Source organism: Chiloscyllium plagiosum, unplaced genomic scaffold (assembly GCF_037043375.1).
Source record: "Chiloscyllium plagiosum isolate Xiang-an unplaced genomic scaffold, Cpla_swu_hap1 HiC_scaffold_26, whole genome shotgun sequence".
NCBI classification, from domain to species: domain Eukaryota; kingdom Metazoa; phylum Chordata; class Chondrichthyes; order Orectolobiformes; family Hemiscylliidae; genus Chiloscyllium; species Chiloscyllium plagiosum.
The window spans coordinates 21,400,913-21,460,558 of record NW_028270164.1 but is presented as its reverse complement, the minus strand read 5'-3'; the positions used below and the strand labels follow the sequence as shown (position 1 = coordinate 21,460,558).

Genomic DNA, 59,646 nt, shown 5'->3' with positions numbered 1-59,646 from the left:
CAGACTGTGTTCATTGGGTACCCATTTGTTTTGAATACACAGTATAGGTGATTTTCCTCTGCTCTGCATTGTTCCTCTGTGCTGCAGTGTGTGTTGGCTCGTTGAAATAATGTTCTGATGCAGCTTCATTTGTGGGTTTTGGGATGATTGCTTCTGTAGTTCAATATTTGGTCTGCATGTGTTGTTTTTCTGTAGACACTGGTTTGAATTTCATCATTGGCTGTTTGCTCTACTGTGACATCTAGGAATGGCAGTTTGTTGTTGTTTTCCTCCTCTTTAGTGAAGTTTATGCTAGTAAGGGTATTATTGATGGTCTTGAAGGTTTCCTCTAACTTGTTTCATTTAGTGATGACAAAGGGGTCATTCATGTAGCGGACCCAGGATTTGGGTTGAAAGTGAGGTCTGCAGATGCTGGAGATCAGAGCTGAAAATGTGTTGCTGGAAAAGCGCAGCAGGTCAGGCAGCATCCAGGGAACAGGAGAATCGACGTTTTGGGCATAAGCCCTTCTTCAGGAATGAGGAAAGTTTGTCCAGCAGGCTAAGATAAAAGATAGGGAGGAGGGACTTGGGGGAGGGGCGTCGGAAATGTGATAGGTGGAAGGAGGTCAAGGTGAGGGTGATAGGTCAGACTGGGGTGGGGGGGGCGGAGAGGTCAGGAAGAAGATTGCAGGTTAGGAAGGCGTTGCTGAATTTGATGGATTTGACTGAGACAAGGTGGGGGGAGGGGAAATGAGGAAACTGGTGAAATCCGAGTTCATCCCTTGTGGTTGGAGGGTTCCTAGGCGGAAGATGAGGCGCTCTTCCTCCAACCGTCATTTTGTTGTGGTCTGGCGATGGAGGAGTCCAAAGACCTGCATATCCTTGGTGGAGTGGGAGGGGGAGTTGAAATGTTGAGCCACAGGGTGGTTGGGTTGGTTGGTCCGGGTGTCCCAGAGGTGTTCTCTGAAACGCTCTGCAAGTAGCCGGCCTGTCTCCCCAATATAGAGGAGGCCACATCGGGTGCAGAGGATGCAATAGATGATGTGTGTGGAGGTGCAGGTGAATCTGTGGCAGATATGGAAGTTTGGGTTGGATGGTTGGCAGAGCTGTTTGCTCAAGTCTCTGCATTACTGCCTCTGCTAAGAACCCTGATATCGGAGATCCCATGGGTGTTCCATTGGTTTGTCTGTAGTTTCTGTTGTTGAAGGTGAAGTGGGTGGAAAGGCATCGGTCCACTAGCTTGATGATATTCTCCTTATTGATGAAGTTCGTGGTGTTTGATGTACAAGTCTTTGGGTCTTCTAATAGTGTAGTCAGTGTTTTCTTGGCCAGGTTAATGTTGATTGATAGAAAGCAGGAATTTTCAGCATTGCTCCACATGAGGCCTACTGAAGATGTTACCTAGAAAGGTAACGAAACATCTGGAAATGAACCTTTCAGCTCAGCGAGCAAACCTATATCCAAAACCTCAACCTGAGCTACAAATCTTCTCAAAACTCGCTAAGCTATTATGTTAACAGATTTTGATTTGAAAGATTCTTACCTGATGATTGATTTATTAAACTTTGCACTTTCACTTAGTAGGAAAAGACCTTGGGCTTATTTAAACATGAACACGTTTTTGTGTAATATCTAATAAACCTGAACAGGTCATGAAGTGACAGTGAGATCACCTGATAAGAACTGTGGAGTTAGTATTTATTCATTATCTATGCTTGGGAAACACTCAAACAGATCATAGTTCGGCATGACTTCACACAAAGCAGCTAAGTAAAAGAAAATCATTGCAAATATGGAAGCATTAGAGTGATTACAGAACTATCTGTCATGAGAACTATAGATACATTTAATTTGCAGAAGTAGAGTGACAACGTTCCGAAAAGACCACTCCCTCCGTGACTCCCTCGTCAGGTCCACATCCCCCACCAACCCAACCTCCACTCCCGGCACCTTCCCCTGAAACCGCAAGAAATGCAAAACTTGCACCCACACCTCCCCCCTTCCTTACTTCCTTCCAAGGCCCCAAGGGATCCTTCCATATCCGCCACAAATTCACCTACACCTCCACACACATCATTTACTGCATCTGCTGCACCCGATGTGGCCTCCTCTATATTGGGGAGACAGACCGCCTACTTGCAGAACGTTTGAGGACAAACCAACCTAACCACCCTGTGGCTCAACACTTCAACTCCCCCTCCCACTCCACCAAGGACATGCAGGTCCTTGGACTTCTCCATCGCCAGACTATGGCAACACGGCAGCTGGAGGAAGAGCACCTCATCTTCCGCCTAGGAACCCTCCAACCACACTGGATGAACTCAGACTTCTCCAGTTTCCTCATTTCCCCTCCCCCCACCTTGTCTCAGTCCCAACCCTCGAACTCAGCAACACCTTCCTAGCCTGCAATCTTCTTCCTGACCTCTTCACCCCCACCCCCACTCTGGCCTCACCTTAACCTCCTTCCACCTATCGCATTTCCAACGCCCCTCCCCCAAGTCCCTCCTCCCTACCTTTTATCTTAGCCTGCTTGGCACCTTCTCCTCATTCCTGAAGAAGGGCTCATGCTCGAAACGTCGATTCTCCTGCTCCTTGGATGCTGCCTGACCTGCTGCACTTTTCCAGCAACACATTTTCAGCTCTGATCTCCAGCACCTGCAGTCCTCACTTTCTCCCAGCAATAAAACCAGTTTGGATTCAATTCATTTGTATTGGTCAGCAGTACAAAGTCCATCTTTCCTCCCATCCTTATTTCTAAGGATTGGGCCATGGCTGGCCCAAGAGGAGGCAATAGCCTAGTGATATTATTGCTAGATTCTTTACCTGGGTCACTAGATTACGTTCAGGGGACCTGGGTTCAGATTCTGCCACAGCAGATGGTGAATTCAATAAATATCTGGAATTAAGAATCTAATTATGACTATGAATCATGGCTGATTGTCAGAAAAACCCATCTGTTTCACCAATGTCCTTTTATGAAAGGGAACTGCCCTCCTTACCTGGTCTGGCCTACTTGTGACTCCAAATTAACTTAACTGCCCCCAGGCAATTAGGGATGGACAATAAATGCTGGAGTGGCCAATTATGCTGTCACCCCCTGAATGAATAAAAAAAAACTTCAATTGGCTTAATCCACACTTGTCCATCTTCTGGAAGATGGCTGTCCAGGAAGCTTCTGCATTTACCACCTGTCTCCAATTATGGAAGGAGCTGCCAGAAGAAATGGTGGAGGCTGGTACAAATGCAACATTTAAAAGGCATCTGGATGGGTGTGTGAATAGGAAAGTTTAGAGAATATGGGACTAGATTATGTTAGGATATCTGGTCAGCACAGACGAGTTGGTATCGAAGAGTCTGTTCCTGTGCTGTATATCTCAATGACTCCGGTTTAAAAGCCAAAATTAAATTGGCTTTGATCAATTTGAATGATATGTGATTTCAAAGGGTTGCATCATAAGATATAGGAATAGAATTAGGCCATTCGGCCCATCGTGCCTGATCTGGCACATTTTTGCATATTTCATATACAACTTATTCCTACGCGTAGTGCTAATTTTCTTCAGTTGAGAAACATAAATCAACTTCTGCCTTTTTTTTTGCTCCTGCCCTATTCAGACAACAGAAATTTAAAAAGAAACAAAGTGCTGGAAACACTAAGCAGGTTCGACAGTATCTGTGAGGAGAAATAGAGTTAACATTTGAAGTCCAGTGTGACGACTCTTCAGAACTGAGCCGGAGTCATGCTTGCCACTATTTAAGATGGGTGGTAAAGCCAGGGAACTAAAGACCAGTGAGCCTGACCTTGGTGGTGGGCAAGTTGTTGGAGGGAATCCTGAGGGACAGCATGTACATGTATTTGGAAAGGCAAGGACTAATTAGAGATAGTCAACATGGCTTGGTGCGTGGGAAACCATGTCTCATAAACTTGATTGAATGTTTTCAGGAAGTAACAAAGAGGATTGATGAGGGCAGAGCAGTAGACGTGATCTATATACACCTCAGTAAGGCGTTCAACAAGGTTCCCCATGGGAGACTGATTAGCAAGGTTAGATCTCATGGAATACAGGGAGAACTAGCCATTTGGATACAGAACTGGCTCAAAGGTAGAAGACAGATGGTGGTAGTGGAGGGTTGTTTTTCAGACTGGAGGCCTGTGACCAGTGGAGTGCCACCAGGATCGGTGCTGGGTCCTCCACTTTTTGTCATTTACATAAATGATTTGGATGCGAGCATAAGAGGTACAGTTAGTAAGTTTGCAGATGACACCAAAATTGGAGGTGTCGTGGACATCGAAGAGGGTTACCTCAGATTACAACAGGATCTTGATGGGCCAAGACGTGGCAGGTGGAGTTTAATTCAGATAAATGCGAGGTGCTGCATTTTGGGAAAGCAAATCTTTGCAGGACTTATACACTTAATGGTAAGGTCCTGGGGAGTGTTGCTGAACCAAGAGACCTTGGAGTGCAGGTTCATAGCTCCTTGAAAGTGGAGTCGCAGGTAGATAGGATAGTGAAGGTGGTGTTTGGTATGCTTTCCTTTATTGGTCAGAGTATTGAGTACAGGAGTTGGGAGGTCATGTTACAGCTGTACAGGACATTGGTTAGGCCATTGTTGGAATATTATGTGCAGTTCTGGTCTCCTTCCTATAGGAAAGATATTGTGAAACTTGAAGGGTTCAGAAAAGATTTACATGGATGTTACCAGGGTTGGAGGATGTGAGCTATAGGGAGAGGCTGAACGGGCTGGGGTTGTTTTCCCTGGAGTGTCAGAGGCTGAGGGGTGACCTTATAGAGGTTTACAAAATTATGAGGGGCATGGATAAGGTAAATAGGCAAAGTCTTTTCCCTGGGGGTGGGGGAGTCCAGAACTAGAGGGCATAGGTTTAGGGTGAGAGGGGAAAGATATAAAAGAGACCTATGGGACAACTTTTTCACACCGAGCGTGGTATGGGTATGGAATAAGCTGCCAGAGGATATAGTGGAGGCTGGTACAATTGCAGCATTTAAGAGGCATTTGGATGAGTATATGAATACGAAAGGTTTGGAGGGATATGGGCCAGGTGCTGGCAAATGGGACTAGATTGGGTTGGGATATCTGGTCGGCATGGACGAGTTTGACCGAAGGGTCTGTTTCCACGCTTTTCATCTGACTCTGACTCGTAATGTTTGCTTCTCCACTCAGATCTGCTTATATTCTTCAATACTATTTTAACATCACAATTCCCCAGCTATATTGCATTTATTAAAATATGTTACACTATCAGCAACATTAGAAATTTTCTGTGGGTAGTTTTTCTCCAGTGGGGCTAGTCTGGAATTTGTAACAGGGTAAAAACAATGACTGCAGATGCTGCGCAGCCATCCAATCCCTCTGCTCTAATCCCAACCTCACAATTAAGCCAGCGGATAAAGGGGGCGCAGTGGTAGTCTGGCGCACTGACCTCTACACCGCTGAAGCCAAACGCTAACGAGGACACTTCCTACTGCCCCCTCGACCATGACCCCACCCCCCCATCACCAAACCATCATCTCCCAGACCATACAGAACCTCATCACCTCAGGAGATCTCCCACCCACAGCTTCCAACCTCATAGTCCAGGAGCCCCGCACTGCCCAGTTCTACCTCCTTCCCAAGATCCACAAGCCTGACCACCCTGGCCGACCCATTGTCTCAGCATGCTCCTGCTCCACTGAACTCATCTCTACCTACCTCGACACTGTCCTATCCCCCCAGTCCAGGAACTCCCCACATACGTTCGAGACACCACCCACGCCCTCCACCTCCTCCAAGACTTCCGTTTCCCCGGTCCCCAACGCCTCATCTTCACCATGTATATACAATCCCTCTACACCTCCATCCGCCATGACCAGGGCCTCCAAGCCCTCCGTTTTTTCCTCTCCAGACATCCCCAACAATACCCTTCCACCAACACACTCATTCGTTTGGCCGAACTGGTCCTCGCCCTTAACAATTTCTCCTTTGAATCCTCCCACTTTCTCCAGACCAAAGGGGTAGCCATGGGCACACGTATGGGCCGCAGCTATGCCTGTCTCTTTGTTGGCTATGTAGAACAGTCAATCTTCCGTAATTACACCGGCACCACTCCCCACCTCTTCCTCCGTTACTTTGATGACTGCATTGGCCCCACCTCGTGCTTCCGCGAGGAGATTGAGCAATTCATCAACTTCACCAACACATTCCACCCTGACTTTAAATTTACCTGGACCATCTCTGACACCTCCCTCACCTTCCTGGACCTCTCCATCTCCATTAGTGACGACCGACTTGACATTTTTTACAACTCCCACAGCTACCTGGATTACACCTCTTCCCACCCTATCTCTTGCAAAAATGCCATCCCGTATTCCCAATTCCTCCGCCTCTGCCGTATCTGCTCCCAGGAGGACCAGTTCCACCATAGAACACACCAGATGGCCTCCTTCTTTAGAGACCGCAATTTCCCTTCCCACGTGGTTAAAGATGCTCTCCAACGCATCTCATCCACATCCCGCACCTCCGCCCTCAGACCCCACCCCTCACCTCCGCCCTCAGACCCCACCCCTCCAACCGTAACAAGGACAGAACGCCCCTGGTGCTCACCTTCCACCCTACAAACCTCCGCATAAACCAAATCATCTGCCGACATTTCCGTCACCTCCAAAAAGACCCCACCACCAGGGATATATTTCCCTCCCCACCCCTTTCCGCCTTCCGCAAAGACCGTTCCCTCTGTGACTACTTGGTCAGTTCCACGCCCCCCCTAAGACCCACCCTCCCATCCTGGCACTTTCCCCTGCCACCGCAGGAACTGTAAAACCTGTGCCCACACCTCCTCCCTCACCTCTATCCAAGGCCCTAAAGGAGCCTTCCACATCCATCAAAGTTTTACCTGCAAATCCACTAATATCACTTATTGTATCCGTTGCTCCCGATGCGGTCTCCTCTACATTGGGGAGACTGGGCGCCTCCTAGCAGAGCGCTTTAGGGAACATCTCTGAGACACCCGCATCAATCAACCAAACCGCCCCGTGGCCCAACATTTCAACTCCCCCTCCCACTCTGCCGAGGACATGGAGGTCTTGTGCCTCCTTCACCACCACTCCCTCACCACCAGACGCCTGGAGGAAGAACGCCTCATTTTCCGCCTCGGAACACTTCAACCCCAGGGCATCAATGTGGACTTCAACAGTTTCCTCATTTCCCCTTCCCCCACCTCATCCTAGTTTCAAACTTCCAGCCCGCACTGTCCCCTTGACCTGTCTGGACTTGTCCGACCTGCCTAACTCCTTTTCCACCTATCCACTCCACCCTCTCCTTCCTGACCTATCACCTTCATCTCCTCCCCCACTCACCCATTGTACTCTATGCTACTTTCTCCCCAACCCCACCCTCCTCCAGCTTATCTCTCCACGCTTCAGGCACTCTGCCTTTATTCCTGATGAAGGGCTTTTGCCCGAAACGTCGATTTTGCTGCTCGTCGGATGCTGCCTGAATGGAATTTGTAACGGTTCATCCTGATAAGGGTAAGGTTTCCACAACTTGACGAAAACATCCACATCGGCCAGCCCCGTTTCTAAAGGGGTATTTCCTAGTAGAAAGAGGCGGAGCATTCCCAGCGATCTGGTCGGGAGGTATGCTACGAGAAGCGCTGATTGGTTGATGAGCTGAACGAAACTGGATCTGGTTGGATGCGAGTAAGAGAGAGGCGAGGCAAGGTTTTGTTGACTAAGGTGAGTGAGCGGGATGCGCTCGACAGGTTCCGTAAAAATGAAGGAATCTGATTTGTCACCACGTGCAGAGATTCGAGAGGGCTGGTATGTTTATTGCAGTTCGAAAGCCAAAGCTCATTGGCTGGCGCGGAAGGGTGCATCTCTGAAGCTGTAAAGGGAAGGATTAAGCAAAGAATTTAACCAGCGGACGCACTAAAACACGACAATTTACCGGAAGAACCAGCGAGAGTGAGTTTCATTTGTTTTGAATTGTCTATGAGCTCTTTCCAAACGTAGTTGGATTTATCGGGATTGGTTGTATTCAGGTGAGTAAATGATTAAACTGGGAGTCCCTTTCAATGTCATTGAGAGCGCTAAAGAAAACGCTGGGTGAAGTTCTCATGACTCAGTTCTAAATGAAAGTATGATCGTTTGTCAGGGTTAATCTGGTAGGATAGAAGGCACAGCGTTGTCCGGTGTCGAGATCAGGGATTTCGCAGCAATCAGCGCGCTTCAGGTTTAGTAAAAGGTTGATGAACTGTATCCCAGACTGTACAACGAATCCGTCTCTGACCTGGGACACTCGATGCGTTCAAGCTTTCCGCGTACTTTGATCCAGACTAAATGAAAGATCTGTGATAACACTGGATTCTCGGTGAACGAGCTGATTGTGTATCGGGGAAAGTTGATTTGCCATCTACTTGAACTATCTCCCGGAAAGTGGGTTGTACCCAAACTATATCAACGTCATTCTTTTCCAGAATTAATTTTGCTTGCTCCGAAGTCGTTTCCAGGCTCTTTTTTTTTTCTGTTAAAAACCCTCCAGTTTCGTTATGATTTGTTGGGCAAAGACTGAGATTTTTGAAACTATGTGGTGGGAAAGTGTGCAGAATGTTCTTGACTCATTATTCTTGGATCTAAAAGTAACCAAAGGATTAGCCTGAACTATGTATTAATACCCAGTTGGTGTATTGTGTAAAGTACACTTCCAGTACTTCGTTTCTACCTTTTTTTGTTTTTAAAGCAGATATTCTGTGTTATAAGGAGGTTTTTTTTAAAAAAAGAAATGTTCAGTTTGAGCTGAATCTTATCCCCACCTTTTGTCAATACCATCACATGACCTGACATAGTGGGTTGAATACTGGCCGCTCGACTAACCTGATATTGCAGGAGCAATTTGCGTTAATCTTATTGGGTAAAAATGCTGCTTTCTTCGTGCATGCCTGAGCATACTTTGCCCCTTCGTTTATTCGAGTGTTCACTGAAAGGAGAGGTGTAACCGTGTGGTGGACAAGTTAAATCATCGCGCGTCGTGGGGGAAACGCTCATTTGTTAAATGTTGAATTTGAAGTTCAGACCAAAAGGAGAACCTCTGTTTCTCTCTTCCTCCCTTTTACATTTCCTAGTGAAGAAACGAAATTGTAGGGTTGTTTTAAAACTGGATTCTTCCGCCCTGTTCCCTTTTGAAATTTACAAAGCGATGTTCAAACTACTTAAAAAAAAACATGATAGTCTGATTCAAAAAAATGCAGGGGTCATTTAGAATTTTAATAGGATTTATGTATATTTCCAAAATCACGTTTGGAGAAACGCGCTGTACAATGTTAATTACAGTCTCCCATAAATGCTCTTTCGTGGTTTGTAAAAGGTTTTCACGCAGTCAAAGCTTTCTTCATCTTTGCATTTTAAGTGGTGTGCCCATTAAGGCAATTCCACGTTGCCCTTCTAATGACGCTCCATTTTATGGCAAGTGCACAGTAATCATAGCAGAGACACTTTGATGTATAAATTTGCTGATAGTGTATTTAAATGAGCTCTGATTTATAAGGAGGTGTACCCTTTTCAGGTGAATAAAACATTGGTGCATCTTTTGTTATTGAAATAAGCCTTACCAGTATTTAGAATTAGAATTAGCTTTATTGTCACATGTACTCACATATGGACAGTGAAAAAATTAGATGTTGCCACTTAGGGTGCTATGTTGGCTACAGAAGTAAGTGATTCCTGAAGAAGGGCTTATGCCCGAAACGTCGATTCTCCTGTTCCCTGGATGCTGCCTGACCTGCTGCGCTTTTCCAGCAACACATTTCCAGCTCTGATCTCCAGCATCTGCAGACCTCACTTTCCCTACAGAAGTAACTAGGTACAGATTCATAAATACAAATTCTGCAGGGTTGGGGAGGGGTGGATGGGTGGTGGCGGGGAAAACAAAAAGCCCAACATGACAGACATTTTGTGCCACCTTAGGTGCAAAAGTACAAACTCATCGGAATAAATCAGAAAAATAATGAATTTTAAAAGTTCAGAATAACAGTCCTTCCAACCCAATCCGTGCTGGCATCTACCCTACAGACCGTGCTGGGCTTCACCTCAAGGGCAGAAGTGCGAGGGTTCACCTCCAGGCCGGAAGTCTGTGCTGAGGCCAGGAATCTGCACGAGTTCCACCTGAGGCTCTTCAGGCCAGGAGTCCATCATGACTTTGCTTTTACAAGGACACCAGGTCAGAAGAAAGAAGGGGGGGAAAAGACACAAAAATGGAGGGAGCGGTCAAACTCCAGTTGAGCAGTCCTACTCTGCTGCCATCTTGGAATTAATTACACACTGATGCGGCAAGCTTAAGAAAGTCTTTAATTAAATTGAAAAATCTAAAAGCCGCTATTTGAGATTTTAATCATTCAGACATCCATGGCTATGCCTTTGGTTGCCATGGCCCTAACATCTGGATTTCCTCCCTACTAAATCTCACCACCTCTTTAACACACCTTACTCCTTCAAGAAATTTTTTAGAAATCTATCTCTTTGACAAAGCCTTTGGCCACACTCCTTTTTGACTTATTGTTAAATTTTATTGTGTACTGCTCCAGTGAGGTTATTTGATGTTAAGTTAATACTATAAATTGTTGTGGTTAGCTTTATGACCTGGTATATTCTGTTGGGCTCATAACCGAAATACATTGAACTTGTGCCACCACTGAATTTACATAGAATATATAAGCAAACTAAACTCCCCACTGAAAGTTTAGTGCTGATTTGAACTACTGCTGACAGGGAGTCATTTAAAGATTGCATATAATAAATTAAAAAGAAACAAATATTGGAAATGCACAGCAGCTTTGCCAATCTCTGAAGAGAAAATCCGAAATATAATTTCCAGTCAAATATTACTTCAGAAGACTGTGTTTTAAGAAGCATGCTATTTGGGATTCGAAGAGGAATCTTATTTGAATCAAGGTTAACCCTGTTTCTCTCTTTATATGTGCTGACAGTCCTAAGTATTTTCAGAACAAAGAAAGTTCAGAGGAACTGAATAGGTAATTTGCTTCAATTTTCACAGTGGAAGACCCCAGCAGCATATCAGAACTTCAGAAGACAGGGGGCAGAGGTGAGTGTAGTGGCCATCACTAAGGAGAAGGTACTGGGGAAGATAGAAGATAATCTTTCAAGAATCGCAGGAGTCAGGGAGAGTCCCAGAGGACTGGAAAATTACTAAAGTAACACCCGTGTTTAAGAGGGAAGGAAACAGAAGATAGGAAACTGTAGCCAGTTAGCCCAAATTCAATTATTGGTAAGATTTTACAGTCCATTATTAAGAATAAGATTGCAGAGTACTTGGAAGTGCGTCGTCAATTAGGATTGAGTCAGCACAGCTTCATCAAGGGGAGGTCATGACCAACAAATCTGGTAGAATTCATTTAGGAGGTAACAAGCAAGCTAGATAAAGGAGAGGCAACAGATACAATCTATTTGGATTTCTAGAAGGCCTTTGTCAAGGTGTCATACAGGACGCTGCTAAATAAAATAAGTTATTAGGGACAAGGTACTGATATGGACAGAGGATTGGTTGTCTGACAGAAGGCAGAGAGAGGGGATAAAGATGTCTTTTTCATGATGGCAGCTGGTGACTAGTGGAGTTCTGCAGGGGTCTGTGTCAGGACCACAACTGTTCATTTATACGTTAATGATCTGAATGAAGGAACTGAGGGCATTATTGCTAAGTTTGCAGATAGCACAAAGATTGGTGGCAGGACAGATGGTACTGAAGTAGAGAGGCAGCAAAACGATGTGGGCAAAGGAGTGGCAGATGGAATATGATATGAGAGTGTGAGGTTATGCACTTAGGAAGAATAGAGGTGTAGACTATTTTCTACATGGTGCAGCGGAGGTTCACGAGGTCAATTCCTGGAATGGCGGGATTACCTTACACTGAAGGACTGGAGCGATTGGGCTTGTATACCCTTGAGTTTAGAAGACTGAGAGGGGATCTGATTGAGACATATAAGATTATTAAAGGATTGGACACTCTGGAGGCAGGAAACATGTTTCCGCTGATGGGTGAGTGCCGAACCAGAGGACACAGCTTAAAAATACAGGGTAGACCATTTAGGACAGAGATGAGGAGAAACTTCTTCACCCAGAGAGTGGTGGCTGTGTGGAATGCTCTGCCCCAGAGGGCAGTGGAGGCCCAGTCTCTGGATTGATTTAAGAAAGAGTTGGATTGAGCTCTCAAGAATTGTGGAATCAAGGGTTATGGAGATAAGGCAGGAACAGGATACTGATTAAGGATGATCAGCCATGATCATATTGAATGGTGGTGCAGGCTCGAAGGGCAGAATGGCCTACTCCTGCACCTATTGTCTATAAAGGCTTCAGAAATCAGAAATGCAATGGGACTTGGAAGTCATAGTTCAGGATTCTTTTAAGGTGAATACGCAGGTTCAATAAACAAGAGCAGAAGTGTACTGCTGAGGCTGTTTAAGGCTTTGGGCAGATAGCATTTGGAATATTGTGACAATTTTAAGCTTCGCATCTAAGGAGGGATGTGCTAGTGGGGAGGGTACCAGAGGAAGTTTACAAGAATGATTCTGGTAGTGAAGGGCTTTTCAAATAAGGAGAGAGTAGGGACTCTGTACTTGTAGTTTAAAAGGATGAGGGGGAACCTCATTGAAACTTACAGATAACTGAGAAGCCTGGATAGAGTGTATATAGAGAAGATGTTTCCACCAGTACGAGAGACTAGGGCCTCAGCGAAGGGAAGGCACTTTAGAACTGAGATGAGGAGGAATTTCTTCAGCTAGAGGGTCCTGAATCTATGGAACTCTTCCACAGAGGGCTGTGGAGACCAAGTCATTCATTACATTTAAGACAGAGATATGTTCTTGATTAGTAGAGGAATCAAAGATTACAAGGAGAAGGCAGGGCAGTGTGGTTAGAAACATATTAGCTGTGATTGAATTTGCTCCATTATTCAATTGTCCAAATGACCTAATTCTGCTCCCAAACTCCTGTGGTCTTATTGCCAGCATCCACAGTATTTTTCTTTAATACAAAGCTTAAAAGAATCTGTTAAGGCCTCTTGTGGTGCCATGGAACTTTCCCAACCTTTGTGGATAGTTTGACATTGAGTTCATCTACTCCAGTCTATACTTTCTTGTCGTCATCTACTGCTAAATTCACAATCATTCTCTCTAATCAACTGTGCATAATAATTATCCTGTTCACCCCAATCTCAGATGTAGTTTCCCTCATTGTGCCATTATCAACTGCACTTCTTGGAAACTGGACCACAAAATATTGATGATATGAAATCTGTATCTTCAATAGTGGGTGTTCTTACAGTAAATTCATATCTTATTACATGGTATGGTACATCTAGTCGTAAAACAGGGTGACATTTGATATACTGTACAGTACACAATGGCAACGTGTTAATTCATCTCCAATGTTTTCCTGGCTTTTCTGTTAACAGGAAGTAACATAATTAGAATATATTGTGACTTAACATAATGTGATTTTTTACAATGTTTGGTAGTTTCTTGTTTGAGTTTCTTTTCTGATTTATTCTTTTTACAATGATATTTATATGTTCTTGTTTTCTGATTACAGTCACTATTGGCTTTTTCTGGTTCTTATTCAAAGTATACCCTTGCCTGAACTGATCCAACTAAGAAGGCCCTAGTGCGATGCCCACAAGTGATACGTGGGCTGGACAATTTCCCATGGATTCCATTGCCAGTGTCAGTATTGTTGGAAGCTGCAACAATGTAATCAGCACTAACTCTGCTTTTGTAAGTCTTTCATACTTTAATAAGAGATAGCAATTTTCCAAGGTGGGTGTGGTAATTGTATAAGGAGACAAGATAATCTGACAACAAAATCTCATCACGCTGAACAATTATTACTAATTTTTTTAAATTGGTAATTTATTTTGTAATAATATTTTCTAATTTAAAAGATTGAAATTTCTGATCTCTTGACCAATTTTGTGTGACCAACCATAGTTTCTGTAGATGTTACATTTAATCCAGTGTTTCATAATCAAAACTGTTCTCTGATTTTTCTTGGGTGGAGCTTCTTATTTCTTTCTTATGTTTGTATTTTGGGACCTGAGTACAATTGCAAAGTAGTAAAAATCTTAATGTGTTTGAATATCTAGTCAACAACATTTGCATGGGTGGCACAGTGGCTCAGTGGTTAGCACTGTTGCCTCACAGCACCAGGGTCCCAGGTTCAATCCCAGCCTTGGGTGATTGCCTGTGTGGAGTTTGCACATTCTCTCTGTGTCTGCGTGGGTTTCCTCCCACAGTCCAAAGATGTGCAGTTCAGGTGAACTGGTCATGTTAAATTGTCCATAGTGTTGGTTGCATTAGTTAGAGGGAAATGGGTCTGGGTGGGTTACTCTTTGGAGGGTCGGTGTGGTGTTGTTGGGCTGAAGGGCCTGTTTCCACACTGTAGGGAATATAATCTATTGTGTAACATTGCAAAACAATTATTTGCCTAAGCAAGAGGAAAATACTTTTGTTTTGATATCCATAACCTCTCCAACTCCAATTCTGACTGGATAAGCCATGTAGCACATCACTGAATGCATGCTATATCAAATACAGAGGAGAAAAAGCCTGCAGTGTTTCATCAATACCAGAATTAAGATTTACTTAGATTACTTACAGTGTGGAAACAGGCCCTTCCGCCCAGCAAGTCAACACCGACCCTCCGAAGAGCAACCCACCCAGACCCATTCTCCTACACTTACCCCTTCACCTAACACTACAGGCAATTTAACAACATGGCCAATTCACCTAACCTGCACATTTTTCGAATGTGGGAGGAAACCGGAGTACCCAGGGGAAACCCACGCAGGCACGGGGAGAATGTGCAAACTCCACACAGACAGTTGCCTGAGGCAGGAATTGAACCCGGGTCTCTGGTGCTGTGAGGCACCAGTGCTAACCACTGTGCCACCGTGCTGCCGATACCTCTATATCGTGTTACAAAACTAATGCATAATTTCTTAATGAAAAGGAAACTTCAAACTCATCAAGCTAATCAATGTGCAATTGAGATAGGATATAATTTTCAATCACTAAGTCTATAACACAGTTGGACAGATCTGACAGTTTACACACCCAGAATACTAAATCCATATACTTTATGCAAGTCATCTCAATGAATTTTATGAATTGGCCAATGTTTCTACTAATAAAATACACATACTGTCTCTCTTGATTTTTCCAAGTCTCTCTTAATTACCTTGAGTCATTTGGGAGGGAAGCAGGGAAGTTTCAGGGTTTAAAAGTGACAGCTGAGCTGGGGTACTTGTATACACCACATTTTTGTGTTTGTGAAGATGGTTGTGGTTTTCAAGTACAAAGGGGATTTGTTTATATTATTAAGTTTGTGAATATTGTTTAATTTTCATGCAGAACTAGGAGTGGGACTAATTGGATAGCTCTGTGGAAGTGTCAGCACAGGCCCGATGTGCTGAGTGATCTCCAATTGTGATTAGCATGAAACGTAAAGCAATCAGTATGTAAAACAGAATTCCTGGGGACTGATTGGTTTCCTTGCTTGTGGTAGCTATTTTTGTGATAACACAAGTTAAAAATGGAACCCTGTTAGACAGTTTTGAGAAAGAGATATTAGGACATCCTGTATGTTTAGCTTTTTATTTGGGGCAGTTGGTGATTTCTTGCTTTTCACTTGAAGAATGTAGAAGAACCTGTTTTTACTGACCTTTCAGATCATTGAAACTGGTACTTCCAGTTAGGATTTACGTTTGTAGATTAACTGTGATTCATCTGTTTAACTCCTGGGTCAGCATTTGTTTTTTTTTTGTTGCTGATTTAAACAATATAATATTCACCTTTTGTAGTTTTGTAAAAAGTACATGCAGCAACCTGCATTTAACTTTAGCGAATTAACCTATTTTCTTGTACAAAGTTAAAAATCACAGAACACCAGGTTATAGTCCAAGAGGTTTAATTGGAAGCACACTAGCTTTCGGAGAGACGCTCCTTCATCAGGTGATAGTGGAGGGCTCGATCGTATCACAGAATTTATAGCAAAAATTTAGTGTGATGTAACTGAAATTATACATTGAAACATCCAAATCATATTCTCTTGTATGTTTCTATTGTAACAAATAGAATCTCTTATATAAATTGTTTCAAATTTGAAACATATCTGAAGCACAAAGATCAAATCTGATTTACTGAGCAACTAAATTAAATTTTAATTTAAGTTTACCAGGCTATAATCAAATAATATTAAAGTCTAACAGATCAGTCTATGACACAGAGGGAGACCACTCAGCTATTGAAACTATGTGAGCTCATTCAAGATCCACTTGCTCCAAAGTATGTAATAATGTCCCTGAACAGATTGGTTAGAAACCATCTAGAGCAATTTCGCCAGTCTGTACTCGAGCCCTGTAATCCTTTCTTTCATACCCAATTCAAGTAATCAATCGTCTGCTTCCACCACATCATAGGTAGGGAGTTCCAAGTCATTGGCACATTTATATTTTATTAAATGGTATCTCTGACTCTCACATGTCCCAGGTGAAAGTGAGGACTGCAGATGCTGGAGACTCAAAGTTAAAAAGTGTGGCACTAGAAAAGCACAGCAGGTAAGGCAGCATCTGTGGAGCAGGGGAGTTGATATTTCGGGCATAAGCCCTTCATCAGGAATGTGGAGGGGAAAGGGGCTGAGAGATAAATGTTGGACTGGGGCTTTAGGGAAGATAGATGGGATGGTAATTGGATGCAGGTGGGAGGTGACCTGTACCCACCTATTCACTGTCCCACCCCACAGCCCCAACCCCACCCCTCTATTTATCTCTCAGCCCTGTTCCCCCCTCCATATTCCTGATGAAGGGCTTATGCCCAAAACGTTGACTCTCCTGCTCCTTGGATGCTGCCTGACCTGTTGGAGGTTGAGGGGGTGACCTTATAAAGGCTTATAAAATCATGAGAGGCATGGATAGGATAAATAGGCAAAGTCTTTTACCCTGAGGTGGGGGAGTCCAGAACTAGAGGCCATAGGTTTAGAGTGAGAGGGGAAAGATACAAAAGAGACCTAAGAGGCAACCTTTTCAAACAGGGTGGTGTATATGTGGAATGGGCTGCCAGAGGAAATGGTAGAGGCTAGTACAATTGCAACATTTAAAAGGCATCTGGATGGGTATATGAATAGGAAGGGTTTAGAGGGATATGGGCCAGGTGCTGGCAGGTGGGACTAGATGGGGTTGGGATATTTGGTCGGCATGAACAAGTTGGACTGAGGGGTCTGTTTCAGTACCGCACATCTCTGACTCTGTAAACACATGCCCCCTTGCCGCCTTTGCTCCACGGAGACTAACAACAGCTTCCCTAAGCTAACAGTTCAAAGCTCTTATTCCTGCAACTACTTTCGTAAATCTCCTCGGTTCCTGTCAAGGATTTTCCTGAAGAATATTGACCAGAAGTGGTCCCAAGCTCTCCGTGTGACTTAACTTGCGGTTTATAAAGGTCCAGCAAACTTCCCACCTTTTCTAATAAATACCTCTATTTATGAAGTTCAGAAGTGATATGCGTCACTAACTGCTCTCTTAATTTAGTCTGTTGCTTTCAAAGATTTATACTTCTCCCCGAGCAGGAAGATTTGTAACAGCCCGTGCAGTCTCCACTTCCTTTCGTAACCAGGATCAAAGGAACCAGACCAAATCATTTATCAATTCTTAAGCATCATCAGCCTTTCTAGGACAGGTTTCTTATCAATTTTTACATTGCTACCAGTATTTTACCAACATTCTCCAGTATTCTAGATCCACCTTGTGCCTGCAAGTATACATTATGTGCCTGTCTTTTAAAATCCATTATTATTCACATGCTATTAAATTATTGGATTCCCTTATGATAATTAGAATTCTCTCATTTAGCCTTTGGCAGTTTTATTTTCCTCCTTTCCCAACTAATCCCACAACTGCCCTCAGCAATGTTTTGTTTGCTCATGGGACATGGCAACATGCTTATTGCCTATCACTAGTTGCCCTTGAGAAGATGGTGGTGAGCTGCTACCTTCAACCACTACAGTCTGTGTGCTGTAACTAAACCCTCAATGCTGTTAGGAGGGGAATTGCAGGATTTTGACGCAGTGATAGTGAAAGAACAGCAAAATTTTTCCAAGTCAGAAAGGTGAGTGGAAAATTGCAGATGTTTCTTTCCATTTATTTTCCATTTATCTGTCTTTCTAGATGGGTGGGTTTAGAAGGTGCTGTCTAAGGAGCTTTGGTGAATTCCTGCAGTGCTTGGAGACAGTGGCTGCAATGTGTATTGAGTGTTGGTAGTGTGGATGTTGGTGGATACAGTGCCAATCAAATGGGCTGCATTGTCCTGGCTTATGTCAAGTTTCTTGAGTTGCTGGAGCCACACTCATTCAAGCAACAGCGGAGTATTCCATCACACCCCTGACTTGTGCCTTGTAGATGGTGGACATGACTTGGATGTCAGCGGGTGAGGTAGTCACTGTAGGATTCTTAGAATGTGATCTGCTAATGTAGAGACAGTATTTATATGGCAGGTCTTTTCACTTTCTCATCAAAGATAACCCCCAGGATATTGACAATGGGGAATTTGCGGATGGTAATGCTGAATGTCAAAGGATGATGGTTAAATTCTCTTATTGGAGATGTTATTGTGTGGCATGAATGTTACTTGTGACTTGTCAACCCAAGCCTTGATATTGTCCAGGTCTGCTGCATTTGGACAGGGTTTGCTTCAGTACTTGAAGAGTCACACATCGCCCACTTCTGACCTCATGATGAAGGGAAAGTCATTGAAGCAGCTGAAGTTGGATTGGCCTAGAACACTACCCTGATGAACTATTACAAAGATGTCCTGGAGCTGAATTGACTGACTGACCTCCTACAACCACAACCATCTTCCTTTGTGCCATGTATGACACTAACCACTGGAGAGTTTTTGCCCTAATTTTCATTGCCTCCAGTTTTGTTAAAGTTTCTTGATGCCAACTTAGTCAAATGTGGCCTTGGTGTTAAGGGCAGTAACTCTCAGCCCACCTTTGAAATTCAGCGTTTTGGTCCATGTTTGATCCAAGATTGTAAAGTAGTCAGGTGCTGAGTGGCCCTAGTGGAACCCAACTGAGTGTCAGTGAGCAGGTACTGCTTAATATAACACAGCTGACAACGCCTTCCATCATTTTACAAATGATTGAGAGTAGTTTGATTGTGAAGTAATTGGCTGGGTTGGATTTGTTTTTTTTTGTCAGGAACTACCTGGACAATTTTCCACATCAGGTAGATGCCAATATTGTAGCTGTAGTTGACCAGGGCTGTGGCAAGTTCTGCAGCACCAAGTCTTCGGTACAATTAATGGAATATTTTTCCAGGCCATGGCCATTGCAGCACGCAGTGACAGTGCCAGACAGAATGATATAATGTATTCTCAATGTGAAGACAGGAAATTGCCTCCATGAGGACTATGCAGTCACTGTTACCAATACTGTCATGGACAGTTGCATCTGCAGCAGGTAAATTGGTGAGGATGAGGTCAAGTGTGTTTTCCCTCTTGTTTGTTCCCTCACTACCTGTCACAGTTGCAGTCTAGCAGCCATGTCCTATAGGGCTTGACCAGTAGTGCTGTCGCTGAGCCACTCTTTGTGGTGTATATTGAAATTCTTCTCTAGGTTTTTTCTCCCTCATTCTCCAGCTTCCTTGTTATCCAAGGATCTTGGACACTGCTTTCCTTGCCTTTCATTCTTTTGAGGTATACCTAGACTATGCCTAACACATCTTCTATGGAGATTACCTGTTGTTCATTTTGCAGTTTTCCTATCAGTCTTTTGATTCTGTTTTTACTTTGGCTAGATTGCCTTTCATCCCAATAAAACTAGCCTACTTCTTATTTGGAGGCCCTAATTTAAGTTATTCTTTGTTGTTTTCCATTGTTAATCTACACTCTGGAGTGATCATTATTTCTTTACTCACATGTTCTCTCACTGACACTTGAGCCACCTGGCTCACCTCATTCCCCATTGACAGATTCAGTAAATTTTCCTTTCTAGTTGGACTGAGAACATACTGTTAACAGAAATTCTCTTGCATATGTTTCAGAAGTGCCACCTTCCCCTTGCCCTTTATTCTAATACTTACCTAATTGATATTTGGATAACTAAAGTTGCTCATAATCATCGCTCTTCATGATTTTTGCTCATCTATGTTTTCCCTGCAAATCTGCTGCTTGATTTTATATTTATGTCACTATTTGGAGGCCTAGAAAATATACCCTAATGTTATGCATTTTGTTCAGATTCATTGAATAACTTAACTTGCATTTATGTAGCACAGTAATATATAATAAGATGTTTGTCAGGTGCATTATCAAACAGTTGATACGGATATTAAGCCAGACAGGTAAGTTTTTAAGGGAGATTCTTTGAGAAAGAGAGATTTAGAGAGGGAATTCTGAGCTCATGTTCGCCACCAGCTGAAGGCAGAGTTATCAATGCTTGAGCAGTTATTTCCATCAATTTTGCAAAAGGCCAGAATTAGAGGAGTGTACGTATTTCTAGTGAATTTTATAGAGATTGGAAGTGTTGAGGTCATGAAATAATTTGAGAATGAGAATTCCCATTTGAAATGTACGATACCTTGTGAATTTTTTTAAAGATTTAAAATAACTGTTTGTAATTTTTTGAAGTTATAAATTTAAGATGACATTTTAAGGTAACAGGTGGTTGGGATTGTAATTGTGCTTCCTCTTTCTTTAAGGACTGTAAACACAGTGTTTTGACAATTGATAAACATCTTTCATCCATTGTATTAGGAAGACTTTTAATCCCTTATGGCTATGAATAGGAGGCTGATAAAACACATGATTCAATAGAGCTTTTATTGAGTTAAGCTGTGAGGGATTTTTTTGCTAAATGTAAGTTTAAAATACAGTATTGAAATGATGTTGGAGTGGAGTGAGATTGTGCCTCATAATGTATGTATACTTTATTGTGCAAACATGAAATGGACTGATTTGAAAGCTGCTCATTATATTAATGTTTGTCTACTTACTGTGAAACAATGTGGCTTTATGCTTCCTACCTAACCTTATCACTCAGAATTATTTACTTAGTCCACCTGCTGAGAGATTGAAGAATCATCTATTTGAATGACTTGAATATTCAGTTCAGATCACCGATGGGATAGTATTGTGATACCAATGGATTACACTATTGTATAGCTGACATTGAACAATGCAAACAAATACCATATTTATAAGGCATTTGGGCAATTTACAAGATTGAGTAACATTACTGTACTTGGACAGACATTATTTTGTATTGGACTGAGGTGTAAAAAGTTAAAAATCCACAACAACAGGTTATAGTCTTAACAGGTTTATTTGAAAGCACTCGCTGTCAGAGAGTAGCACTCCGAACACCAGTGCTTGCAAATAAACCTGTTGGACTATAACCTGGTGTTGCGAATTTTAACTTTGTACTTGACAGAGTAAGGCAAAATCCCGATCTTATTATCATACTTTGTGTTTTGATGAAGCCTTTTAACAACATTACCTGAGAGAAACAATGAATCCAGTTGAAACATCTGACTGGAAATCCAATTGAAAGTGTGCATTAATCATTTAACTTTGAATTGAATTCCAATTACTCTGAGAAATTTGTAAAATTGTATAAGAATTTCATTTTGATTAACTAGAGAGGCAAATGCTCCTTTTGCAGGTGAGTGTCATCAAAATGTTCATAGATGGACAATTCATTATGCAATTCCCTAGGTTGTAAGATTTAATCATTGCTCTGATCTCCATGGCTGCTTGGATCATTGTTCATAATGATTAAATGCAGGAACATAATCAGACTATATTGAACAGAGTACCTTTTCTGGCTTTATCCCCAAAATGTCATCCATCTCAGTCTGGTAGATTTGGATATTATCTCAAGATAAGTCTTCTCCATGTCTGTGGCTTGGGAGAATCTGCATGTTCTTCCTGTTGACAACAAGCAACAGAAGTATTTTTGTCTATCCCCGTTGAGGTTTAACATTTCTGAAAAGTAAATGAAAATCAAAGGACAAAGAAACTTCTGTTGGGCTATAGTTCCTGGTGACTTGCACATACTTATAATACTTTATGGAGCATTGCTGAATCTTGAAGACCATATTTAATTTGACGCTTTTCCCTCTATTTTGCTGGTGAGATATGTATTTCTAGCAGTTAGTGGACAAATAATTTTGTCCATATGAATATTTTGACATCGCTATTGAGTAAATCTTTATTCATGTTAGATTTGTTAATACTTGGGAAATTTATAGGAGGAAATGATAAACCCTGAAAAAAGGAAGACTTGCTCCATAGCTACGAGAGATTATATTCAAACATACAGGATTCCTGTTTATGCTGATCTAAACTTTTTAATTGTATCATTTCTGTATGAGCTTTGGCAATGCCTAGCGATGATAATGGGCAAAGCTGTTTGTCAATTAAATCTTTACATAAATTCATCAAATTTGACTCCACATCAAAACAAAATAATTTGACTCTGATCCTTCTGGGATGAAACTTCTGCTTCATTTAATTTAGTCCTGTCTATATTTTCTCTCTCCATTTCATCATATTATGAAACAAAACTAGCTCTGTATCATTGGCAAACTTGCAATATTAATGTACCCATAACCCTTTTCCCCCAGACTTGATGTTGACCCACTTCATTTTGTTTTCATTTCTTTAGGATTTGTGAACAGCTTGTGGGCTGTTCCTCAGATATGGTCTGAGTAGTTCATGTTGTTTGTCAGTATTTATTCTAAAAGGATTGGAGGTGGAGGAAAATGTTTTAGGTTATACAAGTTATAAACTAGAGAATTGCAAGCAAGCAAAATTCATGGGTGGGAAATGACCAACTGGTCCCTCAAATCTGCCATTCTGGCTGAACCATCCCACTCAACCATTCCTTTGATGAAAATACTTGAAAAGAAATTACCTCATTCTTCCTGTCAGTACAGGAAAGGATTTCTATTGCTCCATGGTACTTGTTCACCCATGACCATACAAAATCAGTGTGACAATGAATGTATACAAAGAGATATGTGTGAGGGTTTTAATATCTCTGTTCAAAATAATATTTCTAAAAAGTTTAAGACCTTGAACTCCTGCAAGTCTTTGTGAGATGTTGGCTTTAGTTAATGATATGAGATGCATATAACACAGAAAGATATTTTTTTCAAAATCTCCAATTTCCATGGTTTTTTTGGACTTGCTCTGGCACTTGACTAAAACATTTGATTAAACCAATTTAAAACAGTCAGGGGTGAGGAGATGGATGAGAGGTATATTTGTTTGGGGTGAAATTCAGGCTGCTCATGCAAAGAATAGATATGGAATTGAAATGTAGGATTTCAACAAAGTCCAATCAAGTTTAATTTGAGCCAGTTTGGATAGGTTTTGTATTGTATGAGAGTTGCTGCTGTTGAAATGTCGAAGTCCTTTATAATGAGTAGAGGATCACTGTTTTTCCTTGTGAATAGCAGTAATTCATAAAGCCTGCTTTGGTCAGTGTGGGTCAGTGCTTTTTATCCCTGACTCTCGAATTTCAAACTTTAACAATCCCATACAATGAAACTAAATGTTTGCCTTGATTTTCCTTCAACAGAACGATGAGTACTTGGACTATCTTTCAGCAGAAGAGAGGGAATGTCTCATGTTTCTTGAAGAAACTATTGATGCATTAGATATTGAAGACAATAATGGGTTATCTACTGATGAATTGGAGCAAACCAAACATTCCACTAAAACTGAGAGTGTGCCAGAAAGACCTATCCTGTCACACCCTGAATTAGGACATCGTCAAAGTCCAGGTAAGACTCTAATTTTAAATAGTTATACATGTCTTCGTGCAATTGGTGGCACCTTCATTGTGATTAGAAATATGTTTAAAATAAGGGTAGAAATAGAATCCTGAGTGAAGAGAGACCAGTGGGATTAGGTTTAGATCATTCCAGCAAATTGCAATAAATCCCTAAAGGGCTAAATGGCTTTCTTTTCTACTGTATATATCCATTTCTGTGGTATGAAATAATTTGGATCCAGAACCTGCATCCTGGAATAATTGCACCTGACAATTAGAAACATTTTTGTCATTTTGTTAGGTTGTACACAACAAGCAGAATATTGATTTTTGTGCACTCTTAAAGGCTATTTCTCTAAGCATTGTATTGTATAGCTGATGAGCAAGACAAATAATTTCCTTTTGACACTATAATGCAGTTATTATTGTCAATGGATAGCTCCCTGGAATTCCACTCCATCAGTTAGAATATTAGTCAAGGAACAAAATCTATTTCTATATAATGACTCATCCAGCATGGTTATCACTTCTGATGACTCCACTTTGCCACTTCCTTTATATCTCAAGCCTTGCTTTTGGCAGCTTTCACTTCTTCTTAAAAGGTGCCGTTGCTTTATTATAACATCCTCATTACCTTCAATGTGGCAAAGAAAATTCTAGTTCTCATGTAGGTCTTTAACTATGTGGCTAATGACACATACATCTCCAACCTACTCTCCATAGTTTTGTCTTTGTTCTTTTTTTATCATGCTGATATTTGTGACCTATAAATCCTCAGATAATTTAAGCCTGCTAAAGATAATTTTCTGTTCTCTTAATATCTGCAAACAAGCAATTTTTCCCCCTCTCCTCCCCATGGTGCTTTCATAAAACATTCAGTTTGCTATCTCCAGCTTTAACTGGGACCTTGTTTGTTAGCTATAAATTAATTACCACTTAAGTTAAAAGGGTTGTGCATGTCCCAAGTCCCATCCAATAACCTATTTGAGTGTTTAGCTGAGGTACTGAGGTTGTGCTTTAATGATCAAACGGGCTGTTTTGAATGAAATGTTAATCTGAGTAATGCATACCACTTTAGGCGGATATAAATTATTTGGATGCCTTTACTATGAATAAAAGAAGGGGAGTTCCCAGAGTGTCTTGATCATCACTAATGGAAATTAAATGATCATTTGTGACATCTTGCTGAGCACAAATTTCCTGCCACGTATCCCACATTCCCAAACTGACCATATTTTAAAAAAACATGAATTTTTTTATTTGTTCATGTGTGATTGTTGCTGGCAAGGCATCATGTATTGCCCATCTCTACTTATTCACTGGTGATGAATGCTAAAAGTGATATTATGCCAATCAAGTGGACTGCTTTGTCCTGGATGATCTCAAACTACTTGAGTGCTGTTAAAGATGCACTTGCCCAAGAATGTGGAGAATATTTCATCACATTCCTATCTTGTAGATGATGAAATGTCTGAGGAAATGGGAGGTGAGCTATTTGACACAGATTTCCCAACCTCTGACCTGTTCTTATAACCACAATATTTATGTCGAACATAGAAGCGTACAGCACAGGAACAGGTTCTTCAGCTCACCATATAATGTGGAATATGACACCAAATTAAACTAAATCTTTCCACCTGCCCTTGGTCCATATCTTTCCATTCCTTGCTTATTCATGTGCTTATCTAAAAGTCTCTTAAACTCCCCCCATTGTAACTGCCTTGACTACCACAACCCCTGCCAATATGTTCCAGACTCCTACCATGCTGCATTTAAAAAACAAATTTGCCCCCTCAACTCCTTTGAACTTCCCCTTCTTACCTTAAATGCATGCCCCTTAGTATTAGACATTTCAACTCTGATAAAAAGATTCTGACTGTCAACCCTACCTATCATAATTTTATAGACCTCTTTTAAAGTCTCCCCTCAGCCTCTGCCACTACAGAGAAAATAACCTGAGTTTTTCTAGTCTCTACTTCTAGCTCATACCTTCTTATCCAAGCAGCATCCTGGTAAACCTCTTTTGCACCCTCTCCAAAGGCTCCACCTCCTTCCTGTAATGAGATGACCAGAACTGAATACAATACTCTGTGTCCTAACCATATGGCTGGTCTGGCTTACTATTTTGAGGGAATTCTACAATGGTAATAACGTTGTTGAATGTCAAGGGTTAGTTATATTTCTTTTTTGGGATAGCCACTTCCACCGTTTTGTGTGACATGAACGGCGTTGTTATTTTATTCATCAGCAAAGCTTGAATGGTACTGAACTTTGTGCAATCACCAGCAAACATCCTTATCTGACCTTTTTTTGATGAGGGAAATGTTATTCAGAACCATCTGAAAATGATTGGAAAGAGGGTACTGCCCTAAGCAACTCCTGTGGTAGTTCTAGAGCTGAAATGATTTGTCTCCAACAGCCGTGACTATCTTTCTCTTGTGCTCGGTATGACTGCACTCAATGGGGGAGTTTGTCTTTATTCTTTTTGACTTCTATTTCCTTAAAGTTTCTTGATACCATGTGTGATTAAATGTAAACAGGACACACTAAGCAATTATTTCATATCTGGAAGTAGATGTGGGTGTTGAAGCTTTACTATAGGCATGGCTAGCTTTGGAGCATTAATCTTCACTACCACATCCAGGATATTGTCAAGGCCTGTAAACTTTTGATGTATCCACTACCATCAGCTGTGTTTTTGAGTGGTTTCAAATTTGGTGAAGTCTGGCATCTGTGGCACTGTGGACCTTGGAAGGAGGTAGTGATGGATCACCCATTTAGTATTTCTGCTTGAAAATGGTGGCTTTCTCTTTGGGAATGGTTTTCTGGTCTCTGCCATCATTACAAAACTTCCTTTTGCAAATAATTGTTTAGCAGACCAACACAATTACTGTCTGGATATAGCAGGACTACCATCCAGTAGTTGAGTGATCACTTGGTTATGTCTTTTACAGCATCACTTCTGTTTAGAATGAATGCACTCCTACATAGCTTCACCGGGTTGGCACCTTTCATTTTTTAAGTTTGCCTAATGCTGCTCCTGACATGCTGCCTTACATAGCAAGGTGGTAGCCTGGCTTGGTGCTAATGGTAGAATAAGGGACAAGTCATATCACAAGGTTACAGATTGTAGCTGAATACTTTGAGCTGTGAATGATGGCCTATAGCATAGTAGATGACTGGTTGGTTGACAGCTGCTAAATCTGTTCTTAAAGTATCCCATTTAATACTGTGTGGTAGTGCTGCACAATATGATGGAATATGTCAAATAATGAATGAGGAAGACTTGCAGAGAGAAATAGAAAGCATGTACTTTTTTTTTCTTCCAGAGCTTTGTTCAAATAGTTGGGTGGTCAATCCAGTTTGGTTCTCAAGATTTTCTGTTGTAGCTTAAGTGACTTGCTGGGCTCTTTCACCGTGTAGTCAACAGTCAGCCACACTGCTGTGAAGCTGGAATTATACCTAAGCCAGACTGTCAGGATGACCAATTTCCTTATAGAAGGACATCAAAGATTAATGCAGACTGGGTGACTGCTTTGCAGAACACCTACAGTCCATGCACAACATGACCCCGACCTTCCTGTAGCTGGTCATTTTAACAAAGTATCCCTAATTGCCTATTTGTCTGTCCTCAGCATGCTGCTTTTTTTCCAGTGAATCACAGCACAAACCAGAGGAACAACATCTCCTCTTCAGACTAGGCACTTTACAACCTACTGGACTGAATATTATGTTCAGCACCTTTAGGTTGTGAACCCATTCCCATTCCTTCCCTTGCTTTTTCTTTTGGATTTACTTATTGCATTCTCTGTCACCATGTCCCCTATACCCAGCCAGTAACCCCATTAAATACAACATATGTCCCATTTCCAAGTTTGTCCTTTTCCTTCACCTCCAGTCATCTTCTGTTGTCTCTCCACAGGATGAGTCCTTCTGTATGCTTCCTCAATCCCATGACATTTAATGCCCCTACACTAACTGTTTCTACATACTGTTACAAACCCATTCTTTCAACACTGTCCTTTCTCTTAATAGAAAGAGTGGGCATCTCCATTGTTTTAGTTAAAAAAAAGTAAGTTACTTTTCAGTACTAATTTAGGTTAAGGGCTAACTACATAATTGAACAATCAGTGTGTTGTTTTAGAGTGAATTGAATGCCACTTTGCACAAGTTAATCTAAAGCAAATGGTGGATACTAATCATAAAATGTTGCTGAAACTAATCAAAAGGGAAGGCATTTAAGATTATGTTGATAAGATATAGCAACACCTGAATGGAGACAGTTTAACCTTATACAAATTTAATTTCTGTAATTGAGAGCCATGGAGCAGTGATATACCATGTGTAAAGGTTTCATGCACTGTATTTTAATATCAGAAATATATTAAACAAAAATGGAAATTGAAGGAAATATTCAATAGATCTGGCAGCAGCTGTGGTGAGAAACAAGAGTTAACTTTTGGATAGAGTGACCTTCCTCAGAATCGTTCAGTGGATGGGTCACTCGACCCGAAACGTTGTTCTAATTTCTCTCCACAGATACTGCCAGACCTGCTAAGGTTTTCCATCAATTTCCATTACTGCAGTTCTTTCATATATAATTTTAAACATTGTTTGGTTTTCTGTCTGTGATTATAAATTCCAGCTGCATCTACCATCTTCGTTAATTAAAATAAATGGTCTTGCTGTCTATTTACAACAATTACACTTTAACTTTAAAGTGATAAGCTAGATAAAATATAGATGTGCATTAGCAGCTATATGATGAATTGTATGGTGTAACACTTTTGCCTATATAGGATGGGATATTATCTAACTCGATAACTCCAAAGGACTATGCGTTAAGATGTTTAGCTGTGCTGAACTTCTAATAGCTTTTATCTACATGCTAACAGTTATTTGAAATGGTTGTTACATTTAGCTGCCATTTAAGTTTTGAAGAATTCTGAATTTATTTAAGTTCTCCTAATTTTGTTTTATTTTGAATTCCTTTAATAGAACCTGATGGAAAAATCCCAAGAGCAGTTTTACCAAACAACAAGAACAACAGCACTGAATTCATCTCCCCACAGACAGTGCAGGAAAAATCTGGAGCATATAAATTCCCACGGGCAGTTTCACCACACAGCAATAAAAACTGTACTGATTCCACATCCCCACAGATGGTGCGAGCTAAAACTGGAGCAAATACTTTGCCTAAATATACCCAAAAACCTAGTGCTGAAAGCAAAAGCATGATATCCAGTCAGATATCAGAATCCAGAAGAACTCCCATGCCTTCTGAAGATACAAGACGAAGATCCAATAGTGCAATAGTTCAGCATGCATTGGTAGTGTCTATTGAAGAAAAGACAAAGTTAGGTCCTCCCACGGCTCCAAAACCCCGGAAACTGCCATCCAATATCATACTGAAAAGCTTCCAGAAGAGTGATAATCTTATGGTACCTAATAGAAACTCTCAGAATAGCTTTAAGGTACCAAAAGGTGCTGCACAAAATGATGGATATAATTTATCTAGGGACAACAGCACTGATGAGGAAGTAAAACAAGTAAGAATGCAAGCTTTGAGTAAGTTAGGATTGCTGTCAGAGCCAGATGGCCAGAAAACCAATTCAGCAAGTCCTCCAAGTCTAAAAACAGAGGGGACATCCATTGGTCAGACCGTCACAGCGAGTAATGAAGTTAAAAGGAACCAACCAGAAATGTCAGCGAAAAACACCAACAGTCTGAAACGTCCAATTGGAATTGCACCTCCTCTGAACCATTCAGCAGCCACTGCTGATGACCTTGGCGTGAGTGGCACAGCAAATAAAATGACAAATGTGACTGTGGGGAATGCAAACAGAGTGCAGTGGCAACTGGGTTCCACAAAATCGAGCAGTTTAAAAAGGTTTCCCACAGCCAATGAAAACGCCCCTCCAACCGTGAGCATCGGTTCAGCCCGAACCAGCATGCCAACCACCACGGTCCTTAACCCTGGCATGAGCAAAACACTCCCTCTCGCAAGAAGACCAGCAAATGCAAGCGAGGGAGAAGTGAAAAATATAAATGCAGCACAGTGGCAGTTTGGTGCCACAAAGGCAAGTAGCTTAAAGAGGTTTGGCACATCTAGTGATCATAATCAGCCCACCTTGCATTCTGATGCTGCTCGAAATACTTCGATTGGTGCTGCCTCTGCTTTTGGTGTGAACACGAACAGTAGGCCCAGACCTGTGTCGATTTGCTCAGAGAAGGATTTGTCAGTCAAACATGGATCTACATTAGAAGTTGTATCATCTGATAAACCAGGAAGGAAGTCTTTTCCAATTACAATAAACCATATTTCGACCAAATTTCAGAAATCTCCACCAAAGGCGCTTAATGTGCAAGTTGCGCCACCAGGACCAACCAGCAAAGACCACAGAGAAGCACTGAGAAAACTTGGCCTTCTAAAAGAATAGAAATGAGTTTAAAAGGCTGCATACGATCTCATGGACTTGAGGACAGTTCCATCAACGTGCTGGAAACCAATTTATCTAAAACAGGCAATAACTTACTGCCATATAAAGCCATAGAGTCATTGCAATCTCTGACATGGGAATGAAGCTGTAGAATTAGAATATGGTTAAAGAGATCAATTTAAAATGAGCTGTTTTATTTTGTGTATTTAAATTAATGTAACTACTGCAATTTTGCCACCTTTTGATATATAAAGCATTTTTTTTTGCATGTTCACCTTGATTCATTTTGTGGGATGTGACCTCTGAATGCTTAGTAAATTGCAAGACAGCTTTCCAGTTTTTCAATAGTATGTGTCCACGCTTGGACTGTTGTTCTATTTGTTGGAACCAATAACCAAGACTTCATTAGAGATTCTATTAACTTTCTTAATGGGAGCAGTCCTATTATTAATGTCAAAGTACAATTAAAGACTTCCATGTTTTGCAGTAAAAATAACTGTTTCAAAATGCTCTCCTTTTAAAACAATGACTTATGTTGTATGACTCTTCAGAGAAATTTTAGTTTTTATTGAAAGCATTGTTTTAATTATGACACTGCGTAAATGTATAATTAAGTGCATTCTGACTTTTTGTATGTGTGGAACTTCCTGTATAGATACTCTGTGTCTCATTAGAAAAAATATTCCAACTCTGCCCCATTTCTTTCTAGTATCACTTCACATTTTTTTAATTAATTCCATAACAAACCATTATATCTATCTAAAAATTGACTAATTATGATTATAGTAATTGTCATGTACAAATGCTAAATCTAATATGTATTAAGACGTTATTTCAGTTTGTAATTTGTAAATGAACTAGTAATTCACTTACCTGCCACAAGTCGTGAATTTAAAGCATTAATTTCCAAGCAGTACTATAAATCTTTTAACCTAAGTTCTAAGTATATTGTTTTTAAATATTTCCAGCTGATTTTACAATAAATGTTCAAATTTGGTAATAAATGGTACAGAATACTGTTATCCAATGCTGAAATTTGCAAGATTTCAACAAGGCACACACTGATGTTGTTTTCTTATAAGTTTTCTCTGGCCTTAACTCAAGCCTTTCTACATGACAGCTGCTAAATGGACAGTAGGCCCTTCCTTTTTCTCTTTTAGCATCTAGTTTCTGTTCTCTTTAGGTCATTTCCTATCAACTACCTGACAGGATGATATTTTGTCAGAACCATAATCTCTTGTCCAATCACCAGGAATAGATTCCATTGGTTTCTTTAAGAGTATTTAACTAAAATGAATTGCAAATTGTCTGAAACCTGTTTAACTGCTGCAAAGCACCATTGACCACAAACATATGTTGCGTTACTGTAAATACATTGAGTTTGACATTGGGAAGCTTGTAGCCATTTATATTGGATATATAAAACAAAGAAATGAACCAGTTAATGTGCAATTGAATATTTGAAGTGGAGGTGCAAGAGAAAATACTTCTGATTAAAATTGCAAGAATTGGCTTGTGCGAGAACAGATTTCTTCTAAAATTTGAATAGCTTTTCAATTTATACTACAGAAAATTAGTGCAGGGCTGCATGCCAATAGTGAACGTTCATTTATAGTTAACCAGTTACAATGCTCAGGGTCCTTTTTTAGTGCTTGATTTAAGGTAAGAATAAGATTGTTACAATTAGCTCTGTGCTTGAATTAATGAGGGGAAATTAAGCCAAGACATCTGGTCACTATCTAGCATCTCCCTGAAAGTATGTATTCATACTGCAATTCAATGGCTGAGCAACTTATTCGACATTGTACTCTCATGGTCAAATGGCCTCTGGTGCAGGTGCTGCTCAAGAATGAACAAGTCATTTAGCTAGGATTCCACAGGAGAGCAACATCAAAGGGGAGTTTCTAATTCTAACTTCATCTGATGACACTTCTCCTCCAGGCTCTCACCATTGATAACTTGGCACCTCCATCTTCAAGATACTCCACCTTCATCTTTTGGGGAGTAGTGTCTTGATTATCTGAATGCTAGTCACAAGATGCCAATTTATTTCTTCATCAAATCCTTATGCAATGAAAACACAGCTCTTATTAATTTCTGATTTTTGTCCTGGATTACTTGTAACAGTGTCTGAAAGAGTAATCTTCCATTCCTAGATACTCTAAGGTTGTAAGCTGTACATTAAGGAGGAATTAAAATGATTTAAAGAATACATTTTAATTAGTTTAAAAATAACATTTGTGCTTTTCTTAAACCCCCCTCTCCCATTAGCATAGTCACCAAGAATCTTCATGAGAAGGATCAGTAGCTACATCTAATTTACCTAAGCTCAAAGTATCTAGTTTAATGCAAAATGCTTTAAGTGCTGGGAGGTGGAGGAAGTGAGGTGAAAGTTTAGTGTTTCAGCTTTTTTGATCATGCAAACAAAGTGGTTTTCTGATGAGAATCTTTTTATTGTTTCACAAACCATAACGTTTGAGATTTCTGGAGCCCTTAAACAAAATAATACAATTACCGTGTTGTTTTATTCAAGATTTGTCCTGATAATTTACAAGGAAGGGGTGATATAGATGAATGAATTACAATTTTCAATTGTTTTTCAATGTAGCTTTATACAAAAAAAAGTGCTGTGACATAGATATGGTTTTCAATTTTTTAATTTGGCACTAAGTTGAATGAAGTGTGTTTTCCTGGATCAGACACTTGTTCAAAATAAATCCCAATGGAAGTGTCACAAGTAATTTGTTTTCATGTAAACTGTTCATCATGTGACTTCTGTTTATACAATATATTGATTGAGATCATTATTCAACAATCTGGAGCTACAATGGTTCCAGTAATATTTGGGGGAAAAGTGCAAAATACTTATTCTCCTTTACACAATAGTTGTGTAACCTTTCAGTTTCACAATCTCACTGGGACGTTGACTATCAACCCCCTCAATACGAAGCAAAATGCTAACTTTAGGAGTTGAGCACATTTTACATTCACAAATGGCTATTATTGCTGCTGTAAAAGAAAATCATTCCCAAGTGTAATTTTAGCACAATGAATATGGTAAAGTGGTCTACAGAGATCAAATTTAATGCGATTATAAATGGAAATTTGCCTACTGTAAAGTAGATCACTAACCCATTCAGTTTAGGTTCAGTATTTTTCTATTTCCTTCCTAGTACTTTAAGAGCACTTGGATATGGGTAAATGTAAATAGTAAATGTTGCCATTAAACAAGGGTGGGACTATAATTGGTGAGCAGTAAAGCTTGTTGACAGAAGATAACATGGTGGATCTAATTTCCACCGTCAATGGCAAGACCTCTGTTTGAACTTGTAAATTTTCCATTGATCCTTATCCGAGGCCTGCATGGTTGAAATTAGTGAGCCTATTGATAGAAAAACAAGGGTGGGGCATTCAACTATCAACAGTCAGGCCAAGCAAAAACACTATATATATTTAAAGAAAGCAGGATTTCCCATTCCCAGTAACTAGTAGATGCACAGGCCAATAAATTGCATAATGGGTAGTTCAACTGTGGATGAAATTAACTAAACCAGACAGAAATGGTATGTAATTGGTTTTTCTGCTCTTTGATATTTGCTCTGTTGCAAACCCAAACTAGATTTGTGCTTTAGAGCACTGTTCAATGATCCCCAGGAATAAATGCAGATTAGTGTGGAGTGAAGATCTTCCATGATACTACATAATATCCTAACCCACCAGTTCTTGCTGTATAAGAGCAATTGCAGTACTACTATTCTCATTTTAGTTATACTGTAAGTCTGTACATGATTACTGACTTTTGATTTTTTGCTTGAAATATTTTTCCAAAATCATTTATGAATCATAGAATCCCTACACTGTGGAAACAGGCCATTTTGGCCCAACAAGTCCACACCAATTTTCCAAAGAGTAACCCACCCAGGCATATTTCCCCTACCCTATTACTCTACATTTACCCCTGACTAATGCCCCTAACCTACACATCCCTGAACATGATGGGCAATTTAGAACAGCAAATTCACCTAATCTGCACATCTTTGGACTGAGCGAGAAACCCACACAGACACGAGGAAAATGTGTAAACTCCACATGGACAGAATTTATATTGACCTAAAATGTTTTGATATTTGTTTCCATGGCCAAATGGCTTTGATTTGTTCTTTTGTTGACATTTAAGACCTTTAAATCTCCTAAAGATAATTTTCTGTTCTCTTAATCTCTGCTAAAAACCAACTTTGTCTCCACTCATCTCATTCAGATCTGATATACTCATGATGCATAAATTTAACACAAACAGTAGTCATTTAAGGATGCTACATTTAATGAAACCAATGAAAAATATTTCAGAACTCATATTTGAGTATTTTTGATGATGTGGGATTTGACTCATTTCCCTCTTCTGCTACCATGTGCAACTGAAACAAGGAGTAAAATAGCAAAAAAGATCCTCTTTTATGAATAACTTATTTAAAGCCAGAGAATATCATTGCTAAATGTTTACTTGATATACACATGCACGCTTTATTTATTTAGTCATTTTTGTCACGTGAGCATTATTGACATCGCCAACCTTTGTTGCTCACCCCTTGTTGCCCTAATGAAGGTGCTGCTCTTTCTGAACTGTTACAGAATGAGAGTTTAAAGTGCTATTAGTGAGGGAGTTCCAGGATTTTGGTCCAGTTATGAAGGAGAAATAATGATATATTTCCCAGTCAAGGTGATATTTGGCTTGTTGGGAATGTGTGGAGGAGATGGTGTCCCTAAGTGCCTGAAATCCTTATTTTCTAAAGTTATTGAGTTTGTGTTTTTGGAAGCCACTGTCAAAGAAGCTGGGGTGAATGCTGCAGTGTATCTTGTAGGCAGTATACATGACAGCTGTTTTGTGCATGTGGTAGAGGGAGTGAACATTTAAGGTGATGGATGGATTGCCAATTAAAAACTATGTGGTCAAGTGACCACAGGCACAAAATAGGAGAAGTTGGCCAAATCAAATTAAACAGCAGCCAGTGGTTATTAGCAACAGAGAACAGTGGAAATCTAAGAGGTCACAAAAACTCATGGGGAGCATCCAGTTACAACCAGCCTAAGGTTGTGTATTGGAGAATTTTCAATCAGACTTTCTGGCACCATAACTTCCTATCAGAGCCTGAGGACATGCACTTTACACCTCACCAATATGGCAACAGTAGCTCAACCCCTTTGGATGCTTGAACCATGCTTATGACCCATTGTTCTGTAACCTTTGAACAATCAGGAAGGTCTGGGGGAGGGGGTGGAATTTTAAAAAAAAAACCTGGAGCCCTCAGTCAGCAGGGACTCACAACAGGACTTGTGACAGAAGATTGCATGCTAACCCAACAAGGTCCAGGGAAAGTATGCCCTGACTACAAGACCCACCATCGTGGAAGACTGCCAGTTCTATGTTGGAGAGGAAGGAGATTCCAACGACCTAAGTCAAAAACGTGGATTGCTGTGAATGATATCTTTCTCAAATTGATAAAGATTAAATATTACGGAATTTGGGAAGTGCTCACAAGGTGTTTTTAGTAAAGAATATTTTGTTAATAAAATTGAGTTGAACTGCAAACCAAATTCTGTGTCCCTTTGTCCGCCCCACTGACTTGAGCACTTGGCTAAAGTGTTTTTAATACGTAAACTGGTCAAAGTGTCCAAAACGCAGATAATAAATCTCCTTTGCACTGGATGGTTGTTGGGCTTCTCAACTGCTATTGGAACTGGTTTGGCAAGCCACTGAGTTGCATTCAGGATGGTAGGTTGCCATGACCACCTCCAGGGTAATTAGGGCTGGTCATTAAATATTGGACTTGTATATTATTGAATTAAAGACATATCATACAAGCACTGCACTTTCCAACAGCTATTGCAGCAGAGAGGAAATCAAACTTTAATTATGACCAACAATTGCCATGGTGAAGTGAAAACGAGTCAGAAATGTTTCAATTCCTCTTTCGTTATGACAGCTGATGAAAATGCAACAAGCTACTCTGCACAGTCTTGTATCTACTTACTGCTATGATAAATTTCAAGAAATAGTTGAAGGTGCTTAATCGTGCAAAGACTATGGGCCCTGATTACATTGATTAGAAGTAAATATTTGTGCTCCAGAACTTGCTGCACCCCTAGCCAAGCTTTCAAGTACAGATGTAACGCATTGGTGTTTACCTGACAATGTGGAAAACTGCTCAGTTGTGTCCTGTACACAAGAGGCAGAGCAAATCCAACTTGGCCAACTACCAGCCAATCAATTTCTGATGAAACGTTTTTGCCCGAAACATCGATTTTCCTGCTTCTCAGATGCTGCCTGACCTGCTGTGCTTTTCCAGCACCACTCTAACCTTGACTCTAATCTCCAGCATCTGCAGAACCCACTTCCACCTACCAGCCAATCAGTCTACTCTGGATGATCAGTAAAGTGATGGAAGGTGTCATCAATGGTGCTATCAAGCTGTTCTGCAATAACCTGCTCAGTGACACCCAGTTTGGATTCTACCAGGGTCACTCAGCTCCTGCATTCATTACAGCCTTGATTCAAACATGGACAGAACAGCTGAATTCCAGAGTTGAGGTGAGAGTGACATGTATTTGGCCAAGTATGGTATCAAGGACCCCTATCAAAACTGGATTCAATGGGAATTGATGATTGGTTCAATACCTGGCACAAAGTAAGATGGTTGTGATTGTTGGGGATCAGTCATCCCAGCTTCAGGAAATTTAGAGTCATACAGATGTACAGCATGGAAACAGACCCTTTGGTCCAACCTGTCCATGCCGACCAGATATCCCAACCCAATCTAGTCCCATCTGCCAGCACCCGGCCCATATCCCTCCAAACCCTTCCTATTCATATACGCATCTAAATGCCTCTTAAATGTTGCAATTGTAACAGCCTCCACCACTTTTTCTGGCAGCTCATTCCATACATGTACCACCCTCTGTGTGAAAAAGTTGCCCCTTAGGTCTCTTTTATATTTTTCCCCTCTCACTCTAAACCAATGCCCTCTAGTTCTGGACTCCCTGACCCAAGGGTAAAGACTTTGTCTATTTACCCTACCCATGCTCCTCATAATTTTGTAAAGCTCTATAAGGTCATCCCTCAGCCTCCGATGCTCCAGGGAAAACAGCCCCAGCCTGTTCAGCCTCTCCCTGTAGCTCAACTCCTCCAAACCTGGCAACATCCTTGTAACTCTTTTCTGAACCCTTTCAAGTTTCACAACATCTTTCCGATAGGAAGGAGACCCTTAGGTAGTATCTTAGGCCCAACCAACTTACAGCTGCTTTCCTCCATCACAAAGTCAAAGAACTGGGATGTTCATCAATGATTCAAGATCAATATTTACAGAGAGAGAACTAAATTAAATAATAAGTAATTTGCAACACTATCTCTCATTCTCATAACTGATCTAAATACGAGTGATAGGACTGCAGATGCTGGAGATCAGAGTCGAGAATGTGGTGCTGGAAAAGCACAGGTCAGGCAGCATCCAAGGTGCAGGAGATCAACATGATGTTTTGGACAATAGCCCTTCATCAGGAATAAAGCTTGTGGGCCGGATGGGCTGAGAGATAAACGGGAGGGGATTTGTGGCTGGAGAGAAGGTAGATGGGAATCTGATAGGTAGGTAAAGGTGCGGATGGAAATGATAGGTCAGAGGAGAGGGTGGGGCAGATGGGCAGGAACAAAGGAAGATGGACAGGTAGGACCGGTCAAAGGTGCGATGTTGAGTTGGAGGCTTGGGACTGGGATAATGTGGGAGGAGGGAAAATGAGGAGACTAGTGAAATCCACATTGATCCCGTATGGTTGCAGGGTCCCAAGGCAGAATATAAGGCGTTCTTCCTCCAGGCGTCGGGTGGTAAGGGTTTAACGATGGAGGAGGCCCATGACCTGCATGTCCTTGGTGGAGTGGGAGGGGGAATTAAAATGTTTAGCCACAGGTGATTGGGTTGGATGGTGCTGGTGTCCCAGAAATGTTATCTGAAATGATCCACGAGTTGGTGTCCTGTCTCCCTGATGCAGAGGAGACCATGTCGGGTGCAATGGATACAGTAGAGTACGTGCATGGAAGTACAGGTAAATTTCTGTTGGATGTGGAAAGGTCCTTTAGGGACTTGGATGGAGGTGAAGGGGGAGGTGTGGGCGCAGGCGTATTGAGAGTCAAGATTGTTGTGCTGGAAAAGCAAGGCAGGCCAGGCAGCATCTGAGGAGGAGGGGGATTGACGTGACACTTTGGGCATAAGCCCTTCATCTGGAATAAGGCTTGTTGGCCAGGGGGCTGAGAGATAAATGGGAGGGGGTGGGGCCACTTTCTGCGATGGCAGGGGAAGGTGCCGGAGGTGGAGCGTGGGCTTGTAGGGGGGGGGGGGGGTAGGGTGGCGTGGATCTGACGAAGGAGTCATGGAGGGAACGGTCTCTCCGGAATGCAGATAGGGGTGGGGAAGGAAATATATCCCTAGTGGTGGGATCTATTTGCAGATGACAGAAATGGCGGAGGATGATACGATGTATGCGGAGGTTGGTGGGGTAGAAGGTGAGGACCGGGGGAGTTCTGTCCCTGTTCTGATTGGAGTGGTGGGGTTCAAGGGTGGAGGAGCGGAAAGTGGAGGATATGCACTGGAGGGCATCGTGGGGTACATGGGAGGGGAAATTGTGGTCTCCTGGGATGAAGAAGAAGGCAATTTGAGATGTTCCATGGTGGAATTACAGCTGTTTTCCTCCATCACAAAGTCAGAAGTGGAATGTTCATCAATGATTCAAGATCAATATTTACAGAGAGAGAACTAAAATAATGGGTAATTTGCAACATAGTCTGTCATTCACATAACCGCTCTTATGGAGGTTGAACAGTTCATGAAATTCACGAACACCAATCATCCTGACCTCAAATTCACCTGGACCATCACAGATACCTCCCTCCCTTTCCTGGACCTCTCCATCTCCATCTCCATCTCCAGCAACCAAATAGACATGGACGTTTACTACAAACTGAACAGCTCCCACAGCTACCTGGACTACACCTCCTCCCAACCTTGTAAAAACACAATCTCTTATTTGCAATTCCTCCGCCTCTGCTGCATGTTCTCCCAGGAGGATCAATTCCTCCATAGAACATCCCAGATGGCCTCCTTCTTCAAAGACCACAATTTCCTCTCCCACATGGTTGACAATGCTCTCCAGGCGTCCTATCTAAACTTCCCTCTGGCCCCACCCCCTCCCATTTATCTCTCAGCCCCCTGGCCAACAAGCCTTATTCCAGATGAAGGGCTTATGCCCAAAGTGTCACGTCAATTCCCCTGCTCCTCAGATGCTGCCTGACCTGCCTTGCTTTTCCAGCACAACAATCTTGACTCTCAATACGCCTGATGCCCATTAACTATTAGAGTGTTATTCTGATCTTCTACAATTAAATATCTGTAACTTAATAATTAGTTCTGCACAGGGAACATTTTCAAATCAGCTGCCACACGTTTTAATAGAAAAATAGTTATTTGATGCAAAATTGAGGGAAAAAAGTTTAATTTCTCTCAAGAACAATGACTTTCATTTACATAGCATCTTTAATGCAGAAAGTGGTACAAGGCACTGAGTGAGGAATAAGAGTGGTGGACTAAATAGTGGAATAAACATCAAGCCAAGTAGAATGTTATGACAAAATGCCTTAGTCTTGTTTTGGTTAGATATTTGCTGTCTAATCATTAAGAGTCGAAAAGAAAATTAATTCAACAATGTAAGCTACATTTCAGATTTAAATAATTTAAATTGTAATAATATGTTATATTTGTATCCTGTTTACAGAATGTATTAGAATAGACAAAAAAAGGTAAGGGCAATTCAACCGCAACACTTAGAAACAGGTCCAGTCAGAAACTATGTCGGATATCCTTACATTAGAATAGTGATACACTTCAACATGTTTCATTGACTGGGAAGTTCTGTGGAATATTTTGAGGCTTTTTAAGTGGAATATGAATGCCAGCTATTTATTTCTGTTTTCCTTTTTTATTAGTTGGAAATAAAATTGTATTCGTAAAAAATAGACTGTACAATGTAAGATATATAAATTCTAAAAATTCTATTGCTCTTTGGAACATTGAAAGTATACCAAATGTGGCTCTCAATATCTTTCTTACTATTTATGAGTTCAAGGTCTGTTCCTTAAGCAAGGAGTTTTTTTTAAGATAAAAAGCAGTGAACATTTGAAACTTCATGGAAGCTTAACAAGTATATTATTTGAATTGGTGTACTTCTTTTCTGTTGCTTTTGCCAGTTGAAACTTAAAATGGAATGTATATTTGTAAGTATTGTCATAGAGACAGAACAAACATTCTATATACCCTTGTCTTCAGTGAAAGTGGTTCCTGAGTTCAGGGAGCAGTATTGCTGGTAACTAGGGTAGTTGCAATGATTGTTATATATTTCTCTTTCATCATACTTTTCTTCCTATTTATTTATAAAGTTCATCAGTTCCAACAAAAGATGTTGCAGAGGCAGCAAAATTACAAATCAAGTAAGATTTAAAAAATGTAGGAATTTGAAAATAGGAATTGAACAAAATTCAGAACTGAAAGTCACAGAAACAAGAAATTTACTACTAAATGCCATCAGCGCGAGGGATATACCATTGTGTCGGTGAATAACGAGTCTCTAAGATGCAAATAATTCGACAAAACTATTCAAATTCTCAAGATGTAATGATGTAAAGCTGGATAAGGGCTCAGAAAAATATCCACTAAGAATGAAGAAAGAAACTCATGAAAAATGAGAAGAGATTGAACCAAAAATCTACTTGTAAAACCACAAACATAAGGAAGTGCTGAAAAAGAGGAGAATTGTGTTTTCAGAATGTTGAAACAATGAAGAATATTTTATCATACTAATTTGACCTTTTCTGCTGACATGGGTTTCTATAGACAGTTTCCTCTTCAATCAGTAGGCAGGGAGATGATGTAATGCCACTGATGAAATTTGTTTGAAAATGGCACAAATGAGGGACTAGATTATGCTGCAACGTTCTTGTTTCTTCACTTTGCTGAGATGGTTGAAAAATTTGTATCATTACTCTTTATGGTGTTGATTCACTTCACATTACAGATATTACCTGGGATTTCTACAGAAAACAAAACAGCATTTTTTATAAAATGTTACCTGAGCTTCACCTTAATCTCATTTTTAGTGGGTTTCATCACGTAACATAATTAGTTTTTCAAAAAGATCATAATTCTAAGTTCTGATTGTGTAAAGGCATTATTTCCTTTAACTTTTAGTATAAGCATGCCTGAATTGAAAGGTAACACTGAATTTAGAGACACCTTTAAAAGTGGTTAAAAAAATCAAATGGAGCATTTGTGTGATATTTGATTTCCTGTGAAGTTGTTTACCCATTTCTGTCTCATGCTATTAACATTGACTACCTGTGAATGTGGAGTTTGAATTAAACTCACATTGAACTCAGCAGAATCAAACCGTGGTATTTCCTCACTCCTTTAAATTTGTCTTCAACCTAAACCCAAGGTTCTCCCAGATTGGTTATGTTCTTATTATTTTCTACAACTTTGATTATTTCCTTAGCCTTGTTCTAGATGACTAAATAACAGAAATAAAGTGTGGGAGTGCTAAGTAACATGCTCACTTTGCAAGACTCAACAAACTGTCCGATCCAAAAACAAGTGGTGTTGAAATTTAACAAGAATTCTTTGAAAATATGAGTTAAAATGTGCAGATTCCAAAATTAAATGCCAGGGTTTTCAGATAGAATCTGAAAACACAGAAGGCCGTTCAGCATATCATGCCTGTGCTCATATGTTTTAAGACTCCTGCACATACATGATAATTTCTCCCATTCCTCTTGTTGCTTGACTAGATATTTGCTGCAGTTACTGTCACAGTTCCTTCCAAAGATTTCGCTTCCTTGTGAAGATATGAAATGTGTGGTTATATTTGTATGGAGCCAGATTTATAGGACAATTATGTTCCCATTTGGTCGATATCAATTTGATAACATCTAACGCCAGTTTGGATCTGACCTGAATAGGTTTAACTTGATTACAACTGCAAGGTGATTATAGCCAACCAGAAAACTCAATGGCAATTAAGGGAGAAAATTGATTAAATAGACTTAACAATTCTATCATCTTGTAATCATTGTTATTTACATATTTTTTGTAAATTAAAAAGTGACATTTAATAAGTTACTATGCGCATGTTAGTATGATAGGGACTTACTTACATTATTGCATCCCTTGGTATTTATGGCCATGTCTACCATTGCAACTCCAGCTATCAAAGTACTTCAATAAATAACTAAATTTGTAAAAGAGTTTTAAGCTCTCACATTCCAATGAAATCAGGACATGTGAAAGTCACAGTACATGGCCATTGGCAGGAGACCAACAGGAGAAGATCCCAACTAAGATCAGGGACAGTGCTAATGAAACTCGATATGAGAAAAAAGCCCATGAAACAGTGACTCAAGAAATTTGGTTCAGTATGCCGAAGGAGTGGACTGATTTGAAATTAAACTAAATTCAGGAGTGTTCCAAGAATATTCTGCTGTTTAGTCATTGTTTGTGCTGCAAATGCATAATAAATCATTTACAGAGTGTTTGTTTTGCTCAAATGGTGTAAAGGGTAAACACAAAACCTTGTTTGGAGCTGAGCCTCAATCATCAGCAATGATACAGCTCCAGTCCCTGGGCTTAGTAGAGTTAGTAGATCTAAGCCAGGGTGGCTTTCATGGTTTTTAGATCTGGAATATAAAAGAGCTGGGGAAATACGTTTTCATTCCTCCTCCTGATTGTAAAGACAGAACTTCCAATGGAAACTGAAATTGGTATGAACTTTGGGTAATGACAATATTCTCGAATCATTGAGTCTTAGAGATGTACAGCACAGAAACAAACCCTTTGGTCCAACACATCTATGCTGACCAAATAGTCCCATTTGCCAGCACTTGCCCCATATCCCTCTAAATCCTTCCTATTCATATACCCATCCAGATACCTTTTAAATGTTGTAACTGTACCGTCTCCACCACTTCCTCTGGCAGTTCATTCCATATACACACCACCTTCTGCATGAAAAAGTTGCCCCTTTTAAATCTTTTCCCTCTAACCCTCAGCCTATGCCCTCTAGTTCTGGACTCCCCCACCCCAGGGAAAAGACTTTGGCTATTCACCCTCATGATTTTATAAACCTCTATAAGATCATTCCTCAGCCTCCGACGCTCCAGGGAAAACAGCCCCAGCATATTCAGCCTCTCCCTATGGCTCAAATCCTCTAACCTTGGCTTTGAAGCCTTAATGATCAAATAACCTGTGACCCACAGTGGAGCATAAAATTATTAGTATTTGAGTAAGACTATTGGTACTCTTGGAGCTATTAGATAGCAAGACTGAACACCTTCAGGACAAATGACCAAAACGTTAGAAAAAAATGTATTTAATGTTGTGACTTGACAATTAGTTTTAAATCATAATAAAATGTTTGCATTGCAGCAGAAATGTTGGAGGTTTATTTTATCTTAACGTTCCTAATGTGAAACTGGTAGAATGGTATTGACTATCTACATTTACATTCATTGACTTAATGTGGCATAGAATCTTTGAATTTTACTGGGAAAGAATGCTCCAGTTAAGTTATCTAGCTACACAGCTGCCTAGAATATATCTCACACAGCCTTTACCATGTTAAAAATTTAAAGTTACTGTGGATTGTAAGAATTAACCAAGCACAAATTTGAAAAGGTATTGATAAAAAGGTCATTCAATCATTGTGCCTGACTAGACTCTGACAGAACTATTCAATTAGCTCCAACATAGAATTGTGTTTACTCCATGCCTTTTCAATTGTTTAGTTTTATTTACATATCCAATTATCTTTTGATGCATCCTACTTTATTAACTTTCATTGCAATTTTAATCAAGTAATTCCCTGTATAAAAAAAACCCTCTAATTTCGCCTCTTGATTCTTGTCAATTTTAATATTCTGTCCCCTCGTTATTGTTCCATTCACCTATGGAAACAGTTCACATTATTGTACAAAGTTAAAAATCACACAACACCAGGTTGTAGACCAACAGGTTTAATTGGAAGCACACTAGCTTTCGGAAAGCCGCTCCTACATCAGGTGATAGTGGAGGACTCAATCCTAAAACACAGAATTTATAGCAAAAATTTACAGTGCGATGTAACTGAAATTATATATTGAAAAATACCTTGATTGTCTGTTGAGTCTTTCATCTGTTTGAATACCATGATAGTTTCATGAAAGAAGTGAAACTATCATGGTATTCACCTGATGAAGGAGTGACGCTCCGAAAGCTAGTGTGCTTCCAATTAAACCTGTTGGGCTATAGCCTGGTGTTGTGTTATTTTTAACTTTGTACACCCCAGTCCAACACTGGCATCTCCAAATCACCACATTATTATAAGATGCTTAGCAAGTGTTAAAGAAAAATCCTTGGTACTTCATAGGAATGTAATCAGATATACAGCAAACAAAGTTATTATCCTAGTATTAGAGTCTCATGATAGTCTAATTTAAGGCAGAGAACTATTTCTATCTCAGATAGAAAACACAGGTTAAAAATCAGTAATAGTTGGAAATTAATGCATTGATCGTGATGGAGCTCCATTTTTAAGCATACAGGACAAGACAGGTCCAAGCAGTATGTTTCATTCACCAATTTTACTGGATTTTCCTCTTGGAAAGGCAATTGCATTTGAAGCCTTAATAATTCAAATTTCACTATTTCAGGTCTGAAACAATTGTCATCAGAACAGTGGAGTAGAAGTAGGCCTGGAAGCTGCCCCACTACTCCAGATAAAGCTGATTATCTTCCTCAATTCCATATTCCAGCACTACTCCTATAGATCTTTTTTACCTTCATTCATGGGGTTCAGACATCAATGTCTGAGCCAGCCTAATCCTAATTGTCATTCAGTAGGTGGTAGTGAGTTTTTAAAAAATAAATCCAGCTTTCTGCAAATGCTTCAACCATATCCTTTCAACTGATGTACTGGGCCCCTCCAACATTGAAAATGGAGATATTTGTACAGCCTCCTCCTCCACTGAGTTGTTAATTGTTCTTTAATTACTTGTCTATAATGATCATAACCATCTTACTGTTCAACCAACAAAGAGTTTTCCTTTCGTTCAATTGATTCCAGTTCTGCTGGGGCTCTTTGACTCCAAGTGCAGCCTGGATATCAAGGGCAGTCACTCTTACCTGACCTCTGAAATTGGCTATAATGAGCTCAGGAGATGAGTGACACTGGTGAAACTCAAAGTGACTGGATATCATTGGCTTGTTGTACATGCATACTAGCTTTCAATGACTTATAAACAAGGACACCTAGATCTCTTTGGACATCAACACTTTCTAATCTTGCACCATTTGAGAAACATTCTACACCTTTATTCCATATGACAAAGTGGTGAACCTCACCCTTAACCACATTTCATCTACCACGCTCCTGCCCATTCAGTTAGCTTGTCTAAATCCCTTTGGAGCCTCTTTGTATCCACCTCGCAACTCACATTTCTACCAGGTTTTGTATCATCTGCAAACCCGGAAAAATTATAATTGGCTTCCATATTTGAAACATTGATATAAATTGTGAATAATGGGGCCTAAGCACTGATCATGGAGTCATGGAGTCATACAGCAAACTAGTCCACGCCGACCATGTTCCCAAACTAAACTAGTCCCACCTGCCTGTGTTGGGCCCATATCCATCCAAACCTTTCCTATTTATCTACTTATCCAATGTCATTTAAATGTTGTGACTGTATTCACATCCATCACTTCCTCTGGTAGTTCTGCACAAAAAGGTTGTCCCTCATGTCCTTTATAAATCTTTCTCCTCTCACCTTAAGAATATGCATCCTAGTTTTGAACTCCGCCATCTTAGGGAAAAGACCTTTGCTATTCACCTTATCTGTGTCCCTCATAGTTTTATGAACCTTTATAAGATCACCCCTTAACCTGCTACGCTCCAGTGAAATATGTCCCAGCCTATTTTTTATAACTCAAACCCTCCATTCTTGTCAACATGTTGGTAAATATTTTCTGAACCTTCTCCTGTTTAATAATATCCTTCCTATAACAGAGAACCCAGAGCTGGATGCTGTATTCCAGAAGAGGCCATGTACAGCCATGTACATTCTGTACAGCCTCAGCATGACCTATACCTACACTAAAGATCTGAGCAATGAAGGCAAGTGTGCTAAATACCTTTTTAACCACCCTATCTACCTATGATGCAAATTTCAAACAATTTTGTATCCAAACCCCTAGATCATTCAGTTTTACAAGATTAGAGTGGTGCTGGAAAAGCACAGCAGGTCAGGCAGCATTCGAGAAGCAGGAAAATTGATGTTTCGGGCAAAAGCCCTTCATCTTTGACTCTAATCTCCAGCATCTACAGTACCCACCTTCACTGTTTTACAACACTACCCAAATCCTTCTGGTTCCCCTTGATCAAAGTCTGCCAACCTGAGAATGACCCACTCACTCCTACTGTCTCCATTCTATCTGTCAACCAATTCTCACTCCAAATTGTTAATAACCAGAATTTGATATTTTAAAAGCCACATTTCTCCAATTAAACATGATGAAAACTGAAGCTGTTTTCTTCTGCTGCTGCTCCTACAAATTCTGTTCCTCATTACTGACTTTTTCTCTCTGCCTAGCCAAAATTTCAGCCTGGACCAGACTTTTACAAAATCTTGGTGTCCCATTTAGTGTCTCTAATCTGAATTTTCAGCATCGCCAAGATTGTTTATTTCCACCTCATTGTCAATCTTCAGCAGTTTCACCTATCTGTTGCTTAGACCCATGTCCTCCTTGTCTTATTTCTATACTTGCTTATTCCAATCCTCTCTTTGCTAGCCTCCCATCTTTCACTCTTCATAAACTTGAGCTGATTCAAAACTCTGACTTTATCCAACTTGCATTAGGTTCCATTTACTCATCACTCCTGGGCTGTACAGTGGTTCCCAGTCACCCAAAGACTTACTTTAAAATCTTCATCCTTGTTTTCACATTCCACAATGTACTCTTTTGCCCAAGCTAATTTCTCTACCTTCCACCTACCCAGCAACCCTTCAGTAACTGATAGGTCCCTCGTTCTCTTTATTCTATTGTTGCTGGCTGTTTCTTTAAACATCAAGGGCTTAGGTTTGGAATTGGCTCCCTACTACTCCTCCTTATAACCCACTTCTTTTAAAAAGTTTTTGTTCTCAGGATATAAGCAACACTGTCAAGACCATATTTATACCCTATCCCTAATTTCATTACCTACATAGGCTTTAAAGCACAAGAACTTGCTGAAACTCATGATGAGCCTTCTTATTGAACCAAGTCCTTATGCTTTTTGTTGCTTCTACAATGATCACATGGGGAATTCCAGGTTGTTGACTGAACAGTATGTAGGGATGACAAAATACATCTAACACAGTATGGTGTATATTTTGGAGAGAAATTTGTAGGTGATGATTCTGCCTAGGCATTGCTGAGTCTTGTACATAGTCATAGAGATGTACAGCACGGAAACAGACCCTTCGATCCAATTCATCCATGCTGACCAGATATCCCAACCCAACCTAGTGCCACCTGCCAGCACATGGCCCATATCCCTCCAAACCCGTCCTATTCATATACCCATCGAAATGCGTTTTAAAAGTTGCAATTATACTTGCCTCCACCACATCCTCTGGCAGCTCATTCCAGACATGTATTACCCTCTGCCAGAAAAAGTTGCCCCTTCGGTCTCTTTTATATCTTTCCCCTCTCACCCTAAACCTGTGCCCTCTAGTTCTGAACTCCCCCACCCCAGAGAAAAGACCTTGTCTATTTATCCCATCCATGCCCCTCATGATTTTATAAACCTCTATAAGGTCACTCCTCAGCCTTCGATGCTCCAGGGAAAACAGCCCTAGCCTATTCAACCTCTCCCTATAGCTCAAATCCTCCAACCCGAAGTGGTTAGAGATGATTAGATTAGATTTGGTAACTTGAAGCCAATGACCCAGACATTGGTACCAGCACTAAATTAACAATATTGGAAAATATAAGTAATGGAGAGAATGTGACAAATAAATCATAATTTTACAAACAATGCTTTGCAATTATTCACTTGATAATAATAATTCTGATGTGCAAATTTCTTTGTTTTAGTATATAGTAGCACAGAAACATAGAGTCATGGAATCATACAGCACGGAAACAGAGCCTTCAGTTTAACTCGTCCCTGCCAACCAGCTATCCCCGTCTGACCTAGACCTATTTGCCAATTCTTGGCCCATCTCCCTCTACACCCTTCTCATTCATATACAGAGGACCCTCGATTATCCAGCATTCGATTATCTGGAAATCTGATTATCCAGCAAGATTGCAAGGTCCTGATGCTTGGCTAAACAATGTTATCTGGCATTCGATTATCCAAAATTCAATTAACCAAACAAAGTACTGCCTGCCAGTGTCCTTCGGATAATCACGGTTTCTCTCTATATATCTGAAGGCCTTTTAAATGTTGTAATTGTACCCAACTCCACCACTTCCTCTGGCAGCTCATTCCAGACATGCACCACCCTCTCTGTGTTACCGCACTGGTTCTTTTCAAATTTTTCCCCTCTCACCTTAAACCTACACCCTCTAGTTTTGGACTCCTCCACTCTAGGAAAAAGACTTTGGCTATTCACCCTATCCATGCCCCTCATGATTTTATAACCTCTATAAAGTCACCCCTCAGCCTCCGACACTCCAGGGAAAAATGTGCCAGCTTATTCAACTATAGCTCAAACCCTCCGAACCTTGAAATATCCTTGCAGATCTTTTCTTCACCCTCTCAAGTTGAATAACATCTTTGCTATAGAAGGGTGCTGTAACAGTTTTCCTTTGATTTTTTAACATTACGTTAGTATCTGCCCCCACTAGAATTTGTGTCATTCTTCGCAATGGAAGTTCATATTCAGCAATTTAATCAAGATCTAAGTCAATAAATTAACTTTCGGTTTTTGTGTTCTTTCAGTGGTAATTAGTAAAATGCGGAACTAATGTTATCCTTTAACTCTTATTCAGTGAAACCTTCACAGCTCAAAGTAATTAATTCAGTGTAATTTTTCTGCATTTAGCTGACTTGAGAAAAAGAATGTCTGGCTTCTCAGGATTAAATTTCTGCAGCAGATCACCAATAAGGTAGTATGTGTTTTGGAGGGGGTCCACAATTGACTTTCAACATGTTAGACCCTGTACCCTAGAACAACAGCCTAAAGTTCTCATCACTAAATACCTTATGTTAATAATTGGCCAAACTCCCTCACACACAATCATTATAAAGTACTACAGTGCGATGCATTCATTGGCTGATGGAATATTGGAGTCACATGCACATGACCTGAACATTTTTTCGGAGTACTGAAAGCACTGGGTTAATTTTGATAAAGCAAAGTAGGCTTTCATGCTTTATTCAGTGATTCAATTTGTGCTTTAAGTTGATCTGTGTGCCTGTGGACTGGTTTTCACCAACCTTTATGGAATGGTAACGATAGCAGGGATTAATGCCAATCATGTTGAAAAAAAACTTCATGATCTGTTTTCTTTTTTAAAAGACAATATTTTCTTTGTTTAATCACAAAGATCAGTTAATTCTATGTTGATAGTTGTCTCTGACCATCCATTCAAATTCAGAATTTTGAGGTCAGCACTGTACAGCTTTTAATAACTGTTTGAAAAGTTTATGAATTAAAAAAAACTTAACTCAAAACCTCACAGATGTCCACAGACAGACCTTGGATTTTCTGTTCATTTACAATTTTTTGACTATTTTTAATTTCTGTAATTTCCAAAGATTAGACCTCCAGAATTTTAGAATTACCGTATTGTAGCAATTCCCTTTTAATTTCCTTTAGGCTCTGTTTAAGTTGTAAATCACTATTCACATCGAAATCAGCACCTAAAGCACCAGCACAATTTGAACTCAAAATGTTATAGCAAGTAGTGCACTGAAACTGAAAAAAAATAACATCTGTTTCTAGCCATTTATGTCAAAAATACCCTTACTTCTGTATAATATTAGATTAGATGGATGTAACATATTAGATAAGATTGGAGCTTTATAGGAGTTCAAATACTGAAATCTAATTAAAAATTGCAACAGCTATAAATTCATTTTGGCAATATTACTGTATTTCATGTCTCAGCATATGAATATTTAAATTATTCTGCCTGCTATTTAATTAGCATGATTAACTCTTGTTATAATAATGGACACAAGAATACAATTCAATATCCTAAACAATTATATCAAAATTTAATCATTCACAAATAGATTAGTTAATTCAAAATGAATTTCCAAAACTTGCTATAAAAGTCATTTAAATTGAACTATTGATATTAATTACATAAAGTTCATTCAGTATTTTTACACTTACTTGATATGTGATGAGTAACTTGAAATATCATAACTCTGTGGATATCCAGGATTAATGGTGAAACATTATAAATGAGCATAAAGGACACATTATTAGGCTAATTGTAGACCACGTAAAAGAACGTAATTGAAAGCTTCGGGCTTTTTCAAGATAGAATTACTTTTAAAAATGCCTTGAAATAAAACCTTAAATGATATACAAATTTAATGTTTAAGTTGGAAATGCTTTTTTATCATGAATAGCCTTTTGAGAGGGGTTAACTCACATTGCAGGAAATGTTGCACTGACCATGGATAAAAATGTTGTTACCTTCCACTCTCCCCACCAAATCTCCTACCAAATCCCCCACCCTGGCCGCCTTCACAAGAATTGTATGGATTTAAGAAACTATTTAGTTTTGTTCCAAAATACTGATATAATAGTATGGTGCACATATGAAAGCAATTTGTTGTTCGTGATGTTGATGCAGGATAAAAAAGCATTTCACCTTTAAAATCATCAGTTCAAGCATGAGTTTATTAAAACATGTTGTGCAGCTTTGGGGGTGTGGCAGGGGAGATATGATATCTATTGATTCTGGAGTTATGGACCACTATCTTGGAAGCTTGTGGTCAGAGATCTCTGCCATTGAAGGAACGTGTCATTCCATTTCAGCACAATTCATTGCAGGAAGCAGTCCACATGATGAACAGTTCATGATTGTGACTAATGAAGATAGAATTGATTAGTTATTGCCAGCTGAATTAATCTGACATATGACTGTGAGTGAGAACAGTCAATCTACTGTTGCCTCATATTTCATTCTGTGCAATTCAAACAGAAATACAATACTGTTGTAATATTGTAATTTTCTTCTAAAACTTTCTTCACACAAGTTGATTTTAACATAGGTAAGCACATGTATTTAGATTTGTTAAGGAGAGAGATTGGTGATTCTGTCAAAGCATATCCTGACCACTGAATACTTACCTGACATTGCAGTCTTCTCTTCATTGTGGTAATCTTGAAGATTTACAACTTTTAAATTCCATTTCCAAAGTTAAGGGTTTAATGAAGACCCTATCACCATAGCTAGAAGTATTGCTTATAAAACTAATAGATTATCCAGGCCACAACAAACAATTTGATGTTCACCCAATTGTGATTAAATCACCTGATTCAATTCTAATTTGAACTTTTATTTAACCAATGATAAGTTCTGTGTAAGAGTTGTAGTGACATATCTCTTACTGCAATGGAAATCTTGTACATGTTGTGATCATGTTTGTCCTCTGGCCACTAATCAAGATAATCTATTGAAGAGGAAGTTCTATGTCCAGGAAAAGAACTATCAGCAGGTCAATTTGCCTGCACATGTAATTCGCTTCATCTGTGATTGAAGGAGCATTTGTGTTTTTGTAGCCATCTTTAATTTTGTCTGTAGTGTTTCGCTAATTTTTAAGTTTCAGTTTAATATAGAAAGAATGTTGAATGATAACAACAAGTCCAGTTCCCATTTTGTCAGTTGGTTTATTTGACTCAATTTTTAAAAAAAATCTAAATAATTGCTCCGCAGAAAATATGACTGAATCATTGAACACATGTTGAGAGTATTTCATGCAATCATGATGATTTTCATAGAATTTGACAATCATTGAAACCATATAGTGTAGATACAAGCCATTCAACTCATTGGGTCTGCACCAATCATTTGAAGAGCATCCCACTCTATCCCTGTAACCCCACATTTACCACAGTTAACCCACCTAGCCTGCATATCCTTGAACACTATGGGGCAATTTAGCATGGCTAATCCACTTAACTTGCACATCTCTGGACTATAGGAGGAAACCCATGCAGATACAAGGAGAACATGCAAACCCCATACAGACAGTCGCTCATGGCTAGAATTGAACCTAGGTTCCAGGTGCTGTGAGACAGCATTGCGAACCATTGTATTACCATGCCACCCAACAACAATTTCCCCGACAATAATTTGATGGTCACTGTAAGGTTCTTAATTCCAGAGTTTTATTGAATTCAAATTCTACCATTTCATATTTAAGACTAGAATTCAGGTCCTCAGAATATTACCTGGGTTTATAGATTAGTAGTCTAGCAATATACAACTTGGCCATCACCTTCCCAGACTGAAGGCAATTTTAAAAATGCTTACATCCCAAAAGTGAGATGTCGTCGTATTTTTGAAGTTTCTGTGCAGTCTTACAATTTGTGCTGAGTGATACCTGCTTGTGGATCTCACTTCTGTTTGTCTAGCAGATAGTATTCAGGCCATGAAGGAAAAGGTCTAATTTGCACTGTCCCTATTAAAATATTTATCATTATCAACACTGTTCAGGCAGTTTAACTGGATAATGTTTAATATTCCTATTTATGGGGCCTTTCTGAATGTAACTTGGCAACTGGATAACAACAGTAACTATAATTCCAAAGGTTCAGAAGTTTGGCATTTCTGAAGACATGAAAGGTTGAATAAATTGGAGTAATAAAATAAGGAGGATTTGCTCAAACTATACAAGACATTAGTTAGCCCATTGCTTTAATATTGTGAACAGTTTTATCGAGGGGAAAGTATATTAGCATTGCTAGGCAGTTAAGAGAAGGTTTGCTAGGCCGTTACCAGGTATGAAGGGATTGTCTAATAAGAAGAGGTTGGGCCTGTACTCATTGGTGTATCGAAAAATGAGAGCCAGCATTATTGAAACACACAAGGTTCTTAGGGGACAGGGTATATATAAAGAATTTGTTTCCCCTTGTGTGACAGTCATGGATTTGAGGACATAAGCTCAGAGTAATGGGTTGGCCATTTAAGATAGAGATGAGGAATGATTTTTAATACCACTGAGTCATGAATCTGTGGAATTCTTTCATGCAGAGTGCTGTTGAGGCTTGTCCATTAAGTATATTCAAGATTGAGGAGAAGCAGATTTTTAATCAGTAAAGGAATCAAGAGTTGTGGGAAATAGCAGTAAAAAGGAATCAGGGATTGACAGATCAGCTACAATCTCATTGAATGGAGGAGCAGACTTGATAGGCTGAATGGCTCACTTTCACTCCTATGTCTGATAGTCTTATTCTCTTAGAGGTATTGGGTAGTATTTTGTCTAGGCTACAGGGATCTTACTCATAAGCTGGATAAGATGCAGGGGCCCACGCCATTTCTGATGGAGAAGGATTTCCATATTACATACCCATTAGTTTGCCTCCAGCTGGGTATTTTAAGTGTTGCAGTGATGATTGTGCTATTTTCTATAATATAGCATACTGGGTGTGGATATCATGGTATTAGAGAATTTAAAGCTATTAGATACAGTTAACTATTATATACCAGCATTATATTCTGCATAAATTCAAGTGTATGGGCTAATATTAAGCTTTTGGTTACAACAGTGTTGTATATTTTTAATCGGGAGACAGGCTTCAATTGACGCCAGATAAGATGAAGTTGAAGATCTTTATGTCTGAAGGTCAAATGCAGTAAAGTTAGCAAGAACATGATTTTTGATCCTAAAGTAAATTTGTACCCTGAACTGATCTTGGAGACCTGTTGAATGTGAGAGTGCGATATGGTTTTTGCGGAGGGGCTCTCTGGATTTGGTGGTTAAAAATAGAGGAAGGGGCATTCAGAAGAAAGGACTTTCAGTGACTTTCAATGGGCCACACTGCTTCCCAATGCTGGGTCCTTCAAATTAGGCATAGATTGCCTTTGATTGAGGCACCCATCTGGGAACCTACAATCAAATGCAGCAAGGTTGCTTAACAGAAGTGATAAGATCCTTCAACGACCATTAATTGCTCAGTTCAGGAATTCAACTCGTGTTCGGTGACCGACCTTCTCTAGATTTACTGATGGTGGTTAATAGGTGAAAACAAAATAGGTGATTTTTGATCAGGAAGGGCTTTTGCCTGAAAAGTCGATTTTCCTGCTTCTCGGATGCTGCCTGACCTGCTGTGCTTTCCTGCACCACTCTAATCTTGACACATTAAATTCCACATCATGTAAGACATTCACATTTCTGACAATGTTGTCAGAGGTTGACTATATTAGTGACCATCATCTGTGAATTTGTGATTCTACACACAATGACAATTTGACCGCCATTGATACACAACTGAAGTATAACAATAAAATAAATTGTAGTCCTTTGCGACCATTATTTTCTAATTGCATCAGGCCCATGTGTAGTTAAAACCTAGGCATGCTAAATACAAGGAGATGGTATTTAGTTTTATCTTACATTTCCCATGGCTGCTGGAAGCATTCAAGTATGACATCATCTATTTCTATATTGTTTAACTGAATAGATGATAGTGTGCTCCAAATCCCATCCTCACAAATGGAATTTGTAAATAGATATGTGTCATCTTGATTGCATAGAAACGACATCATTATTTTTCTGTTTTGAAAATAAAGTTCTTTTTGTTTTAGTTGGAAAAAAGTATTAGAACAAATTAATCTGTAAGATCTCACCTGTAGCTTAAGAATTCATGGTAGGAGTGTCTCATTTGTTAACAATAGTCCTTGTTTTTTTCTGGCAGTGCTCAGCCCAATGGAGCAGTGCTAGTGAGCACAGGTTCTAACAGGTTTTTGCAGCTGCACTTTAGCTGAAGGACAGTGCTACAAATCATATTATCTTCAATTTGGTCAGTTGTTAAAAACGTGTCCTTAAACAAACTGTTGTTTATTGCCTGCTAAAATGCGCTGATCATTTCTCTTTCAGGCATACAAACAGCAGAAACTTTGTACTGTAGACTGAGGTGGGCTTTCCAATCAATGCTGTCAGTGCTCAATAACACGAATGGATCACCGTCAAGGCTATAGCTACAAAGCCCTCTAATTCAAATCTTAAGGAAAAGTTGTGAATTGTACCCTTCAACACATTGAAACCAGAAATGAGGATAGTGTGCTTTTAAAGTTTATGAAGTTGCTTATCCAGACTGGAGCTGCAACAAGCTGACTGATTTTCATTTAACCTGCTTCACTGAGCTATGGTAAATACCTCTGCTCAAATGGTGGCCTCCTTTTGATTATATATAGATAAGTGTCACTCCTGTGATGCCACCATAACTGACAACAATTTTAACTCAGGACCTTAGACAGAGGTCACAGTGAGTTTCTCCACCAGACAGCAAAATGAGCCAGGACCAGCAGCAGCAGCTGAGAACATGTAACGATTAAAGTTTAAAGCTTGTCCTCTATGATCAATTGAATATTCCCCTCAGCCCATTAAAGGAAGCTTAAACCATTCCAATACTCATACCCCTCCCTATTTGTAGGTAAGAATGCCAACTAATCCCACGACTTGTCAATGGGTCTGGACTGTTGGACTCTAAGCCTTGTAATTTTCTGCTGTTTTCTGACAATTCCAGCCCAGAACTGGCAAAAAAGGATGCCCCAGTCCTTATTTCCAGAAAATGAAATGCTTAATGTCGAAAACTAGCAAGATTAAATCAGGCCATTCCCTTTTCGTAAATAAGAGATGCTATTTGATATACTGCATGAAGAAATGTGTTGTGTCTGTGTTGATGGGTATGGTAAATATGACTCTGAATTTGGCACTTCTTTGTTTACACTCCCACTATAAACTAACAAACTTTAAAAAAAAGTCATGTTGGGACAGAGGGAATAGATGTTCCCATCTATCTTCCAGGGCTTCCCTGCAATGAACTCACAACCATTCATCACTTGTTGAACAATCACTAGATTTTTGTAAGATTAATCTGGTAACTAACTCCACCGTTGTTTAAATATGACACAATAAAACGAACATTACTAACACGATCCAGTAGTGTTAATGTAAGAACCGTTCTCTATTATCTCTATTCAAAATACTATATTTCTATCTCAGTATTATACTCAACTTCAGCATTTTTAAGTTTCTATAAAGAGAACGGAACAGTTAAGTCAGAATATAAAACAGTAGACAAGCATCAGTGAGTATTCCTTAATACTGTATGCCACTAGCCAGTTAGTTATAAGTCTAGAACTTAGATTTTAAATTTGGGACAGGACAATAATTTCAAGGTACCGGCAGAAATATTTTGTGCAGATGTCTTTTTAAAAAATTTGTAATAGAGGAAAAGATATTTTTAATTGAATTCTATTTGCCAAAAATCATGCATGTCCTTTCAAAACACCTCGATGACATCAGATGAAATCATGAAGATTTAATTGAACATTCAATAACAGTAGAAATGAATAGCAATCTACCTATCACTGTAATGCACAATGTGAAAAGAAGATTGTCTGGGCAAAACCCAGGATTATGAAAATGACAACCTTTGATTACAAAAATTCCCAAAGATCTATTAATCCAGGCATTCTATTATCAGTTCACTTTCAATATTGTTCATATTTGTCAAAGAAATCAATGCACATCGAAAAATATTAACTAATCCATGAATTGAAGATCAACCTGAATGGAAAATAATGTCATTATCCTTAACATTCATGGTACATTCCATGGCGACTGTTATATTTATGTTGTCTCAATGTTATTTTGTCATACTGTAAAAGCAATAAATACAACACACTATTGGATGCCAAGTCTACCAAACTATACATTAGTAGGCAGCAGGTTTTATAAATTTGCTGTGAATGTCTGTAAATATGATTGCATTAATCTTTAGAGTTCAGCTTTTGATTTGTTTTCAGCTTTTGAAATCATTTTAAAAATATTTTCTCCCATTTTCTCCCATGCATGAGAACAAAAGGCAGAGAATGAAAGCTTTAAAATTTAAAATTTAAATAAAAGTAATAAAATTGCAACACAGCACAAGAAAAAAATAGGATAACATCTCCAACATTGTGAAAGTATACTGAATTATGCCACAGATGTTAAAAATATTAATGTTGATGTTATAATGCCATAGTTATTTTTGGTGCTTGAGTAATACTATTACATAGTACAATCTCTGAAAACAACTTAATTTAGTTGTGATTGAGTAATAGAATTTCTCTGGTTGGACGCAGTCTAAGGGTTAAGGCTTCAAAGATCATTCTAAAGGAGTGGTTAAGACTCACTGTTCCATTTACAGTTAACTAGAATATATCATTTTTATAAGATCAAGCTTTGACTGAAAGGTATAATAAAAGCTTTCAATGAATGTCACAGTTTGGATTGGAAGGTTGAATGCAATAAAATTGCCAAATTCTTATCAGGGAGCAATGGATCTGCTGGAGACGCAAGTTATTGCTTAAGTTTATGTACAGTAGTGACTCTCATGCACGACACTCCCAAAACTATGCAACCATAAACATCATCTAAAAATAATGAGTGATTTGCGCCCTGCCCAAATAATTGCTATGATGTAACTACATTTGCAGTATCAAACAGGTTTTTAAATATGTTGGTGAGCTTTCAAAGTCCTTGTGATGAGAGGAAGCTTCAAAAATATATGCTGCCAATTGGCAAGTTTTATCAGAGAATAAGGAAAATAAGGATCCTGAACACGTGGAAGAATCTGGAACTGAGACCACTGTCAAAGTTAAGGGTTGTCCATTTAATACAGATTGTAAGAATGTTTTATTTCACAGAGGGTTGTGAGTCTCTGGAACTCTTCTTCAAAAGACAATGGAAGCATCATCTTGTTCAGCAAGTGGGGGAAGTGTTATTGGGCTAATAGGAACATGAAGTAATCAGATCAGTTATGATCTTATTATATAGAGTCCCTACAGTGTGGAAACAAGTCCTTTGGTCCAACAAGTCCACTCCGACCCTCCAAAGAATATCCCACCCAGGTCCATTCCCTGAACTGATGCACCTAACCAACATATCCCTGAACACTATGGGATAATTTAGCATGGCCAGTTCACCTAACCTGCACATCTTTGGACTGTGGAAGGAAACCGGAGGACCCAGTGGAAGCTCATGCAAACACGGGGAGAATATGCAAACTCCACACAGATAGTCACTCAAGGCTGGAATTGATCCCCGGTCCCTGGCACTGTGAGGCACCAGAGCTAACCACTGAGCCACTGTGCCGGCACCATTATTGAATAGTGAAGCAGACTCAATGGGTTCACTTTTGGTCCTAATTCATATATTCAAAAAGTACAGTGCATAACCTCAACAGAGACCGCTAATCCACAACAAATGATAGTTGTTACAATATCATTAAGAATGCAAAATATTTTTTAAAATTGGGAAAGATATTTCTTTACATTTACAGATTAGTTGTCATATCCTGTGAATAAAGAGGGAAAATAAACTAACTTTTTCTGGCTGTCAGCTGGGCATTAAAATGTTTGGGAGTGGTTCTGAAAGGTTAATGTTCAGTCTCATTCCAGTGCTGGAGTTAGATTGATAAGAAATAAATTAAGGAGTATTAAGCCGTAGATCAGGAAGACATTCAAAACATTTCTTACAAAGGCAATGAAATGCCACAGATCTGCAAGATAAACTATGTTTTTCTTCCCCCACAGATGCTGCTTGGCCTGCTGAGCGTCTGCAGCATTTTCCATTCATATTTTGGATTCTGGATTCAAGAATTGTATTGATTAATCTGATACACATATCTCTAATACTCTAATAAAAGCGTTACTTTGTTCAGAGGCTGGAAATTCCAAATATCATTCAAAGATCCTATTTCTGCCAACAGGCTTTTATTATCTAGTTATTAGTACCTTTTGTGACTCTTTTTGATATATGAGTTTATATGAGTTTTATGAGTTAAATTTTTGTAACGTATATCTTATAATGTGTGAATGTATGCCACAAATTTAGTAATATATTGTGAATTTTCCAACTTGTGAGAATTTTGTATCATATCTGAGTCTAATACTTCTCCACATATGATTTGCAGCAGATTCTCAGCCATTATCATATCCCTTAAAGAACATAGATAACTACAACAACTTTCCTTCAGTAATCATATCTCTAGAATACTGTGACTATGAATCACAGCTAAGTAGGCTGGGTCATTGTCCATTGTCTGAGGT

General features: G+C 39.7%; 1 protein-coding gene across 6 annotated transcripts; it reads left to right on the top strand.

The window, feature by feature from the left end:
* The first annotated feature begins 7,781 nt into the window (after window positions 1-7,781).
* On the top strand, window positions 7,782-32,990 carry LOC122563164 (uncharacterized). Of its 6 annotated transcripts, none has more exons than XM_087973553.1 (5): window positions 7,855-7,937; window positions 11,023-11,070; window positions 13,572-13,753; window positions 23,619-23,823; window positions 28,812-32,990. In XM_087973553.1, exons 3-5 carry the CDS (start codon window positions 13,649-13,651, stop codon window positions 30,251-30,253), a joined length of 1,752 nt encoding a protein of 583 aa, XP_087829679.1. In that variant the 5' UTR covers window positions 7,855-7,937; window positions 11,023-11,070; window positions 13,572-13,648; the 3' UTR covers window positions 30,254-32,990. The 6 variants fall into 6 exon arrangements, with proteins under 6 accessions (XP_043572583.1, XP_087829679.1, XP_043572582.1 ...); XM_043716649.2 differs by having other exon boundaries at window positions 7,916-8,014; XM_043716648.2 differs by lacking the exon at window positions 11,023-11,070 and having other exon boundaries at window positions 7,782-7,937.
* Window positions 32,991-59,646: the final 26,656 nt, after the last annotated feature.

Bases quoted from the DNA above. Each gene is read 5' to 3' on its own strand.
- LOC122563164 (XM_043716648.2), top strand. From the start codon at position 13,649: ATGCCCACAAGTGATACGTGGGCTGGACAATTTCCCATGGATTCCATT. The intron at 13,754-23,618 runs GTAAGTCTTTCA...TTCCTTCAACAG, and splicing joins TCAGCACTAACTCTGCTTTT to AACGATGAGTACTTGGACTA. The intron at 23,824-28,811 runs GTAAGACTCTAA...TTCCTTTAATAG, and splicing joins AGGACATCGTCAAAGTCCAG to AACCTGATGGAAAAATCCCA.